Source organism: Podarcis filfolensis (assembly GCF_964270895.1).
Source record: "Podarcis filfolensis genome assembly, chromosome: Z".
In the NCBI taxonomy this organism is placed as follows: Eukaryota; Metazoa; Chordata; class Lepidosauria; order Squamata; family Lacertidae; genus Podarcis; species Podarcis filfolensis.
In genome coordinates this window covers 18,007,080-18,079,168 of record NC_139617.1, presented here as the reverse complement: position 1 = coordinate 18,079,168, position 72,089 = coordinate 18,007,080, and the positions used below count along the sequence as shown (strand labels likewise).

The 72,089-nt window shown below is 45.8% G+C and overlaps 2 protein-coding genes across 2 annotated transcripts in view; one reads left to right on the top strand and one right to left on the bottom strand.

Annotated features, from left to right (window-relative positions):
• Positions 1-17,291: 17,291 nt before the first annotated feature.
• On the bottom strand, positions 17,292-35,827 carry APLN (apelin). Its single transcript, XM_083596202.1, has 4 exons — positions 35,606-35,827; positions 21,095-21,266; positions 18,581-19,563; positions 17,292-18,434 (listed from the first exon to the last, which is right to left on the bottom strand). The coding sequence occupies exons 1-2, from the start codon at positions 35,670-35,672 to the stop codon at positions 21,100-21,102; spliced, it is 234 nt and encodes a 77-aa protein (XP_083452328.1). The 5' UTR covers positions 35,673-35,827; the 3' UTR covers positions 17,292-18,434; positions 18,581-19,563; positions 21,095-21,099.
• A 36,024-nt stretch (positions 35,828-71,851) lies between these two features.
• Positions 71,852-72,089, top strand: part of XPNPEP2 (X-prolyl aminopeptidase 2) — a 41,767-nt gene continuing 41,529 nt past the window's right edge. Inside the window, exon 1 of the mRNA XM_083595959.1 lies at positions 71,852-72,089. This exon is cut by the window's right edge and continues 13 nt beyond it. Coding sequence (XP_083452085.1) covers positions 72,054-72,089 — 36 coding nt within the window. The 5' untranslated portion in view covers positions 71,852-72,053.

Below are 72,089 nucleotides of genomic sequence, written 5' to 3'. Positions count from 1 at the left end.
CGTACTGCGGGGTCAAGCTGTAGAGCAATGGGGGGGCCCGTATACTGTTCCAATTTCCCATCGAAAACCCCCGGAAATTCCTTGCATATGGCGTCCACGTCCACTTGTTGTTGTTTTTTTATAATATATTTATTAAAGTTTAGGAATTTATATAAAACAGAAAAAACAGAACAATAAAAACAAAAACAATAAAAATACATACAATCCAAAAAAAAAGAACACACATACAAAACAAGTATAGTTTCCATCCCTTATATTCATAAAACTTACTTTCCCGACCTCCTCATACCTCCCCTTTCTGTATTCCATTCTCTAATTAAGTCAATTCAGCAAATCCTTTCCCTAATTTCTATATACTTTTTAACCTTTCTTTTCTTAATCACATAATCATTACAGCTTTTAACTCCTTAATTTCTGAATCAACATCGTTCTAGCCTTCAATAATTTTGCAATGTTTCTTAAGATAGTCCTTAAATTTCTTCCAATCTTCTTCCGCCGTCTCTTTTCCCTGGTCTCGAATTCTGCCGGTCATGTCCACGTCCACTTGTAAGCTCGTGTGGTTCACCCCGGTGACGGCTAGCCCCAGTGGTCCAAACCATGCCAATCCCAGTAAGCTAATGTAGGGGCCCTTGACCACAAGCAAGTCCAGTTGCCGCGTCCGCCCTCGGTATTGCACCCTGAAGGTCCCCACCCCCATTGTGGGGACCTTACGTTTCTGGAAGTCCCGGAGGGTGAATGGGGCCGGCCTGAGCCTGGGACCCCCAGTAGGACACAGTTTCCTTAAGGTCCTTGCCGAGATTATGGATAGAGTTGAACCCGTGTCAAGCTCCATGCGGCATGGGGCCCCCTCTATCTGTACCTCTACATAAATTTTCTCTACGTTGGGGTGGGGCAACTGGTATACCTGGAAGTCTGTGAGCTCCGTCGAGTTGCCTTGGTGTGTTGGGCCCCGGGACCTGGGGCTCTTGGATTGGTCATCTGATGCCTGCCGTCGGGTGGGCTGAGCCCGACACACCCGGGCGATGTGTCCCAATTTTCTGCACTGCCTGCACTCTGCGTTGCGGAAACGGCAGGTCCTCCTCTCGTGACTTTCCCCGCAGCTTGCGCAGTTCCCTCCTTCTCGTCAAGGCAGCTGTGGTATGTGGGCTGCTTGAGTGCGCTGCTGTACTCGGTGCACCTCCTCCCTGTCGGATCCTGAGTCGTCGGTGAGGTCTTCGTGGTGGACCCTCGGTTGGGACGGCTGGCTCGGCCGTGCCTCTTGTGTCGACCTCTCGGCAGCTTCCGTTGCCAGGGCCTCCTCCAGAGCGACCTGGAACGTTAGGTTCTTCTTAGCGTAGAGGCGTCGTTGCAGCTTCTCATCCTTCAGGCCACCGACGAGGCGGTCACGAAGCATGTTCTCCAGCTCTGAGAAGTTGCAGAACCGGGTGGCTTGGCGGAGAGAGGTCACAAACCCAGTTACGGTTTCCCCAGGGGCTTGCCGCTTTGCGTAGAAGGCATTTCGACGAGCCACCACTGAGGGCTGTGGCAAGAAGTGCCCCTTCAGCTGTTCCATTATTGTTTTGTATGGAACAGTAGCGACGTCTTCAGGTGCAAGGAGAGCCCAGGCGATTTCAAACGTCTCCTCTACGCAGACGCTGAAGAATATCGCCCTCTTCTTGGCATCTTCTTCATCGGTGACCCCTTTGGCTTCTAGGAGGAAGGTGAAACGGGAGGCGTACGCTTCCCAGTCTCCAGATGCTGGGTTGAACGGCGAGAAGCTGCTGTCGGTTGCCATTCTGAGTTCCTTGTGTCCCGGAGCTGAAGCCTGGATACACGGTGCGAGGCAGCGGTGCGGCAGGTGGCGGTGCTGCGGTGCTGTGTGTGGCAGTCAGCTCAGCGGGATCCCACCTTCGTCGCCAGTGAAATATACTCAGAGTCGCAAAGTGATTTCATGCTCTTTATTCAGCTCATAGTGGTGAGGAGGAATGAATGAAAGTCCCCTCAAAGCATCTGCTTTATATACATTATTTACACAATGGACTGCACATGATTGGCTAATTCCGGAATTCTACTGTAAGCCAATCAGGTTGTGGATTCACTTCTATCTGGAGCATGATTGGGTGGTTCCTTCCAACCAATCATACTGCTGCATTGTTCTAGGACCAATCAGACTGCTGCATTCTGGGGTATCCAGGGGTGAGGTGGGCAGGAGAGCTGGGGCGGGATTTGGGGGATGTTGGGCAGAAGGAAGGCTTGGCGGGGTCTGGCCAAGAGAAGGGTTGTGCAGGCATTTGGCATTAAATTGCCAATTCCTGCCCTGAGTTTGGGGTTGGAAGAATCCAGCTGATGTCCATAGGGAACTGAGCCTCCAGTGCCATGGCAAGAACCAATTCAGGGTGCGTAAAGCACGGAATCCGTCCCATGATTTCCAGACTGCTGCATTCTGAATCCTATTGTTCTAGGACCAATCAGACTGCTGCCTTTTGGATCCTATTGTTCTGGGACCAATCAGACTGCTGCAGTTTGGATCTTATTCAACTCAGTACATAACATGGAGGAAGGGGGGGTGCGGGGAGTGTGGTCTGCCCTGGGTGTCATCACTGTGTGTGTGTGTGTGTGTGTGTGTGTGTGTGAGTGTGTGTGTGTGACAAAATGAGTTTTTTTTAAAATGGGCTCACTAAACTTTTTAGGAGTGACGTGGTGGCTTAGGCGCCTGCAGGTTCCACGCAGTGTGGGACTTGCGTCTGCCCACTGCCTCTCCCTCAGTCGCCCTACAGCTGAGGGGGAGGCAGCAGAGAGCCTCCAAGTATCGGAGAGGCTCGCCCTGCTCCCATGGGCAGATTGCCCCGCCCCCAGCTGCAGGACATGCCCCCACACCCGGCACCCGAGCGGCTAGTTACACTGCTGCTTAAGAGCTGGTGCTATCTCAGCTGACCAGTTCGGCTGTGAGTCTGGAACACCTGATTCCTAGCTTGCAAGCTTTTTCCACCTGGCCTGGGAGGGTGGGGCCCTCACAGATTCAAGCTACATAAGCTAAGGCTGCTGATCACAGACTACTGGGCTGGGGTATTGTTGTGGGGGGGTGTTGTTGCTGTTATCAGCGATCGGGCGCCTGGGGCGGCGTGCATGCCTGCATACAGGGGCGGGGCCAGCCACCTGTGGGGGCGGGGCCAGCCGGGGCAGGATGCTCTGCGGGGCCTCTGAGGAGTCTGTCTGCCTCCTCCCACTTAGCCGCCCTACAACTGAAGGGGAGGTGATAGAGCCAGTGTGGTGTAGTGGTTAAGAGCAGTAGACTCGTAATCTGGTGAACCGGGTTCGCTTCTCCGCTCCTCCACATGCAGCTGCTGGGTGACCTTGGGCTAGTCACACTTCTCTGAAGTCTCTCAGCCCCACTCACCTCACAGAGTGTTTGTTGTGGGGGAGGAAGGGAAAGGAGAATGTTAGCCGCTTTGAGACTCCTTCAGATAGTGATAAAGCGGGATATCAAATCCAAATTCTTCAGGCGGACTGTTTGGGGCAGTGCGGAGCCTGCGTGCGCCCAAGCCACTGCATCTCTCCCAGGAGAGATGCGTGGCTTGGGCGCACTGCAGGCCCTGCGATGAGTGCCACCCGGCATTTTGTCACCCCCCTCAGTGGTGACACCTGGGACGGACTGCCCCCACCGCACCCCCTTCCTCTGACCCTGTTATTGGTATTCAATTTTTTTGCATATTTATTTTAGATGTTATGATTTATGTGGAAATTGTTTTAACTGGTTGTGTGCTTGTTAATGTTTTATTTATTGTTGCACACCATCCAAATCTCTGAGCTGTGTGAGACTCCAGGGGTTCATGTTTCGTTTTGGAAATGAGGCACAGCAGAGACCGTGGTGTCTTTAGAACATATGGTGTATTTACACACATATATGCAATCTGAGCCTACAAGGGAGGGGTTCACGGTATTATCATCCCAAAGGATCTTGTATCTCCCATAGCTACAGCCTTTGATTCAAGCAGAAATCTAACATTGCACTGACTCCCTCCAGCTTGCTGCTTTACTTCGAGGTCTCAACCCTGGCTTTTTCTGCCGAGGGAGGGGCCCCCACCCATTTGCCATCTTGCACTGAGCCCCTTAAATCCCCCATCACCTCACAAGGAAGCTAGTTTGGCTATTTCACAGAATTAGAAGGCTTGATTAGCTTTTAACACTTGCTAGATCCAGGGTTTAGCGGAGACTGACACACATAAACTGTGCCACCCAAACTCTTAGCACTATTGTTTATGCCTACTTATGTTCGTAATTATGTTTTTTTTTTCATGTTGAAAGCTGCCTTGAGCATAGTTTTAAATATGGAAAGGCAGAATACAAATAAAATTGTGAACGTGAGGCTTTTTTAAAGCGGGAATTCAGCTCCTGCACCTCTCAGGTTGGGTACCTTTGCCATTACAAGAGAACAAAGGAAGCATTCAAGGTGAGTTCCAGGACCTCTTTTTCTAGGAAAAATAGCAGCATATGTATGTATTCTCCTTCAATCATACCCTGTTTGTGAGCTTCTTCAGAGACATCTCCTTGACCTGTGCAGGAACAGAACACTAGATTAACTGGACTGGATTAACTGGACTCTTGATCGAGCACAGCTCTTGTTGTAGAACTGTACATAATGATCTGATCAAGGACTACAGTCAAGACTGTGCGCTGTCTCTTCGGGGCATGGAGCTTTCATGACAAAGGCTTTGGAGTACACCAAGGTACATGTAGTGATATTTTAATTCTTCCTTAAAGGTAAGTAGCTGTGTTGGTCTGCCGTAATGCCTCCTCCTAATGCTTCAAGGTTGAAAGCAGCCAAACAAGCTATGCAAGATGTCAATAATATTTCAGAGTTCTGGGGGGGGGGGGTCTCCTGGGTTTGAAGAGGAATTGAAGTGCATCATTATCAGGGGGTTTTTTTGGGGGGGGGTGTCCTGGCTTGATGTTTTTTGTGGAGCTGTAGAGGCCATGATGCTGACTCACCACAGCCATGTGCGTGTGCCGCAGCGTGTTTCGTAATCCCAGGATGAGGAGATTCCACCCTCCCAGAAGTTGCTAGACTCCATCTCCCATCGTCCTTGACCATAGGCCATGCTAGCTTGGGGCTGATGTCCAACAATTTCAGGGGCCTGGGAAAAGGTTAACCATTCTTGCTGTAATCACATCATTAGAGGCAGAACTTAGGAGCCATAGGATAGCCCTGAAGCTTATCCTTGCTGCAGGGTTGTGTTTTTCTTGGTTCCTTACCAGATTTCCCTCAAGCCAGGGACCTATTCTTGGCTAAATTGGGGGCCAGCTGATGGGCCAGAAAACATGAGAGATTTGACAGAAATGTATTGAGGTCCCTCTCTTAAATTGAAATGGAACCAATAAAATTGTGTGTGTGTTGTTGTTGTTTTTAATGAAATGGAAGTGTTAGATGTCTATTGGCACCTGAAAGAGTGCATGCCTTTGACATTTTAGGGAGATTCCCCCCCCATTGCCTGACATTCTCCTTAGCAAGACCATGACTCAGAAGTCCTAATGGAATTGCCTGTCTGTTTAGTAGGACTGAGAAGACTCTGGCTTAAAGGCCCATTTAGCCATGAGACTCACTGGGTGGTTTGGAGCCAGTCTCTCCCTACCCCACTAAATCTCTGCCTAACCCAGAGATTTTGAACTCAAGCTACCTTCAAACCCAGCTAGCGCAACCTATCATGGGTGTGGGAGTTTTAGTCCAGCAACAGTGTGAGGGGTATCTGTAGGCCTAGCCTTTCCTGTCTTACAGAGTGGTTGTAAAGTGGTGGGGGAGAGAAAGAAACATGTACACTGCCTTGAGCATACCCTCCAACCTTTCTCCAATTTTTTTTTTAAATTATATTTTATTAGTTTTCCATACATTTATACCACATTAACAATTTGCATTAAACTTTTCGGGGTTTTTTTACTTCCTTCAGCTTCTCTGCCAATCATTCAAATTCTAATTTTTTTAAATACACATTTCCAAATTTTAGTATTGCCTTTATACCTACCCCCCTCTTATATTTTGCTTTTTTACAATATTTCTTATTCGTTACAGAGCTTCTTTAAATGCCACTAACGTTATTCCGTTATCACTTATACATTCCCAGTATTCTGCTAATTTTCTCCAGTCCTCGATGAATTTTTGATCTCGTTGATATCTAATCTTCCCAGTCAGTTTATCAAGTTCTGCATAGTCCATCAGCTTCGTTCTCCATTCCTCCGTTGGTATTTGTTCTTGTTTCCATTTCTGGGCCAGTAGTATTCTTGCCGCTGTCACTGCATATTGGAAAATTTTGTAGTCCTTTCTATTTATTTCATTGCCAACAATTCCTAAGAGAAAAGCCTGTGGTTTCTTAACAAATATATATTTCAACATTTTTTTCAGCTCATTATATATCAACTCCCAGAAGCTTTTCACTTTCTTGCATTCCCACCACATATGAAAAAATGTACCATCTTTTTCTTTACATTTCCAACACTTCTTACATGTTTTGTACATTTTTGCAAGTTTTACTGGTGTAATATACCATCTATATATCATTTTCATAACATTTTCCTTTAATGCAGTACATGCAGTAAATTTAATACTTTCATTCCATAATTTTATCCAATCGTTAAATTGTATATTATGTCCAATATCTCTGGCCCATTTTATCATAACTGATTTAACTTCTTCATCCTTTGTATGCCATTCCAACAATATCTTATACATTTTGGATAGGATTTTATATTCATTATTTATTATTTCTATTTGAAATTTAGAATCCTTCTCTGCATATCCATATTCTTTAAGATCTTTCTTAAACATTTCATTTATTTGGAGATAATGTAGCCAATCATACACAAACTCTTTCACTTCTTCATAGGGTTTCATTTTCCATTTCCCCCCTTCTTTAGTAATCAAATTTCCATATGTAATCCAATTCTTTCTCATATTAATTTTTTTAACAGTCATAACCTCTAACGGAGACAACCAGTGTGGAATTTTTGCTTCCAGTAGGTTTTTATACCTCTCCCATATTTCTATTAACGGTCCTCGGAAAATGTGGTTTCCAAAACCTCTATGGATTTTCTTCTTTCCAGCCCATAAATACACGTGCCATCCAAATCTATTATCAAATCCTTACAAATCCAGCAACTCTGTATTTTCTAATTTTATCCATTCCTTTAACCAACAGAGACATGAGGCTTCATAATACAATTTCAAGTCTGGCAAGGCGAAGCCTCCTCTTTCTTTTGCATCAGTTAATAACTTAAATTGAATTCTTGGCTTCTTTCCCTGCCAGATATACCTCAAAATCACTCTTTGCCATTCTTTAAAAACCCCAGTCCCCATGATTATTGGAATCGTTTGATACAAAAACAATAGTTTTGGTAACACGCTCATCTTTATCGTTGAAATCCTTCCCCAAAATGACAATTTCATTCGTCCCCACACATCCAGATCTTTCTTTATCCCATTCCACACTGGTATGTAATTATTCTGATATAAATCTATATTCTTGGGGGTTATCCAAATACCTAAATATTTCACCTTTTTCACCACCTCTATACCAGCTTGTTGCTGTATATTTTCTATCTTATCTAGATCCATATTCTTAACAATTATTTTAGTCTTTTTCTTATTCAGTATAAATCCTGCCGCTTGGCCAAATCTCTCTACCTCCATAAGTATATTTTTCATACTTTCCAAAGGATCTTCCACCGTTATGACCAGATCATCGGCAAAGGCTTTCACCTTATATTCGTTCCGGCCTACTGCAACCCCTTTTATTGCCTCATTTTCTCTTAGTGATTTTAGAAAGACCTCCAGTACAATGATGAATAACAATGGTGAAAGTGGACATCCTTGTCGCGTACCTTTAGATATCCCTATTTCCTCCGTGATCACATTGTTTACAATTAATTTAGCTTTCTGCTCAGTATAAATTGCTTTTATTCCATTGAGAAATTCCTTCCCTACCTCCATATGTTCTAAACTTTTTAACATAAAGTCCCAAGATATGTTGTCGAAGGCCTTTTCTGCATCAACAAATATTAACATAGCTTGTTTCTCATTTCTGGCAGTCAGATATTCCAAAATATTAATTATATTCCTTACATTATCTCTCATCTGTCTGCCAGGTAGGAAACCCGCTTGATCCTTATGTATAATATCTTGCAGGATTTTTTTTATCCTTTTCGCCAAAATACTTGCGAAGATTTTATAATCTGTATTAAGTAGTGAAATAGGCCTATAGTTTTTTACTTTCCTTCCACGTTTCCGGAATTTCTCTTTCTTTAAGAATATTGTCCATAACTTCTTTCAGAGGCAACGACAGGATGTGTTTCATCTCTTTATAATATCTTGCTGTAAATCCATCAGGTCCTGGAGCTTTCCCTTTTTTAAGTTCTTTTATAGCCTCTTTTATTTCATCTATTTCAATTGGGGTGTTTAGCCTATCTCTTTTTTCTGTCGGGATCTTCTGCACCATTTTTTCTTTTAAGTATCTTTCTATTTTCCTCATATTATTCTTCTCTGTTCTTTTACAACCTTTCTCCAATTAAAATGGTGTAGTAGTTAAGAGCGAGAGACTCGTAATCTGGGGAACCGGGTTCGCGTCTCCGCTCCTCCACATGCAGCTGCTGGGTGACCTTGGGCTAGTCACACTTCTCTGAAGTCTCTCAGCCCCACGTTCGCAACCCTCAGCATTTGCAACCCACAGCAGTGCGTCTGCACACGCGTGGGTTGTGATTCGGTGCTTTTGCACATGCGCAAAGCGCGATTTAGCACTTCTGCGCATGCGTGACCGCCAAAACCTGGAAGTAACCTATTCCGGTACTTCCAGGTTTCGGCGGTCCGTAACCTGAAAAAAAACGCAACCTGAAGCGTCTGTAACCCAAGGTATGACTGTACTGGGCTGCCTTCAGATGGCTCAGGGATCAGATAACTCCACCCTCTCCAACATTTCTCCACTGAAAATAGGGACGTCCAAAGGAAAAACGGGACATTCTGGGACCAAATCAGAAACTGGAACGGCTTCTGTAAATTTGGGACTGTCCCTGGAAAATAGGGACACTTGGAGGGTCTGATCTTGAGTTCCTCATAGGAAAAGCAGGATAGAAGTGGAATGGAAATATATTTTTGCTATATACCGTATTTTTCGCCCTATAGGACGCACTTTTCCCCCTCCAAAAATGAAGGGGAAATCTGGGTGCGTCCTATGGGGCGAATGCAGGCTTTCGCTGAAGCTTGGAGAGCGAGAGGGGTCGGTGCGCACTGACCCCTCTCGCTCTCCAGGCTTCAGGAAGACATCCGCAGCCTAGGCAGCCCTGCGGGAGTTCCCGCAGGGCTGTCTAGGCTGCGGATAGTAGCTTGCTTCCCGGAGCGCCGGGCGCGCTGAAACCAGAGCGCCCGGCGCTTTGGGAACACATCCGCAGCCTAGGCAGCCCTGCGGGAGGTCCTGCAGGGATGTCTAGGCTGCGGATAGCAGCCTGCTTTCCGGAGCGCCAGGCGCGCTGAAACCAGAGCGCCCGGTGCTTTGGGAACACATCCGCAGTCTAGGCAGCCCTGCGGGAGGTCCCACAGGGATGTCTAGGCTGCGGATAGCAGCCTGCTTCCCGGAGCGTCGGGCGCCCTGAAAGCAGAGCGCCCGGCGCTTCGGGAACACATCCGCAGCGTGGGGAGCCCTGCAGGAGTTCCCCGCAGGGCTCCCCACGCTGCGGATAGCAGCCTGCCGCCCGGTGGGTGGGGCGCCCTGAAGCAGAGCGCCCCGTGCACCGGACAGACATCCGCAGCGTGGGGAGCCCTGCAGGAGTTCCCCGCAGGGTTCCCCACGCTGCAGATAGCAGCCTGCCGCCCAGCGGGCGGGGCGCCCTGAATCAGAGCGCCCCTCGCGCTGGGCAGACATCGGCCAGCCCCACAAGCTCGGGGGACAGCAGGGAGGCGCAGCGCCGCCATCCCGCTGTTCCTCGACCTGGTTCGGTTTCTCCAACCTGCTTTTTTGGGGGGAAATAAAGGGGGAAAAATTTTCCTTTATTTCCCCCCCAAAAAACTAGGTGCGTCCTATGGGATGGAGCGTCCTATGGGACGAAAAATACAATATTTTTGGAAATTCGTCTGTCTGCTTCCTATGCATTAGGACACTGCTTAAAATATTGTTACAAAAGTTGGTCGTCTCCTGCTCTCTCTGCCAAGCGGTAGCAAGTGTCTATGCATTCCAGGCACTCATGCAGGGGAACTGAGATAATGGCGGAGACTGCTGCAGCTTTAAGAAATATGGTTTATTCACCTATTTACACCTTCAGTCTTCATGGAGAGAGTCCAGAGCTTGCAGCATGGTCATTTCAAGAGGGGCTTGTACCCCACAGCAGTGCAGTCAAAGGCATTTCTCCCAGCCAGCCTTCAGCCAGCCTGCCCAAGATGGATCCCAGTCTTTTCTTCTCCCTTCCTCTTCCCAGAACACCTTGCTAAAAAACTCTCTTTTCCTGACACCTCAACCCCCCCCCCAACATGGCAACCCCAGTCTGCCAAGATTCCTCTCAGATAGGTCATCAACACCTTTTGTCATGTTAACAACTCTATCCCAGGTGAGGCCCTGGCTTGGAAAGGAAGCTTAGCCTGCATTTTCCTAGTGCCCTGCAATCTTCCCTTCAAAACTCCAAATAATCAAAATCCTACCATTTATTAATATAATATAATAATATTATGTGGCCCCGACCTGGCCACAGTGATCCATATGACAGTCATTTCCAGGCTTGACTACTGTAATTCGCTCTACGCGGGGCTGCCCTTGAAGCTGTCCCAGAAACTCCAGCGGGTACAGAATGCTGCAGCGAGGCTCCTCACGGGGTCTCTGCCATAGGAGCATATTCACCCAGTGCTTTTCCAGCTGCACTGGCTCCCAGTGGAGTACAGGGTCAGATTTAAGGTGCTGCTTTTGACCTTTAAAGCCCTTCACGGCCTAGGACCCTCGCACCTATGGGACCGCCTCTCCTGGTATGCCCCACGGAGAGCCTCAAGGTCCATAAATAACAGCACCCTAGTGGTCCCGGGCCCTAAGGAAGTTAGATTGGCTTCAACCACAGCCAGGGCCTTTTCAACTCTGGCTCCGGCGTGGTGGAACACTCTGTCTCATGAGACCAGGGCCCTGCAGGATCTGATTTCTTTCCGCAGGGCCTGTAAGACAGAGTTGTTCTGCCTGGCCTTTGGCTTGGAGCCAATTTGATTCCCTCCCTCTCTTTCTTTTTTCCTTTCCTTCTCCTACTGTGATGAGGCTACATTTTAATATTTTAATGTTGTATTTTAATTTTGTTTTTAAGTTGTAATCATTCAACTTGTTTTATTATTGCTTCTAAGCTGCTCTGAGCCCGGCCTTGGCTCGGGAGGGCAGGGTATAAATAAAAAATTATTATTATTATTATTATTATTATTATTATTATTATTCTGCCGGTCAAAAAGCAGGTTTTCATCTATGCTTTGGATACAATTGGATGCCATTTTGTAATTTTCAAAACTGTGCTGCTTTAAACCACTGATTGCAAAACTGCACTGATTCTGTTTGTTTCTTATAATTCCCAAGCAGTGCTGGGCACAAGCTTGCTTGTACTATATAAACGACTGTTTGTTTTGGCAGTTTAGTTAAGTTGTTATCATTATGGCTGCCTATCAGTCAACTTATGTTGTTTACCAAACTAAATTATATTCTTTAAAAAAGAAAGAAAGATAACAACAACAAAATTCACAACCTATACACTTTCTGGGCATTGTCCTGTCTCCCTGGTGTCTGCTGTGCCAGCTGTGTATTAATAGTGGTTGGCTCAGTCAGTAGAGCAGGAGACTCTTAATCTCATGGTTGTGGGTTCAAGCCCCACGTTGGGCAAAATATTCCTGCACTGCAAAGTGTTGGACTAGATGATCCTCGTGGTCCCTTCCAAGTCTACGATTCTATGATGCTAGGTTGATCACCATGGCTTTGTGACATCATTTAGGCTGAGAGTTACTTGTGTGGCAAGTTCCTGCTGCCCCCCAGTGGATATAATGACACATGACACAATTATTAAGCTTAATGGGCTAAATAAGGCCACAGGTGATGAGCAGTATTGGCTTAGGCATTGGTCCTAACCGACTATACCCAACTTCAGCCCGTCCGCTTGAAGTCCGGGAAGAGTTAACCACCAGTAGGGGGAGTCCTGCTGATGCACATCAACTAGGAACTCCCCCGGAGTCACTGATTGGGGGTGTGCCTTAGGTCCTCACCTCCCCAGGCTTCGGACAGGGCCACGCCCCCCCCGAATCCTTTGTCGGACTACCCTTCAATATGATGGGCAGGCGATGGCGCTACCTCCCCTCTTCCATCTACAGAAGAATACCAATGCCTAACCACCAATACCAAGAAAGTTGTGACGATTTGCTACGAGGTAGGCGAAAACCAAGTGGCTGGTGCCAATTTGCCAAGGGGAAAAATTCCTACCAGGCCCCTCAACGGCGACCAACCAAGGTCCATAGCAAGGTCAAGGAGGGGAGGGTGGGAAAAACCGGAACAGCTGGCAGGCGGCAAAGAGGGAGATCCCCAGCCGAATCCTGCCTTAAATAGGGCAGGCCACCCCCCCAGAGCCAGCCGATTGGCTGGCCAGGGGGTGACGCGGCTGGGAATCCCCCAATCACGCGGGGGCCCACAACTCCACCTCCTCTGTAGGGCGGAAGTGGCTTTCCCCAAGGCCTTCCCATTGACATTTATGAGCTACGTTAGGGGAAACCAGGGGAAAATGATTGTAGAATCATACATGCAATCTGAACCTGCAGTGGAGGGTCTTGCTTTTCCCATAACCACAGCCTTGGGTTAAAACAGAAATCAAACATCGTGTCCTGCCTCTCAGATTGCTGCTTTACTTCTACGTCTCAACCCTGACGGCAGCAGGAGGCCCCATTAGCTAAAGTGGTGCTTCAGGTTGAGAACAGTTTCAGGTTAAGAACGGACCTCCAGAACAAATTAAGTACGTAACCAAAGGTACCACTGCATAAGTAATCTCAAAGTCATTTACTTCACCCTTTCAAATTCTCCATAAATCAGTATTAAAAATACTCTAGTTTATATGGGGTGGGGTGGGGAAGAGAAAGCTAGAGAGAGAGCGAGAGCGAGAGAGAGATGAAAGAGATGAGAGGGGTGGAAAGAGGAGAGAGAGTTAATAGGAGCAATAATTCTAATACAACCTGCCGCTTCATTGTTTAGCTTTGTTTTTCCAATAGTCAATAAAAAAGCCATGCTTCTATTTAAATAAATTCTTAGTTATTTCCATCTCTTGCTCCTTTCTCGTGACCTAGTAAGTTTTGTGGGAGATGTTCAAACTCAGTTCGATTTTTCTCTGCTTTCTTTTTCTCCAAATGGGACAAAACTGCACAACTCCCAGATTGAACTCCACCACAGACTGCCACTGGAGGGAGCTCTAGACATTTGAATGAGACATTTGAAGCATGGAACATAAGCACAAGGCTGGTAGAAAGCTGAAGATGGATTAGATCAAAAGGATGCAGCTCTGGAGGACCTTTCCCAACACACACACACACACACACACACACACACACACACACACCAACACACTTGTCTTCACTCAAAACAATGCTGACTTGCTGCAGCTGTCACATAAAAGTTAGTCTAATTGAATTCAGTGGGACTTCTGAGTCAGAAGGGATGGAATTCCACTGCAAAGCCAGTTCCAGGTTCTGAAATGTCCTGAGCCAAGTCACTCACCATGGGCTCCTCCTTCAGTCTACCTCAACCTTCTCCAGCTTGGTGACCTCCAAGTGTTTGTTGCTGGACTACAACTCCCATCAACCTCCCTGACCATTGGCGATTCTGGCTGGGAGTCGTGCCAATTGGAATCCAACAACACCTGGAGCGCACCAGCTTGGGGAGAAGCTGGTCTACAGTACCTGGTTGGCCTATCTGGTTGAAACCAGTGCAGTTTTGAAAGGTTCAGCCCACCATCTTGATTCAAAAAGGTATCCAGTTGTATCCAAACAAATGCAAATTCTGTGTTCAGCATCTTAAAGGGACCCCTGACCATCAGGTCCAGTTGTGGCCGACTCTGGGGTTGCGGCACTCATCTCGCTTTATTGGCCGAGGGAGCTGGCATACAGCTTCCAGGTCATGTGGCCAGCATGACTAAGCCGCTTCTGGCGAACCAGAGCAGCACACGGAAACACCGTTTACCTTCCCGCCGGAGCGGTACCTATTTATCCACTTGCACTTTGACGTGCTTTTGAACTGCTAGGTTGGCAGGAGCTGGGACCAAGCAGCGGAAGCTCACCCCGTCGAGGGGATTCGAACCGCCAACCTTCTGATCGGCAAGTCCTAGGCTCTGTGGTTTAACCCATAGCGCCACCCATGTCCCGTTCAGCAACTTAAGAGCTGTCCAAATGCATGGAGACTTTTCTCTAAATATATAGCAGATTAGGAAGATAGAGCTTGATTTTATTATATCAGAACAAAAATGGAATGGCATATGGTGTGCAGTAAATAAATTATCATTAAACTTATCTGTTCATTAAGCACAATATAAATTATTGTTGTGGGGTTGATCAAACACCAGCTACACTAAATGACAGTTGCACAATTTAGAAGTTACAAATGCTAAGCTGATCTAGAAAAAATGTTATGATACCCACATTTTTGGCATTGAAATATAGGGTGCTCTGTTCAGTGGGTTGCCACACATGCCAGCTGGCTGCTAATGAACTCTTCACTCTCGTAGAGAAATACTTGCAGAACTACTCTTTTTCAAAAACATATCCCAAACATTCCCTATTCAACAAACAAGTTATGCTTCCAGATATAGAAGCAGGGATTGAGTGAAAGAACTTCTGCATGCAAGACGTTGATGGAACATGTTCAGCAACATTCTTTGGAGCCAAAGGTTCCATACACCTGCTTTAATGTTATGAAGTTTGCTAGCCTTGCCTTTAGAACAGGGTGGAGAAGCTGTTGTACTCCAACTCCTACAACCAGCATGACCAATGGTCAGAGATGATGGAGATGGGACCCACCATCTGGAGAGCCACAGGTTCCACATCCCTGGACTGCAGCATTTTCATACAATTTGTCTTCCTGCTCTTCCCTCTCTATCACAATGAATTTTGAGAGATGAACTTCACAGAAGCCACCACCCTTTTACCATATGAACCAGTTGGGACCCAGAGATCATCATCCACGGTCCTTGTCTGCATGCTACCTCTGAGGTCCAGACAGCATGACATAAACGAGTAGCAGCTTTATGGTATGTTCTCCCCAGGAAGGCCCAGCTAGCACCAACCTTGTCATCATTTTGGTGGCAAAGATGTTTTAGTTTTCCCAAGTATTTGGTCAGCACCAATAAAATGATACTGTACTGTTAAATTTTATTTTAATGCTTATGTGATTTTATGATTGCAATTTTTTTCTTGGCGGTAAGTTGTTTTGGAACTTTGTTTTTTAGTGGGATGCGGTAAACTAAACTAAATGGTAGTAGCATTTGTACCCAGGAGCTAGTTAAGACTGGTTCTTGTCATTCTTAGGGTCTTAGCCAATTCCTGTAACACACCAGCCTCAACACAATCCCAGTGATGGTAAAGAAAGTTGGGATTGCTGGTCTAGGGCCATTTTTCTCAATTAGGCTCTGAGAGGATCCGGGTTTGAATCCTGCCCACACCCTGGTGAGAGAAAGATGCCAGTGTCCTGGGAAAGGAGCCCAGAGCCTAGATCATATGCATTGAATAAAGGTTACAGGTTGAAGCCTGGATACCTCCAGTTGAAAGGACAAGGCAGCCAGTGATGGGAAAGACCCTTCTCTGCTGGGCACCCTGGAGAGCCACTACCCGTCCGAGCAGAGCAAACAATACAGTGGTACCTCTGGATGTGAACAGGATCCGTTCTGGAGCCCCGTTTGCATCCTGAAGCGAATGCAACCCATGTCTGCGCAGGTCGCGATTTACCGCTTCCGCACATGACATCATTTTTAGCGTCTGTGCATGCGCGAGCAGCAAAACCCGGAAGTAACGCGTTCTGTTACTTCTGGGTCGCTGTGGAGCACAACCCGAAAACGCTCAACCCGAAGCTACTTCAACCCGAGGTATGACTGTACCAGGCTTAATGGACATGAGGTCTGGGCCACCAAAAGGCAACTTCCTCTGTTCGCCAAGAGAGTCCCTATTCCATGGAATGATTTCTTAATTCAGAGGTGTGGAACCTCAAGGGCCACATTCCCTTCTGGGCAACCTTCTGAGGGCCACCTAAGAGTGGTGGGTGTGGCCAGAGGCAAAATTGGGTGGAGCAATGAATGGAAACTTTCTTTGTACCATAGTTTAGTTTCGACACAAACTCACACTCAGGCAAGCAACAGGCATTATCAGCGTCAGAATCACAGACCTGTAGACTTGGAAGTGGCCACAAGGGGCATCTTTCACTCAACATGGGGCTCGAACCCATGACATTAGGATTAAAGATGCTCTACTGACTGAGCTATCTAGCGTCAATGGGACATTTCAGCTGGGCAGAAACAATGAGAGTGCAAAGCAGGGTCCACGAGGCCTGGTGTGTGGCAGACTTCTGAGGGCCAAGGAGAGAGGCTTGGAGGGCCATATCTTGCCCTGGGCCTGAGGTTTCTGTGGGATTTCCAGTCAAATTCACAAATCCACGATTGCTAGACAGGCATGTGAGGAGCCGACACTCACAGAGTCCCTGAATCAATATAGAAGAGACTGTATGAGGTCACTTCCTTAATGCTTTGGCGGGAATTTCTAACGAAGGAGACAATCCTTTGTACTTCCTGTCTGAGCTCTCTTGCTCTTCTTTCAAGCCAGCGATGTGAGCAGACGTACATGCTCAGAGCCCAAACTCCATTTTGGGAACTAGTTTTGTTATTTTGTAACCAAAAGGCATTTTTACTTGACTATTACTTAGAAGTATTAACTAGCACTGTTGAATGTAAACCTTTCAATTATTAAAAAAAGATGTCATTTATTCTTAGAAAAGGGGACAAAGAGAGAGGAAAGGTCAGCAGATCACATATAAATAGGGATAAAAGGTGTGATCACCTAATTCCTAGCTTCTAGTAAGCTGCAAAAACGCCTAAGAGGGTTTACTCTGCTAAAAAGGGCTCCACAGCCTGATTATTCTCATATTTCTCGCACACAGGTGGGACAGGTTAAATTTTTATTTACAGATTTAATCCTCAATCCATCTGCATCAGTTCCCCGTTCCCAGTTGTCATGGCTCAGCCCACCAGTAGCCTCCCCCAAAAAAGTAGGGCAAGGAAGGGGAAAAAACACCACCTGCAAGTTCAATGTAATAATAATAAGGGTTTATTGTTTTCATATTTCTTTATTATAAAGCTATATTTACATAGAACAAATCTTTACACACACACACACACAGAAAACCCAGTTACCAACAAAGATCTGACACAATAAGATGTCCTCAGCTGGTATAAATTAGTGTTTTTGTACAAAGAAAGTCAACAGCCACCTGAAAAAGGTTATGCAGATGTGAGCTTCCAGGCCAGGCTCCTGCTCACCGCCAACACATGCCATTTCCTTACAGCAAGACCCCTTGGCCCAAACCGCCCTCCCAGTGCAAGACAGCAGGCACCCCCACCTCACCCGATCCATGCACACATACCTTAAATGCTTAATATGTGTCAAAGCCACAAGCAAAGGTGAATTAAAGAACCCCAAATGCCTCTGGTCAACCAAATCAGCCCATAACCACAACACTTGGCACTTACATAGGTGTTCAAAGTGTTTATGTAGATATTTGCCTCATTCATCCATACAACACCCCTATAAGGTAGGCCCATGTTAATAACCCTGGCTTGCAGATATGCATACCCCTGTTCTCTCAGCCTAAGGTCACCCAGTAAGTTTATGATTGAACCAATAAAGTCTGAACCAATTCTTTTTGACTTATAGCTCACGGACACTTTGCTTAGCTGGCTCCCACTAGGTCACTACTTCTGACCTGCCTCTCTCATCCTCTGGTCAAATAAAGTGGTTGCTGTACCCACATAGCCGGTTACAGCGGCTGCTGCCTTGAAAAGGTCAAGTTGCCAAGTGGGTTGGCCAGATATCCTGTGTCCTGGCTCCATGTGTTGGAGACCATGTCAAACAGTGGGGAGTACACATTGTAACAAACCTGCCCAAATTGGTCAAAACTTGCTTTTGGAAAAGGCCGAAGGACAGGTTTTGGCAGAGGTTTTCCAAATCAGTCCTTACTTACAGTTACAGGATGCATGTGTCAGAGTACATCCAAATGCCGCACCAAGTGGTAGCAGATGGCTTGGTGGGATGGCAACACTCCCCTGACTTCCCATCAAGGAAGTCCCATCTACTGCCTACAAGGAGGTAGAGGGGAGGTTGGTGTGGTGTAAACGCACTAGCAGGAGCACTGGATTGGCTCAGCTTATACACTGCATGGCGCCAACCACACCATTTCCTGCTTCTTTTTTTTAATATATTTTTTATTAACAAACCAATCAAATCACATTAATTCCAAATTACAAAGCCAATTTTTTAAATTTTTGTTGGGGGTACCCATGCTCCGAGCTCAGAACAGGATCCAAACATCTCTCTTGCTCACACCATTTGCCCCTTCACCTCCCAGTGAGCAGCAGTGACACAACTGACGGGATGTCAGCTGAGCACCATCTGCTCCTGGTACCAAGAAAGGTCTAGGCTTGTAATCTGGCATAGAAAAGGGTTGCCATTCTCACCCTGGGCAGGGCTCTTATACCTAAGAACTGTAGGGCAGGCAGAAATTCAGTTGGTGCAGCTTTTCCCTAGGGTAGAACTGCATCTAGGGGGAAAGTTCTAGCGGCTGCATTGCTGCATTTCTGTGCATACGTCAAAAGCACAGGAGCCTTGCCAAAGGGAGAGTGGGGAGGTGGCTGTCCTATATTAAGAGGGCTCAGTGAGGGGTCAGATGCAAAATGGGGTGGCTGAGACACCTGCATGCACATTCTCCACCTGACAAAGTGCTTCTCACAGGCCAAAGGCCTTCTGGCTCCAGCTGTGTCCTCTGCTGCAGCAGGGGCCCAGCAGCTGACTTAGGAGGACAGGAGTGCTTTTGCTACAAGCCACACCTTGGCACATTCCTCCAAACATGAGGGACATGACACAAGGTGTAGGGATCCTTGCAGGCCCATTGTTACCCGTTTCTTCATCTCCCCCACTCCCATCCTGGGTAACCTCAGCATCTCCTTCAAGACACCATTCCCTATCCTGGTGCCATCCAGGACTACAACTACCAGCAGCCTTCAGAAAGCACCAGGTTGCGGAAGGGTACTCTAAGCCTCAGCCTCTGGTGACAGTAGCTGAGTTAAGGCAAAGAGAAGGAGGGATAGAGAAGATGAGGTGCAAGCAGCTGAAACCAGCCTGAGTAGGAGATAACACTAAGAGATAACGCAAGAGGACAACAGCAACGCTGCACTCGTATATCCTTCCACTCGGTGTTTTCTAGGCCAGTGGGGTCACGTTCTACCATGGGTGGAAGCCCCATGCAAGCGGATAGTTTATCAAGCAGAGCAGACGCATGAAGGCTGGCCTTTTCTGGGCGGGACTTGATCCTGCAAACAACGACAAAGGAACACTTAAGTCAGAGAGCTGATACAAAGCCTTACCTGATTTTCTTACACTAAATGCGGGGTGGAGAAGCTTTGGCTCTCCACAAGTTGCTAAACTACAACTCCCACCATCCCTAGCAAGCCTGGCCAATGGCCAGGAATGATGGGAGCTGTAGTTCAGCAACACTTGAAGAGCCATAGGAGGTTCCCCACTCCTGCATTTCCAAGCCAGCTTCCTTCCAAAGCTGAGACAGGTTTTCGGGTCAAGGCACCCATGTCTAACAACCCCTTCTGCCTGTTATGAAGGGGAGGAGAGGATGCGTTTAGTTTTGTTAGATATAAACAGCAAGACAATATGGGCAGTCGACTTCTACTATGTACAGTCTTTAGACCAGTGTTTCCCAAACTTGGGTCTCCATCTGTTTTTGGACTACAGCTCCCATCATCCCTAGCTAGTAAGACTAGGGATGATGGGAACTGTAGTCCAAAAACAGCTGGAGGCCCAAGTTTGGGAAGCGCTGGTCTAGATCAACTTTCCCCACCTGGTGTCCTCCAGATGCTGTGGGCTACAACTCCCATTATCCTCTGACCACTGGCCATGCTGGCTTGACATGGTGGGAGCTGGAGTCCAGCAACATCGGGAGAACCCCACACTGGCTGCCTCTGGTCTAAAAATAAATTTGTTCAAATACATCTCTGCAAAACTTCCCTTTTTATACTTAGCTTTCCTGATGGGTTTTACTGTTTATTGTCTAGTCAATGCTGTTTTATTTGTTTTGTGGTTGTTGTTTTTACAGGCTTGTTTCTTAATAGGGTGTTTATTGTTCGCCCATTGTGAAGGTTTTAGCTGGAAGTTGCTTTAACGTAAGAGGAGTCCAGCTAGTCCGGCATCCTGTTCTCACAGTGGCCAGTCTGGTGCCCGTGGGAAACCTGCAAACAGGAGCTGAGCACAAGAGCATTCTCTGCTACCCAAACAACTGGTCTTTCAGAAGCAATCCTGCCTCCAGCTGCTGAGGCAGGTCACAGCCATCATGGCTAGCAGCTTTTTCCTCCACAAAGGATAGGCTTGGCTAGAGAGCAGCTTAAACATGCTGTTCAACAAAATAAAATCTGGGCATTTATTTAGAGTCCTCTTTTTGGATGAGCGCTGGGCAAGCAGCCCATTACAACCCCCACCCCAATAACCTCAGCTGCCATCAGAATAAGGCCTACAGATGGATGAATGCACTCCCTTTTATTCTTCCCCATCCCATGCCTTGGGAGAGACCAAAATATGAAAGCCATTCTATCATAAGCATTGTCAGAGGACCACAACACTCTGGATGCTGGCACTGTATTGTCCCTGATCTGGGAGGGGTGGAGCTGAAGCTCAGTGGCAGAACACCTGCTTGGCATGCGGAAGGTCCCTGCACCTCCAGAAAGGGTTGGGGAAGACTCTTTGCTTGAAATGCTGGAGAGCCACAGGCAGGCAGTGAAGACAATACTGATCTAGACAGTCTGACTTAATAAAAGGCAACTTTGGAAGTTCCTATACCTGCTCTAGAAAGGCATAGGCCCCTTGTGCGAAAGGCGGGGACGAGGGCGCCGGTATTTCCGCCAGCCATTCTGCCGATGCCCCACAGCACTCCGAACTCTCTTGGGGTGCACCAGGTTCAAGACATGTGCTTCCACAGGTTCGTTCCCATCAGATGTTTCTGACAGAGGTCCTTAGAAGGGTGGAGGGGAAGAAGCAGAAAGTTACTGAGTGAAAATGAACCCCAAAATCTCCCAATTCCCACTCTCAAAATGTTGTATGCAAAAACAAGCCTTTGCCAACTCCAGAAGTTGTTGGACTCCAGTTCCCATTTGCCCTAGCCAGCATGGCTAGTGGTCAGGGATGATGGGATTTGTAGTCTAGCAACTTCTGGAGGGCCACAGGTTCACTGTCCTGGCTTTAAAGCAGGCTTTCTCAACCTGGTGCACTCAAGATGTTTTGGGGCTACAACCCCCATCATCTCTGTACACTGGCCAGGCTGACTGGGGCAACAACTAGATGACCACAAGTATACCACCCCTGCTTCAAATAATATAAAGGATTACATATTTCTCAGGTATATGTGATGGCACAGCACAGACGTGTCTCTTGGATAACTGTAGGAGCATGCAGTCACAAACACCTCTCTCCTCATTGTTGGGCCACAAACCTAACATTACAGTGCTACCTCGGGTTAAGTACTTAATTCGTTCCGGAAGTCTGTACTTAACCTGAAACTGTTCTTAACCTGAAGCACCACTTTAGCTAATGGGACCTCCTGCTGCTGCTGCTGCTGTGCCGCTGGAGCACGATTTCTGTTCTCATCCTGAAGCAAAGTTCTTAACCTGAAGCACTATTTCTGGGTTAGCAGAGTCTGTAACCTGAAGCGTATGTAATCTGAAGCGTATATAACCCGAGGTACCACTGTACTGCAATGAATCAAAAGATATTTGTAACTGTAAAAAAATCTCTCCATATGCCATCCAACGAGATCAATTCAGAGCACAGCCTGGAATCTTTTAACCTACTTTTAAGACTGGAGATGGTATTCTCCTTTTCTGCCCTGAGTGTTGAAGGCAGTTTGTATGTGAGAGAGATACTGTTGTGTTTGGTGAGTATGCCCTCATCTTGCCATCACTTCTGATAAACAGATTTCCATAGTGTGTCAAAAAAACCTCTTGGAAAAATAGCAGCAGCAGTGAGACAAAATAAATGTGCATTTGCACCAAGAACAACACTCATTCAGTCATGCCGCTCCCAAGTCTCAAAACAGCCAACGACAACAAGGACCAGAATCTTGTTTTGTGAAGGAATAAGAGAAAAAGGTGAGAATATCAGGACACTGCATTGTGAACTATATAACGAATTACATGCACGTACGTGAAACAGATACACCCCGGGCACAAGTCAGTGCCTGGCAGAACAAGGTAAATTACAGGAGAACTTGGCAGGTGTTTCATAGTACTTCATCCCTTGCAACTGTACTTAATCAGGCAGATGCAAGACTTACATTTTCCAAGGAGAGTGGTACCTCAGGTTACATACGCTTCAGGTTACAGACTCCGCTAACCCAGAAATAGTGCTTCAGGTTAAGAACTTTGCTTCAGGATGAGAACAGAAATCGTGCTCCGGCAGTGCGGCGGCAGCAGGAGGCCCCATTAGCTAAAGTGGTGCTTCAGGTTAAGAACAGTTTCAGGTTAAGTACGGACCTCCGGAACGAATTAAGTACTTAACCCAAGGTACCACTGTACAAGGTTCCTTGCATATCCTTAATCCATTCTTAAAAGATGACAGGCACTTCTCCAGCAAACGTACCTAATTGAAAAGCATGGTATCATCTTTTTAAGGCAGGAGTGAGAAACCTGCTGCCTGTCCACACATGTTGTTGGACTTCAGCTCCTATCAACCCTGATGGTTGGCTATGATGGCTGATGGCAGGTGGAGTCCAATAGCTTCAGACACAGATTCACCATCCCGGGTCTAACAGTAAATTGGCCAACGTATGCTTTGTCAGTTGAAAACAGCAAGTTCAACTAAAAACAAAGTCTTATAGAAAATTAATAAATATTATCATAGCATAAGCTCTATATAGCATATGCTATTCTAGCATACAGCATAAGAGGTCTGTAATGGCTGCTGATTTGTTACCAGGCTAAATTCAAAGTATTACTATTGGCACATAATGCCCACAACAGCTTGGGATCAATTTACTTGGAAGGATCGCCTCAACCCATCTGTGCCTAGTTGATCACTTAGATCTGCAGAGCCGGCACTTTTACAAGCGTCAGTTAATCTCCATTCTGTACTTGCAAAAAATCAATCTCTTAAGTGTGGCAGCACCTACACTTTGGAACTCCCCGTCCATTGATATTTAAGAACAACAACACCATTTATATGCCAGCCATCTGACTGGGTTGCCCCAGCCACTTTGGGCAGCTCCCAACAAAATATAAAAGACACAGTAAAACATCAACCATTAAATGCTTCACTGAATAGGACTGCCTTCAGAAGTCTTCTAAAAGTCAAACAGTTGTTTATCTGTTTGACATCTGATGGGAGGGCAGCCTTCACTGAATTGTTTTCAGTGCCTGCTAAAATCTTTTACTATTCCAGGCATGTAATTCTGACAGGTGATTTTTGTCGGTACAAACGTTTTAAAATTACTGCTTCTATTTTATATTTCAATGCAACTTGTTTTTAATGTTTGTTCTTACTGGTATATTAAATGAGTATTTGAGATCGTCTTGTAAACTGCTTAGAGCTCTTTTGCGCTAGCAAGCGGTATGCATGAACACTGAGTTAACTTAAATAAATAAATAAGCTTTCACGGACTACAACCTACTTCATCAGGTGCACTGAATGAAGGCATAAGTGAAACAGCCGTTACAACGAAACTCATCAGAGACTTCAGGGCTTTAAGAACTAGAAATTTGCCTTCTTTTACCGTTGGAGATTCCTGCAAAACTGAACAAGTACCATTCTGATTTCAGGCTAATACCATGAAATCACACACTGTGCACAGTCCTGATCTAGAAATACAGTGGTACCTTGGGTTACATACGCTTCAGGTTACAGACTCCACTAACACAGAAATAGTACCTCAGGTTAAGAACTTTGCTTCAGGATGAGAACAGAAATCGCGCAGCAGCAGCGAGGCAGCAGCAGGAGGCCCCATTAGCTAAAGTGGTCTTCAGGTTAAGAGCAGTTTCAGATTAAGAATGGACCTCCGGAACGAATTAAGTACATAACCAGAGGTACCACTGTACATGTGTTTGAATGGGTGAGCTTAGAACTCAACCAACAACCAGATTGAAATGTTTTCACTAAACTCAGAACACTGAATTTGTAAGTGATGCATTGTCAGGTGGCCATAAAGTAGCATGCATGCCTCATAGGGCCACACGTCCTCCGTCTGCCCTGGGGGACAGGGCATGTTCCTAGGGTCCACAATGACCACTCCTTACTCTGATGTGTGGGCAGACTTGCAGGACCCGGGAAGGGGGGTGGGATTGCACCTCTGGGAACAAAGGATTGTGCTCCTCTGTGCTCCATGCTCCTTCCTCTTGAGGAGGAAGCATCAATGAAAGGGGGGGGAAGAGAGGATATTTCTGGAATCTCCCAGGGGACTCCTGACCTCATCAGGTCACACCAGTTCCTTCTTCCTACTATATACATCCATACCCCCTACTTCCTCTCCCTTCTGTTTCATCCCTGTCAACTTTCCGCCAGCCCCCAGGTCTTTCTGCTCAAAGTGGCCTACGTGGAGTCAGGGTCAAATGCAGTAAACCAGAGTTTACTGGTTCAACACAAGGGCCACATTCCCTCCCAGGCAACTTTCTGGGGGCCACAGTGTGCAGAGCAATGAATGTGTTGATTTTGACACATTCCTCTCAATGCTCCGTCCGGGGCGAACCAGAAGCACTGATCTGCTTGATATTTTGGAAAGCTACCACCAGTCCTGGGCTAGATGGCATCACTGGTATGATTTGGACTTGGTACAAAACAGCTCCTTACACAGGGCTGAAAAGTCCAAACTGTGCCAACCCCTAAAGCAACACAAGCATGAACTGGCACGTTCATTTGTCTTAATTTTGATCTGCCAGGGCTATGTTCATAATCACACATAGAGAATATTTTATTTCTTGAGGTGTGCGAAGTTAAGAAGTCAAAACCATTTGAAATTAATGGACTATGCAGAATTAGATATATTAGCAGGAAGGATTCGAAACCTGCAGGATCAGAGATTCTTAGAGGACTGGAGTAAATATTTGAATTATTTGAAAAGCAATTGTGATAAACAGATTATGCTAGTAGGACTGCAAGGAGTTCTGTAAGGAGGATCACAAGAAAGACTTTGAAAAGAATTACCGGTATTAGTTAAAAGTAATGGAGAAATAAGAAATGCAGAACAAGTGATAAAGAACGGAAAATCTTCAGAGGTTGTTGACGGAAGTCTAAAATATTGTATAAGATAAGAAGTTATGTTAAATGATTGTTGGAATTTGTGTGTGTGTGTGTGTGTGTGTGTGAGAGAGAGAGAGAGAGAGAGAGAGAGAGAGAGAGAGAGAGAAATCAAAACCATTGATCTGGAAGTCATGCCTCTATATCTTCTAAGAGCCTGAGAGTAAGGTGCAGTTACTCAGTGAGGCAGAAAACGCACTCTGTGCATGCGCAGGAGCATTCTTCACCAGAAACATCACACACACACACACCACGGCCTAGTTCTGCAGTCTGGCTGAAATCAAGCCTTACCAGGCAGATCACATTTTCTCATTCATAAAATGTGCAAATGGGATTTTCAGAATAAAAATTTGCTTGTGCCACGCTGAACTTTTTATTAATAGGAGTGCATTTGAAAAACAACGACAACTAGCAGTGCTTGGTTTATAACACAGAGCACAACTACTTTATAATATGATCATGGGATATGCAGAAAGTATGAAACAATGCAACTACATAAAAACATGAATCTATTCCCAAAATATAATTACAAATGAGCCTCTTACATATCATGTACATTAAGTAAGTATACAAACCCGTGTGAGCTTGCTTTTAGGCCTAATTTGAGACAAAATAACTCTCATTTCCTCATCGATGCAAATTAGCCTTACTCTATTCTGATGTTTCATATTTGTCAGAATTGAAAATCCCATTTCACAGCAATTAAGTTATCAGCATCACTTGATGCTCTTTTGGGGGGGGATTCATTCTGCATATAAAATTTTGTTTTGATTCTATACTGTACTACACTGAAATGTTTAAATGTTTCCTTGATTGTCCTTCAATCTTCCAGCCACACTTGACATCCTCTCCTGCCACATCAGTGTTCAAAACAGTAACCATTAATTACTCATTTATTCAAAATCCAGTTAAAACTATTTTGTTTAATTAATTCAACAAAGCTGATGAACTTGATTAAGTGACACCAGCTTTTCAATGTCTGATAGTCAGTTACACCTCCAATTTTTCCCTCCCATTGCCTCATAGCAGCCCCCTAGGTAATCCCTTCCCCCCGGGGGCAATACCGCCCAGTTTGAGAAGCACTGCACTAGATTTTACTTAGGGTAAAGGTAAAGGGACCCCTGACCATTAGGTCCAGTCGCAGACGACTCTGGGGTTGCAGCGCTCATCTTGCTTTATTAGCCGAGGGAGCTGGCGTACAGCTTCCGGGTCTTGTGGCCAGCATGACTAAGCCACTTCTGGCAAACCAGAGCAGCGCACGGAAACGCCGTTTACCTTCCCACCGGAGCGGTACCTATTTATCTACTTGCACTTTGACGTGCTTTCAAACTGCTAGGTTGGCAGGAGCAGGGACCAAGCAACAGTAGCTCACCCCGTCGCAGGGATTTGAACCACCGACCTTCTGATTGGCAAGCCCTAGGCTCTGTGGTTTAACCCACAGCGCCACCTGTGTCCCTTACTTAGAGTAGACCCATTCAAATTAACAGGCTTAAATTAATCATGTTCACTAATTTCAATGGGTCTACTCCAAGCATGATTAGCAATGAATTCAAGCACCCAACACATTCCAAGATTATGGTCTGGCTTCCTCCTGCTATTTAAGGTAAATTGCCTAGTAGTCATGGCAATCGGCCCAGGCCTCAAAGCCCATTTCCTGAATTATCTCAAACAGGAGCCATTCAGTAGTAAAACTATTTCCTTCAGCCCCACAACCTGCTACTTCTTACTGCCGGCTCATAATGTGCTATGGCCACATTCACACCATTTTCTTAAAACAAACAAACAAACATGATACCACTTTAAGCTGTAATGGCTTCCCCTAAATAATTATGGGAGCTGTAGTATGTTAAGGTGCCAGGAACTGTCAGGAGCTGCCTCCTGCAGCTACAATTTCCAGAGCTGTGTGGGAAGAGGGATTGGCTGTTAAATCACTCAGAATTGCAGCTCTGCCTCTGTGAAAGAGCTCAGGCACATCTGGCCCAGGCAGCATAGCCAACAGCCAGAGATGAGGGGAACTGGGAGTCCAACATCTGGAGGGTGTGAAGTCACAAACACCCCATCTGCACTATAGATTTAAAGCACTATTATATCACTTTAAAAACAATCATGACTGGAGGGTTGCGGGGAGAAGAATCCTGTGAACTGTAGTTTGTTAAAGATGCAGAATGTTTTCCCCATCCCACAGAATTTGAATTCCCAGATTTCCCTGAGACAAGGGATTGATTGTTGAACCAGGAGAAGGCCTATAGCTCAGTGGTAGAGAATCTGCTTTGTTTTCTGAAAGTCTCAGGTTCAATTCCCAGCATCTCTGCATAGGGCTGGGACTCTCCTGAAACCTTGGTAAAAGGCAGCTTCCTATGTTGCTAAGCACTCTGAGCACCCTTAACAATCTACATTTCTAGTAGTAGTTATAGTAATAATAATAATATTTATATCCAGCCACTCTGGGCGGCTTCCTGCATGTATGAAAACATAATAAAACATAAAACACCGAAAACCTCCTGATACAGGACTTCCTTCATATGTCTTCTACAAGTTGTGTAGTCCCCCCCCCCCATTTTTTAAATGTTTTATTCATTTTATGGACAATCTTTACAACAGAAGACTTCACATCCAAAGTAAAACAGTATATAACAAAACCTTGAGTCTCATGTTTTCATTTATACTGATTCTTCTCAGGTTCCCTTATTTTCATATTCCTTAATATTTGTCTCCTTCTTTTGGTTCCTTATTCTTAATCTCTTAGATCCAATATATATGTATTTAACAATTTTTCAATTAATGCCCTCACCTCCCTCCCCCTAAACCCGTTGCTTCCCTTCACCCATGTGCGACCTTCTTTACCTACTGTTGCGTTAACAGCTGTTTATATTTGTTGTTCTATATTTGTTATAATATGATCCTATATCCTTGCGCCCTTTAAGCTGTTGCCTATTAATTTTAAGCTCTGAAACCAACTCTTTTCATGTAAACCTTTACGCATTCCTACTCTTTGTCATTTTTTTTGGTTGGGGCAGCCTCTAATTGATGCTGTTACCTTTACCATCTCCACAAATTCACAAATTTTAGCTCGCCATTCTAGTAGTTCTAGTATTTTGTCTGTTTTCCAATTTTTTGCCACTAATATTCTGGCTGCTGCTGTTGCATACAGGAATACATTCCTTTTATCCTTGGGGATGTCACTAGATATTAAGCCCAGCAGGAACGCTTCTGGATTTTTGGAAATTGAACTCCTAAATATCTTTGAGCTCTTCATGTATCACAGTCCAGAACTGTTTAACCACCTCACACCCCCACCACATGATACATTGCCCCCACCTCTATTTTACATCTCCAACAGAGATTTGAGTGTTTTTTGTACGTCTTTGATAAATTTACTGGGGCAAGGTGCCAACAATAAAACATCTTCATTATATTCTCCTTAATCAGATAGCAAGCTGTAAAGTTTGTATCAGTTTTCCATAATCTAAGTTGTGTAGTTCTTTATCTCCTTGACATCTGACTGGAGGGTGTTCCACAAAGAGGGTGACACTGCTGAGAAGACCCTTAGTAAATATTGGAGGAAAGCCATCACTATTTTCAAAGTGCTGCAAGAGTGCTTCAGATGTATAGCACAGAGGCAGGGATGTAATTTAATCCAGCAACATCCAACACTGGCTGATGGAGACTGAGGATGCAAAATGAACAGATTGTCTGGAAGCGACCATGGCTTTCTTCCGATAACTCCAGCACCCATGCTACTAGAAGATTTAGGTGCAGTAACTGAGTCCTGTCTGGTTTTTGGCCAAGATGCCCTTTGCTGGCTGTGCCACAGTGGAGATGGCACTTTTCTGAAGCTTCTTGGGGATGTTGTCTTGACTTCCCTTTCCAGACCGTGTGGCCTTCACAGGATGGTGTTTGTTACTGCTATGAAAAGAGCTTTGTCTGAGCTGTTATTTTTGGGTGGGGGTGGGAGGGAGGAAGAGCATTGGATTCCTGTCAACAAAGGCCCATCGGCCAGACCTGCATGGCGGCAAGCATCTGCCTGACACGCACCAGAACTAGACACGTTGCTACTGGAAGCGGCATCAGAGGCTCTTTTCTTTAAATTAGGACCCATGGCAACGGTCCAAGTTGAGTTCAGTGATGGGGAAAAATGTCAACGGCGCTGCCTAGATGATATTGTCTTGCTGTGCCTTGGACAGATATGCCACTTTATTTATTTATTTAATGACGAATTACATAACATTTGGCTGTATGAAAGGACATTTAATTTCCTTCTTAAAAATTATTGTTTTTATAATTATACCTTTTAAAATAAACAAATACCTTCCATATCTCCTCAAAATCACTTCTCGTGCATATTCCCTGTCTTACCTTAATAGCACTTGTTAATTTATCATTAATAGCTATATCCCACACCTCTTTTTACCATTCTTCCATTTTATATTCACCTTGCCCCACGGCGTTTCATTCTCGTGCAGAAATGCCTCCCAGAGACAAGCTAGCATGAGAGATGGTCTAAACTTGCTGAGCAACATGCCCAGAGCTGGCCCAAGGGATGCAAGCACTTTATTGTGGACATGGTGATGCATGCATGGAAGTTTATAGTGTAGCATCCACACAACACAGTCCGCACTGTAGTGCCATCCTATACCCCTTTACCATTTCATATGGATTTACCATTTCCACAGAAAATCCAGTAAGAAGAAAAGCATTGCAGAAAACTGTCCCGATTAAAAGGGGGTGAAGAGAAATATGGGGTGGCATTTTGCAGAGGGCGGCTTCATGCAGATGCCGTGATAAAGATGTATGTGTGAACAGCACCAATTCCACAATAAACTACTGTGTGAAAGCCACCCCAGTTAACATTCAGCATCTTATAAACTTCGGCTCTCCTACACACTAGTGACAAACAGAAAGACCTACCACCTTTGATGATATTAACCAATCCTCTTTTCTGTCGGCTGCATTGCAACACCCTGTGTTATGTGAAGACACATGTCCACTTTCAGGGTTACTAACAAGGTTCAATGAGAACCTTCCAGAGGATAATAAAAGCAGGGTTTTTTAGGGGGAGGGGTGTGTGTGTGTGTGTTTGTAGAAACTGTGGCAGTTGCTATTTAAAGCAAAATAAGGATACAGCAAAATCAAATACAGTTGAAGTAAAATTAAATTAAAAACCCAGTGACTCATTTAGCACTGCATTTCATTTTACCCTAAATCTCTGTTTTGTTACAAATTTTCAGAGCTATAGTGATTGCAAGAAGACTGCGAAATGACCAAAGCTGTAAGCAATTTGCCAGCACCCTGTTTCCCATTTTTTGCACCGCTGGGTGGATAAGATTCTCTCTGTTCTGTTTCTATTTTCCCTCTTTTCAGTGGGGACCTGACTCCTTACCAATCTGTAAAGCACCGAGCATAATGATGGCAATTGGCATCATCTTCAGACTAGGATAGAAGTCTACATTTCAAACAACTGGCGAGAGATCCTGGTTTTATGGCAGTTGCTACTTGTTAAGAATTGGCACCTCTGTGTAAAGACAGGAAAACAGGTATCCAATATCATATGCACAATGCAACATCCAGGTGCTCCAGGTTAATTAACCCATGCTCTGGTTCTATTTTCACCTGCGTTAGTAATCTTCACTCTGTATACCTGTCTTCAAACGCCATCTTTTCAGCTCTTTAACTTTATTGACAATGTGTCACAAAGTGGTTTAAGTGCATTAGTCTAACACAGATTTACCCTTCTATTCTGCACATACCTTTAACATGTCCTTCTGCTATAATTCAAATGACAGGGGCCTGCTGAGCAGTTCTGGAAAAACACACAAATGAACAATGGTTCTGCTGTGGATTAGGCAAGTGAATTATGGTGCTGGAGGAGACTCTTGAGAGTCCCATGGACTGCAAGAAGATCAAACCTCTCCATTCTGAAGGAAATCAGCCCTGAGTGCTCACTGGAAGGACAGATCGTGAAGTTGAGACTCCAATACTTTGGCCTCCTCATGAGAAGAGAAGACTCCCTGGAAAAGACCCTGATGTTGGGAAAGATGGAGGGCACAAGGAGTAGGGGACTGCAAAAGCTCTCCCCAAAGTACTTGCCCATTTGTGGATTTAATTGAGGGGAATGAACCTTTTCACCATCAGCATGCAGTAAGTAATGCAGGAAATGTCTTTCACATACACCTGTGCTTGGAGGAAGCACCAGCTTCACCTTCTAAGAAAGGGCCATAGCTCTGTGGTAGTGCACATGCTCTGCGTGCAGAAGGTTTCAAGTTCCATCCCTGGCAATCTCCAGACATGACTGAGAAATCTCTCTGAAAACAGAGAGCCACAGTCAGTTAGTGTAGATAATACTGAGCTAAAGCATCTTCCTGTGTTCCCAACAGGGTAAAAACATTCCCCTCTATCTAATAAGGTAGGGTGAGGAACCTGTGGCCCTCCAGGTGTTGCTGGACTTCAACTCCCATCAGCCCCCAGGCAGCATAGTTAGTGTTGAGAGAGGATTGGAGCTGCAATCTAACAACATCTGTAAGGGCCACAGGTACCCAACCCCTGAAAAAAGTCCTGTTTATTTGCAAATGCTTTAACAGGAGCCCTTAAGTCTCCCTGCGCACTTGACGGTCAGGTCCTGGAAGACCTTTGCTTTCTCCTGCTCTCATCAGGACTCACATTCAAATGCTACAGCAGTGTGACTTTTATGAAAGGTATGGCATAGGCACACAAAACACACCTCAAGGGGAAGCACTTGATAGACTGATGTTTGCACAAGCGAGGGAACTTATCTGAACAGCTGAACTTTTTAAGATTTTGGGGAGGTGTGCTGCACGGAATGCCCACAGCAGGTCTGTCCTCCCCGCCACTAATTAAGATATCTATTTTTCTTTTTCAAGCAGCACAATAACAAGTTCACTTTCCACCCTCATTTATCCTCAGTTTATTCTCCATCCCACATACTCCCCTCCCAACATGCTTTGCTCCTTCCTGCAGCCCATCCTGGGCAGCTGTTCACGAACAGCTGTTGCTTGGGCACTTCCCATTCAAATGTTGCTACTCAGAGCCACTTCTTCACACACCGCAGAAATGCATTCCATGCAGATCGTAAAGTGAAAGGAAGGCATAAGTCGCTAATTCTAAGCATTTGTACTTGGAAGTCAATCCTGCAGTTTTTGATGGAGCAGGAACTCAGTGTACAAGTCAGACCCAAGCTCAAATTTCAACTCTGCCATTCACTCCCTAGGTGTCCTTGCGAAAGCCACCATCTCCATGTCTCATATCTGCAGTATAAGGATAATAATATCAACCCTCCTTTCATGGTTAACATTGTAATGATTACTGATATCAAAGCATCTTAAACAGCCCAATTACAGGGGTTGTTATTTTGTACTAATGAGCAGCTATGGTACATACCAGGTTTTTCAACTATGACATGTGAGCTGGTTTAGATGGTCCTATCTCACCTTAATAAGTTAACATATATGCAAGTCTTGTAGCTTTCCTCCTTGATGTGAGCTGGTTAAAGCTGGAAGTGTCCAAATAACCATGGTCTCCCAGTTCCTCAGGACTAGGAAACTATAATATCCTGGGGCGCTTCCAGATTGATGCTATTTTGGAGTGGGATTGAATCACATGCTGGCAAATTCAGGTTGCACATTTAAAGTTTCATTTGGTGCTCTTGTGCAATAAAACCACTACAAAAAAGCAGTTTTTCTTTACAATAAAGAAAGTAAGGGGAAGTGCTTTGGAAAGTGTTGGGATAATAATTGCTTGATGCAACATCATCTAACCTCCCTGTAGACAAATCAGAATGAATGTGCAAGATACATTTGGTGTCATCTAACCTCCATGCAAACTTTGTGCAAACAAATCAGGATGAATGTTCAATAAACAGGTTTCCTGAAAGGACCACCTTTTTGGAACAAGCTAGGATCACAAAACATGCTTTGAAGTTTGTTTACGATCCTGGCTTGTTTCCCAAGCTGGTAACCATAGTTTCCAAGTTCAGACAAAATAGGAAACTGTGATTCTTGGTAGACTTTGCTGTAACTGACTTGTGCTGAGAAGGAAAGGGTGATGTACCTATCACAAAGCTTGTTCACGGGCACCATTGTCCAAACTGGATCAATGTAAAAAAATCATGTTCGCCATCACATTACATGTTAAGCATGTATTTATGAGGCACATTTGAAATCTGACACACATACATATTCAGAGGGCTAAGATGCCAAATGCTTGAATGTCAGGCTCAGTGGAGAGGAGGGAGCAAAGCAACCTTGTATTCTCCAAGATGGTCAAATGCTTGTGAGATCAACCTATTTCAGCTCCCTTCCCTACCCTACCTCTCTGGCTGTCTTCCAAACCCCCATCCTCTGGCTCTGCATCCCTTTGGGACACTACCTCAGTCCCTGGTGCCTTACAAAATGCCCATGACCTACCTTGCCACTACAGGGCACAAACTGGAGGCAAAGACCAGAGAAAGATCACGAGAGGAAATGCCAACAGGAAGGGTAGAGAAGAGACAAGCGCAGTGGCTCAAACCTATTTAGAAGCCACACCTTTTGCTTCCCATCAGTTTCCAGATATGGGGAAGCCGGCTACAGATTTATAGTAGAGGTACAGATTTACAGCACAGTGCTCTCTGCCCGTGTTCAGAGGCACTCCTTCTCCACGGGGTCCAAGGTGGAATGCCACCACTGGAAACGGGTCCCAGGACTAAACCCTGCCTCAAATTAACCTTGGCAGTAGCCATTAACCACAAAAGAATCCGAGTACACACAGAGGGACATTATCAGCACCTGGCAAGAGGGACCATCTTAAACAGCCGGAAGGAGCAGGCTGGTGCCAGCCTCCTTCCTACCATCCCAACCTGCCCACGAAGTGGTACTCGAATGCACCACCCTGGGCAAGCTGGTCCTGGCTGTGCCAAGAGGGGGACGTGCTGAGATCTCACATTGGCTACAGTCCTTTGGCATCTTCTGACAAGGAGTGGAGATCCAGTCAGCTGTTGCTCTTTAAGCCCGTAAGGGCAGCTCAAAGCTGCCCTCTTTACTCACTGCTGCTACAGGTACCCTGGTGCACCATCAAGGTCTCCTCACCTTGAAAGCCTCTGCAGCCCCTTTCCCCTCAAATTGAAAAGCATCCCCCAGGGTAAGAGTTGTCCTATTTTCCCTACCTCTTGCCCCATTGCCCACATGTGGCTCTTCATTAGAAGGGCAGCCAGGAATTCAACAGATGAAGCCTTCCCCAGCAGCGAGTGCAAAGCGTTCCCCTTTGGGACGCCTGCTAATGGAGCCCCTGCTAAACAGGCAGAGATTCAGCAGGTAAAAGTATTCCCCAGAAGAGGGTGCGTAGCCTTCAGCAGCTGAACCTACGCCGATTCATGTGGCTGCTAACAGGCAGGCATTCAACAGATAGAAGTCAGCTGGCAGAAGGTGAGCCGCCTTCATCTGTTGAACATCTGCCAGCAGAGCGGAGGCTAACAGGCACGATCCCTGCAACTTGCACGGGACTCGTTTTGGGACCCTCCCCGCCTCCAAGGCAAGCGGGTTCTGGACAGCTGCAGGGTGGCAGGGAGAGGGTGAAAACCCCACTTCCACCAGACCCTACAGGCAGTCCCACGCTGGTTTGTGATGTGCTCGCGTGCAGAGAAGCATGCCTGCCGCGCGCGGGGAGCCGGGGGGAGCGCAGGCTTCCCCGATCTTGCTGCAACAGGCGCTGCCTGCCAGGGGCGCAGCAGAGAGCAGAGGAGGACCGGCGCTGCTGCCCGCCTGCCCGCCCGCCATCTCGCTGTCCGTGCCAGGCCGTCTCTTTCTGGCTCTCTCGTAACCGGAGAAGGGGGCGAGAGGGCGCCGCGCCGCCTGGCACGTCCCCTCCTGGCCGAGCGGGCGCCCCGACGGCGAGCAGAGGGCGAGAGGTCGGGCTGCAGTTTGGTCAGGAGCGCGTCCTTCGCGAGGGAGAAGAGGCGACCCGGTCGGCGCTGATCCCTCCTTCCCACCCCGCCGCTTAGCGTGCGTGCCCGGCAACAAGTGCGGCGCTCTGAGCCCCGATCCCGCCCGCCCTCGAGGGTCAAGCGAAGCAGCCACCCACCTCCGGAGCCGGGGCTGAGAGCCAGCCAGAGAAGGAGCAGCGCCAGCAGCCAATGCCGCACGCCCATCGCGACGCCGAGGGCCGAGCCACGCCAGCCGGCTGCAACAGTCACGCAGCGAGCAGCAGCAGCAGCGATCGCGCCCGCTCCCGCCGCGGCCCGCCTGCATTTGTAGGCGGGCGTCGGGGGGAGACCCAGACCGTCCGCCTTGGCTCGCAGCCCGCCCGGTCATGTGGCTGCCTCCACACGCCCCCCCCCCCGCGCGCGCGCCTGCTGCCACCTCCGCGCTCTCCTCGTGCAGCCGCCCTCCCCCTCACCCCACCCCACGCCCCACACAGCAGCTTTTCCTCCTGCGGTGGGCGAAGGACGCCCCCGCTAGGAAGAGCGGCATCCACCACCACCCCGCCCATCTGCGGGAGTTACTCCGCCCCTGACAGAGCCGCTCAGGACACCCCCAAGAGATCACATCCCCTCCTCCATACACACAACTAGTACCGCAGTTCCCAGCCTCTCCCCTCCCCCCCAACCTGGCTCTCAGATACCGGAACCCCCTTCCGCCCCTCCTCTTCAAACACTCCAAGGTACCCCTTCCAAGGCCTACCCCCAGGACTGTCTATGGGTAAAGGTAAAGGGACCCCTGACCATTCGGTCCAGTCGTGGCCGACTCTGGGGTTGCAGCGCTCATCTTGCTTTATTGGCCAAGGGAGCCAGGGTACAGCTTCCGGGTCATGTGGCCAGCATGACTAAGCCACTTCTGGTGAACCAGAGCAGCGCACGGAAACGCCGTTTACCTTCCCGCCAGAGCGGTACCTATTTATCTACTTGCACTTTGACGTGCTTTCAAACTGCTAGGTGGGCAGGAGCAGGGACCGAGCAACGGGAGCTCACCCCGTCGCGGGGATTCGAACCGCCAACCTTCTGATCGGCAAGTCTGTGGCTCTGTGGTTTAACCCAAGTCCCCCTTAAACTTAAAGCGCATCCACATGGCCCTGGAAGGGTCATGATCGGAATTTGGCCCTCGGACCATAAAAGGTTGCCCATGGTTGGTCTTTCCCAGGCGTGGGGAGCCTCTGGCCCTCCAGATGTTACTGAAGCACCATTCCACTCATCCTTGGCCATTGGGCCATGTTTGCCATGGGCTGATGGGAACTGCAGTTCACCAATATTAGGGCAAAGAGGTCCCTACTCCTGGTGCATTCCCCAGGCATTTTGCTGCCCAAGGCAAAGGACAAGCTGGCTTCACCCTGCTCAGTACTCATTCAAAAGCCGACCAGACTGAGAGTGTCATTTCTGTACTGTTGGTGACCTGTGTCAGCATCCCAGGCCTGTGACAGCATCCCTTAGCCTCACCAGAAGTCTATAGCCTAGTTTGGCTGGTGCAAGGACACACAGCCCTGCTCTCTACCTGGACAGCACTGCTAGTCCTCCAGCAGCTGTTGCCTGAAGCAGCTGCCTCATTCTGTACAATGTTAGGGCTGGACCTGCTTCCTACCCCTGAGAACTGTCATCACCTTTAATTTAATTTTCTTCCTCCATCAACTATATTTTATCCATACGAAAAAACCACTCAATGCACAATCTAAATGAGCCATAATATAAATGCCAATATACTTGCCATAATATATAATATATAACACATACTGATTTCTTTATTGTAAATGACTTGGTTTGAATCAAGTGCTCCGTATATACATTAGAAATATTAAAAGCAATTTGACTCCACATAATAACTCCATTTACTTGGTAATATATATATATATATATTCCCCAGGCCTTTGGCTAAGTAAGCAATCTGTGGCCTTTATGAGTTTTGGGGAGGGTGTTATTGTTTTGTTTGTTACTGTGTTACGTATTTTTGTGCTTTTAAATTGTAAACCATGGTACAGAAATTAATAATCATACTAATAAAATAAATAAAATTATTTGGGAGGTGAAACTTCTACCGCCACCACCCAGCTCCCAAACGTACGTGTGAATGAGCCAACATCCCAGGTAATAAATGAGCATGGATAGAATGTCTGCACCAGTTTGTTGCTGGATCAAATACTTTTCAGTGGAGAGGCAGTTTACATCCTCAAGGGATGGTATGCCTGGGCTTGGGATGAATTGCCCCCCGGAGACTATAGGAAAGGTAGCAACTTGCTCTCTTTTGCTCCAGAAGAACTAATGGGTGGAAACAGCAGGGAAGTTGGATTTTGAGCTAAAGACTGGAGGGAGCTTCCTAGCTAAAGGAGCTGTGGAACAGGCTGCCTCAGGAGCTGGTGACTCTCTTTTGCTGGAGATACTTGTGCAGAGGCTGGGCAGCTGTCTGTCAGGGATGCTGCAGTTGCATCCTGTATTGCAGATCCTACATTGAGGAAAGGGTTGGACTAGATGAGGTGCCTTTCAAGTCTATGATTTGAGTCCATTCACCACAATTCCTCTTTGAGTGAGCATCATCATGGCATGCTCCCTTATTTCCCTTCTTCACTATTCATTTCCCCAAATGTCTCACAGGAGTGTTTAGCATCCCTTTATCACTATTCTCTCTGTATCTTTTGTTTTTGGAAGCCAGCCACTGAGTTTAGCCTCATTGCTTGTCACTCTTTGGTACGCACCGATCACACCACTTAGAAGATTGCATTGAACCAAGTGGTGGACACATATACACATCAGAAGGGAAGATGCTGTTGGGCTCCCAATTCCTATCAGCTCCCCCCCCCCCCACAGCATTCCCAGTGGTCAGGGATGGTGAGAGTTATAGTCCAGAGACATCTGAATTCCCTTATTGTCTTAAGTCCAAAAGTTCATCTAGCCCAGCACTCTGCCTCCAACAGTGGACAGCTAAGGGCTCAAAACAGGAATGTTGGCAAGCTGAGCGTGTAGGAGACATAAGAAGATCAAAGGTCCACCTAGTTTAGCATCCCGCTTCCACTGTAGCCAATCGGCTGCACTAAAAGAGCAAAATAACTCAGTATAGAGAAAAGTTATGAGGAAATGCAAAACAATTGTCACTTTAAAGGAGTTTGCTTTAAGTTGCTACACACGCCACAGTGAAAGAAAAGATAATGGGAGCTGCTTCTCCCCAAAATCATCCTTGCAAGGCCCATCCCCTTTAGTTGGAAGGAGATCTTATGTGCTCATCCTATCCTTGAATCTCTGGAGCATTTCTGCTTCTCCAGGCTTTTGCAATTTGTGTCTTGGCAGCTGTTAACTACATGACAATTAGGCCTTTTCTGAGAAATCCTCCCAGATTCAGTGCAGTCAAAGTGTGCAGCCGCTGAAGTAAAAGGCATTTTGAAATAGTTTTTTTAAAAAAAAAAAGGTTTGCTATCCTTCCCCCACCCCTCCACACTTGCAAACCCCTAAATTCTCTTTCACCATCACCAAACATGTAATACGTGCAATGCAACCACATGTTTTTGCAGCGTGGTTTAGAATGACCTTTCCGTAGGTGGTTTACCACTCATGTGAAGTTTCTCTTACGTTAAAACAGGACAGGGAGTTTTTTTTTCTGTTGAGGGCTGCATTCCCTTGGGAGTAATCTGTCAAGACCTGAATGCCAGCTGCGTGGGAGGCCAAAACCAGTGATGGACAGGGCTGAAGCCAGTGGTAGCCAGGGTCAGATCCGAAAATGAGTGAGGCACTCCTCTGTGCCCTCTTCCTCCCCCCCCCTTGCTTTCTCGGTCCAAAACCAATGATGGCGTAGGGACAGACCCAAAACTGAATGCAGCATGGCTTTGCTCACTCTCTCCCACCACTTTTTCTTTCTGTGTCACTCCATTTTCTCTCTCTGTGCCACCCCTTCTCTCTCTCTGCAGCACACCTCTCTCAGCTCAGTCTCTCAGCATGAGAGATGTGGCTTCAAGCCCCATGGTGGGCGAAAGATCACTGCATTGCAGGGGGGTTGGACTAGATGATTCTCATGGTCCCCTTCCAACTCTGCAATTCTGTGGTTCTAGGATTCTGCCATTCCTTTTCTTCTCTCTCTCTCTCTCTGCCACTCCCTTCCACCCCTGTTCCCTCTTCTTGCTACCTGCATGAACCTGGACAACTGAGCTATAATTTGCCCATGCCTGTATTGAAAAGAGGAAAAGAAGAAGAGCACTCCACCCAAAGAGGGTCTTCATGTTTTGTTTATATGAATGTACAGCCCAGCAGTGATAAAAGGGGCCGTGTACACATGCATATACCTGTTCCTTGGTGATATTTTCTGACACAGATCTTCAAGAGAACCACAGTATAGTACACATGCCAGTGCACATCCCAAGAAAATGAGCAAATCATAAGGTTGCTGGTGGAGTAACAGTTCTACTGGCCCCAGCCAAGCAGCTCCCCTTCCTACCCTCACTCCCCGAAATCTAGCCTTTGTTGAAAGATTCTTTATCTAAATGCTCTCAGAATTTGAGGGCAGACAGAAACAAAAGCATGTTGAATCGTCCCCTTCAGGCTTAGACTGAAGAGAGCAAGGGGGCCTCAAATGATCTCTCTTCTGAAATTTGCTACTCCCTGTCAAGCTTCCATCCAAACAGCTGTGGTCAAAGGGAATCTGGGCGGAGGTGGAATAGCTGCAAGCAGAGAGACCACCAGGCCTTCGCAGGGTGTTGCTGGGTCAGACTGAGGGAAAGCCAAGTGTGCACCCACCCACCCACTCACTCTCACTCTCTCATGTAGAGAAAGGTCAGGCCTCAACCTCACATCACTTAAGGGGTGAGTATGGGTGACTGTGTTAGGGTTGACATATTTTGAAGAGCAAAAAAGAGGACACATTTGCCGACTTCTACATTTAGCTATGACGACTCTCGTTTTACATACCCTTGAAAAAGAAGACGTGTTCTGGAAAAAGAAGACATACGGCAGCCCTCAGCTTCCTCCCCATTTCTTATTGCCCTAGTCTTGAACTCAGTTCTCTACACTTCTTCTTTGGCGATCACTTGTAGCCGAGTAAAATTGTCTTCCATAAACACAGTTTTAACAATGAGTCCGTAAGTGACTGTGGAGGGCAATTCTGGATCCACACGTCCTTCCACAGTGGGGACATTGGTTTCCGGGCAGGAGTTGATCACGGTGTGGATTTGCCAAGCGTGCCTTCCTCTTAGCACGTTTCTACCCTGTGTCCTGAGTTCGAGTGTCTTCAAAGCCCATGACACCTTTGGTAAAGGCTGTTCTCCAACTGGAGCCCTCACAGGCAAGTGTTTCCCAGTTGTCAGTGTTTATACTACATTTTTTTAGATTTGCCTTGAGACAGTCTTTAAACCTCTTTGTTTACCACCAGCATTACGCTACACTTACACATCAGATTGCAATTTTTTTATTAAAAAAAGCAGTCCTCAATAAAACTTATCAGCAATTTAGTGTGAACTCCTGATTATCTATCATCTATCTATCTATCTATCTATCTATCTATATCTATCATCTATTATCGCTATGTTAAGGCCACTGTCATGCTGCTGTTTGCATGGCCACCAACAGGTGGCTACACCAGTTCCACTGTGAGGAACAGTGGGCAACTAAGCTGTTCAGCATTATAGGCGCCTGCAGCAAGGTTTAACAGAGGAGGAAGGTACTTATCACCCACAAACAAAGCACAGGTAACCCAAGAACAAACCTTGATTGCAGCTCATAGTTTGTCGCAGCTTAGCCCTGGGAAATGGAGATTCACCCATCCCTAGCGAGAACTGTACGTACTGCTACCACCTTCATCCATAGGTAGCCAGCAGCCAAAAGACATTCGTTTTTGCTTCCACCGAGGATTGCATCAAACTAATCATCTTGCCAACAAGGGGAGTTGTGAGGAGATAGAGCAGGGGGCTCTTTTGCACTAGTCCTCAGATCTCCTGCCCTTTTACCTTTTTCAAAACACTGCTTACAGGGGAGTGGAAAAGAAAGAAGCTTGATGAACTGTAGCCATCCAGATTCTATAGCAGCCTCTCTCTCCCTGAAATTGCCACTACAGCAGCATTTGAGGGACCATCTTACCCTGAGAGGGTGGGGAGGGGGAGAACAAGCAGAAGCAGTGGCGTCGCAACGGGGGGTGGGGCGGTGCACCCCGGGTGCCATGTCTGGGGGGGTGACAAGATGGCACCCTGCGGGGGCTTGCGGCTGCGCGAGCAGCCATCGTGTAGCCGCATGTGGAGGATCCTGCGTTCGTGGCTGCAGCCACGAGCAGAGGATCCCAGTGCCAGCAGCAAACCGCTATGTACAGCGCATGTGCAGCTTTGCATGTATGCGCCGCACGTAACGATGTTGCACATGCGCTGTACATAGTGGTTTGCTGCCAGTACTGCTTGAGCGCCAGACGGACGGCAGTGGGATCCCTCCGTCGCCACTACGGCCGTGAACGGAGGATGCTCCGTTTGCGGCTGCAGCTGTGAGCAGAGGACCCCGGCACTGTCCGTACGGCGCTGGAGCGCTGGCAAACCGCTATGTACAGCGCATGTACGTACGCTGTACATAGCGACACTGCACATGCGCCGTACATAACGGTTTGCCGCCCCAGGTGTCACGACGCCTTCGTTCGCCCCTGAGCAGAAGTGCTGTCTTTTCCATTCTCTTACAGCTTTCTTTTTAAAAATAAAATTAAAATGATGCTTATTGTTGTAAAGACCTTATGTGAACCACTTTCTGAGGTCTGCCTCAAAAGTGATGTATAAATACATAAAATAATGGTTGGTTTCCTTGCTTTCCATCCTACCAACTCCAATGGCCACCAGCCACAACTGCATACAGCTGGAGGTTTCTGAAACTGTAATTTTTTGGGGTTCACCACCTTCTCAGTTTCTAGAAGATCTGCCTCTGGGGGATCGCTTTGTCTCTACTGAATGTATATGCACGATCATAAGCAACATTAAAGCAGTAGCGTTTGGCAAGCCAGCTCAGACACTGCAGCTGCTGAGCTCATTTGAACTGTTGATAACCTATTGTAAGATAATTATTTTTCTAGCGCTGTATTATCTAAGCAAAAAGGACACATGCTGTCCTGGCTTTTAAATCGGTGGAAGCAAGGCTATTGCGCAGTAAACAATTGCAGCGTAATGGAAGTGTGGTGGACATTTCAGCATTTTTTAAAGCTTCCATGATCTTCCCCACTACTAAATACTCACCCTTGCAAAAAAAGCCCTACTCAAGTCTACTCAGAAGCAAGTTATACTAATTCCAATGGCTCTTACTCCCATATAAACAAGGTTAGGATTACCACCTTGGTAGCTCAGATATGGGGATAGTGATTCTGATCTGCGTTACACGATTGTTTCAAAGATCGCAGCAAGAGGGTATCTGTAAAATGCTTGGCCCACTTGAAAAGCTCACTCCTTTGGGAGGAAGGGCGGGATATAAATTGAATAATGATGATGATGTTAAATATTTATATAGCGATTACATTTCCTGGATGTGTAATGCTTACATGAGCTAGAATGAACATACGGTTCAAAATGGGGACACTTTCTATCCTGCACGAATAGATGGATGCATGGAAAACCCTAAGATAAGCTCTTAGGGTGATGTGTGAGAAGAGTAATACTTGAAATCTGTACAGTGCTTTCAAGTGTTTAAGGCTTTTCTAAGATGTAAACCTCACCACAACCTTGTTGTAAAGTAGGAATAGGTAAAACCTTCCAGATTTTCCTGGACTCCAAACCCCATCAGCCCCAGCTAGCACAGGACGATGTGAACTGGAGTCCAATAGCATCAGGAGTGCCATAGGTTTCTTACCTCTGTTGTAAGGTTAATTCGCTATTATTGCCCCCACATTTGCAGAATGAGGCTAAGAGAGGCCTTAGGCCACCAGGTGAGTTTATGGCAAAGGAGAGATGCCTATCAAGGACTTCCTGGTTCTCAGCTCCATCTCTTAATGCTACACCACAGCAAATATTCTACGCCAGAACCACCTCCAGCTTTGTTAGCCAACAGTCACAATCTTTTAAAGAGCTGCAACCCAACCAACGAAACATTTTCAGCCTTACGAGTTTGGGCCAATCAGCTGATTAATCTGCCAATTAGATTTGTGCACATCTACATGTTGGTAGAAACCATAATGCCAAAGCAGTAAAGATACTTCCTTTGTTCTTAGATAATACATTAACATGTTGCAGCAAGCATCACCTTAGAAGAGTATTTCCCTCCTGGGTACGGAAGAACAGAGAATGCCTCTTTTATTATGGGGCTTGTGGTATGAACTTTATAACTCCTTGTTTTTAAAATGGAGTAATAATACGTTGGGTGCCCGTGTCCCTCATTTTTTTCCCCTTGTCCAATTAATCGAGAACAAATTTAGTCAACTAAAGGTATTTTAAAATCAGTTAATCTAACATTTATTTTTTAAATTTTGTAGTCCTAATTATAATGTCAAAATGTCAGATTGACAGGTGTTCTATCCTGTTCTACACTCAAGGTAGGAATTCCTTGTGGGCTGGCAATCTTTGGGCTTTTCCAGGCAAATGTGCATTATGGGATGGGCGTTCCTCATGACTGCATTCCCCCCCCCCCTCACACAATGAGTTGTATTCAACAGAGTAGAGCCACTGAAATCAATGTGCCTAAGTTGTCATGTGCATTAACTCCGGGTCCACTCTAGGTTTATTGTCTGATGCCACGCAATACCCTTCCAGGGGGATCTGATGCTAAGAAAATCCAATGACCCATTTGTGATATCTGAACAACTCTGCAAAAGAAACGGGAAACCTATTGCCCTTCAGATGTTGCTGGACTCCAAGTCCCATCAGCCCCAGCCAGTCTGGGATGATGTGAGTTATAATCCAGCAACATCTGGAGGAGCACAGATTTCCTACCCTTGGTTTATATGAAACCCCTATCTGGAGATCTCTTTTTCCTCTGAATTCCCTTTAGTTCAGGACATAGGAACATAGGAAACTGCCTTATACCAAGTCAGACCAATGACCAATCTTGCTCGACATTATCTACACTGACTGGCAGTGGCTCTTCTGGGTACAGTTTTCTCCCAGCCCTACCTAGAGATGCTATGGATTGAAGCTGGGAACTTTTGCATGCAAAGGAGATGCTCAACCACTGAGCCCTTTCCCAACAGCTATCTCCAAGGCTTGAGTCACTTGTGTCTTGATTGAAAGCCCTTATTGACATCTATCTTGGATTTTATTTTTCGCTGATGTTTAAAGTTTGCAAGGGCATTGTTTTTGTGCTCCAGACACCTGACAGAAACATAAAGAGGAAAAACGTTAGAGCAGTGGAAGCATTTTTGCAGCCTTAGCTGGCATGGGTTGCCAAGTTCCTCCTGCGACAGAAACATCTGCATCGCAAGCAGAGCCAACACAACAAAAGATGTAGGGCAGGGGATGGAGAGATTAAAGGGAGGGAGGGAGGGAGAGACATTGAAGTGCCTCAAGGTGTCTCTGCAAATGGCCTGGAGTCTGGGGGATAAACAGGAACCAGCCAAGGAAGTGCTCTTAAGAGGAAGGATGCCGTGACAGAGTTGGTCTCAAGACAGCTCATGCTCTTGGAATGTCAGTATTGACCTGGATGGAAAGTGGGGGAAGGGATGGGGGGAGCATTTCCCCAAGCGCATCTGCCACAAAGCCGCTTCTGCCCATTGCAATTTTGGTGGCTCATGAACCACTCACTCTGTGTCTTAATCATCAAGAATGTCTCTGGTATCTTTAAAACATCACTACTCCTGACCATAGGAAGCTGCCTTATATTGAGTCAGACCATTGCTCCATCCAGCTCAGCAGTGTCCACAATGATTGGCAGTGGCTCTCCAGGATTTCAGACAGTGGGAGTCTCTCCCAGTCCAACTTGGAGATACTTGGAAATAAACCTGGGACTTTCTGCAGGCAAAGCACAAGCTCCACCACTGAGCCTTCCCCTAAATGTACCCATGGCTAAGTTTCTCCAGCAATTATTTTTTCTTTGTTCTTGGGAACAGGGCCCCTTTGAGAAGTGCCAACACTTGCTCACTATTCCACTTTGATTCCAATGGAAGATAAGGCTTGCAGTGGGAGCTAATTCAGGCAATGACATATGCATGTTTTGTTTGTTTATACACCACTTTTTGACCCGAAGGCTCCCAAAGTAGCAAACAGCATGTTAAAACAACAAAATATGGCGTAGATCACAATACAAAATCCCTAAGTCAACCAGCAAGCGACACATTTAGCAGCTAGTTTCACAAAGTCTGTTGCATTTTGCCACGTACTCCATAGACACAGTCATGGTCCAACAACCTATCCCAGGGGAGCCACCAAAGCACTACCACTTAGCTAAGTCCTTTCCCCTCATTTGGGGTTCATGTCCTAGAGAGCACTTCATCCAGAAGTGGTGCGGCAACTGGCTGGGGTAATTTTTTATTATTTAATCAAAGGAAACCCTGTCCAGCTCCCTGTAGGCCTCTATGGGGGTTGGTTTCACAGCACTTGCTGCAAGGAAGGAGCCAAGGCTCAGTGGCAGAGCACATGATTTGCATGCAGAAAACCCCAAATTCAATCCCTGGCATCTCCAGTTAAAGAAGGAACAGGTAGCAGATGCTGGTGAAGATCCCCTAGACCCCTGATTGTCAAGAAGTCAGACCTGGAATTATGGTCCATGCCTACATGGTACTAGTAAGTCTTCTCTACATCAGTGATGTCTGTTTTTCAGAAGGGTGATGGTTAGATTCACCTGTGCTATCCTGGAAGGCAAAGTACTTGGTGCCAATGTGTCAAAATAAAGTGGGGAGGGGGAGCGGTAAGAGAAATGGCTCTGGGGTTTTTTGGCTACAACTTCCATCAGCCCCAGCTAACACAGCTTGGACTACTGCAATGTGCTCTACATGGGGCTACCTTTGAAGGTAACCTGGAAACTACAATGAATGCAGAATGCGGCAGCCAGACTGTTGACTGAGAGTGGCCGCCGGGACCATATAACACCGGTCCTGAAAGACCTACATTGGCTCCCAGTACGTTTCCGAGCACAATTCAAAGTGTTGGTGCTGACCTTTAAAGCCCTAAACAGCCTCGGCCCAGTATACCTGAAGGAGCATCTCCATCCCCATCGTTCAGCTGAGGTCCAGCACCGAGGGCTTTCTGGCGGTTCCCTCCCTGCAAGAAGTGAAGTTACAGGGAACCAGGCAGAGGGCCTTCTCAGTAGTGTCACCCGCCCTGTGGAACGCCCTCTCATCAGATGTGAAGGAAATAAACAACTATCTGACTTTTAGAAGACATCTGAAGGCAGCCCTGTTCAGGGAAGTTTTTAATGTTTGATCTTTTATCGTGTTTTTAGTATTCTGTTGGGAGTCGCCCAGAGTGGCTGGGGAAACTCAGCCAGATGGGTGGGGTATAAATAATAAAATTATTATTATTATTATTACTATTACTATTATTATTATTATTATAGCTGTAGTCAAAATACCTGGCAAGCACCAGGTTGGCAAAGGCTGTTTTGTCATCTCTGTGATTTAGGGTGACCGTTCTCACCCACGTTGCTAAGTGCCAAATTTAATCTGCAGTAACTGTGTGGATGTGTTTTTTAAAAAACTAACAAACAAGTGCAACAGCACAATCTGGATTGGGACCTGGCAGGGGAGGGGAGATTTACCCCTTTGCCCCCACCAAGGTCCAGATCTGGATCAGGGAGCCTCATGCTTGCTGTTGGATATGTGTGTAACTCCATGCTGAGGCTTATAAGACCAAACCAGAATGCATAAAAATCAGACTGATCCTGAAACATCACTTATCAGCCCACATTTCCACAAGGCTATAATGCTGACAAAACTCCACTTTCTCTGTGTGCCAAGTGAATGATGGAATCATTTATTTGTGTTAAGGCAGCTGTCAGCAGTGCAACCACAGTTGTGTGACAGCTTTATCTACACTTATATTTTTCTGTGCTCTTTGTAGGCACAGGTCTGCACTTAAAAGCTCTGTGTCCAAGAGGGTGTCGTTCCCTGCTCCCTGCTCCCCTCTCGCTCAGAGTTTTTCCCATGAAAACCCACTCTTTAGTGTTAAATCAAGGCAAATACCAGTTTAGGTTTCCTGCGAATTGCAGTTTGCTCTGATTCAGCTTGAAAGAGTGGGGGGGGGGTTGCAAGGAAAGCTCTGGAGCAAAAAGGGGGGGGCACTCAGACATGAAACCTTAAAGTGTGGGCTACAGGGGAAAGGTAAGTATGGATAAGCCCTGAATAAGCACTCAATCAAAACATGTCAACAGTTTAGTCACCAGAAACAGCTGAGCAGGAAAAAAAGTGTGTCCTTTTTTTCTTGTTCTGTATTGTATGCAAAGGAGCAGGAGCCAAGATGACAACTATCTGTGCCAAGAGACATTTTCAAAGACCATGTGTGTGGCAGGGTTCTATAGAAGCACAAGAAACACAAAATGAGGAACACAGAATCCTGCTCCCAGAAAATCTTTCTTTTTTTAAAAAAAAAAGGAACAAAGTCTCTAGCACAGGGGTCAGCAAACCTTTTCAGCAGGGGGCCAGTCCACTGTCCCTCAGACCTTGTGGGGGGCCGGACTATATTTTGAAAAAAATAAATGAACAAATTCCTATGCCCCACAAATAACCCAGAGATGCATTTTCAATAAAAGCACACATTCTACTCGTGTAAAAACACCAGGCAGGACCCACAAATAACCCAGAGATGCATTTTAAATAAAAGGACACATTCTACTCATGTAAAAACATGCTGATTCCTAGACTGTCCACCGGCTGGATTGAGAAGGCGATTGGGCCACATCCAGCGACTGGGCCTTAGTTTGCCTACCCATGCACTTAAGGTTAAGAAGAACTACTTGAAAGAATGTGGACAGCGCATGCTAAAATATCAAAAACCAGAAGAGTAGCTGAAGGTTTGCAGTGGTTGGTTTCATGGGGGTTTCAATGCCTTGCATAGTTCATTGCCCCTCCCCTTGATTTGCATAATTAGAACAATTTATTGCAAAAAGGTAAGTATTGTGGAATACATTAAGTTAATTTTAAAGTACGCAGAATTTTGCTGGATGTTTTAAATCTGCACAGGCTGCAGCATCTGGTTTGATCAGTGCCAAATTTTGATGGTCACGGAGCAGAAATTCAATATTATACAGCATGGTGTATAGGCAGCCTTGGCCACCCCTTCCTTTTCAGTTATCCTAGGACTGGAAAGTACTTTGGATGTCATTTGATCCAACCCCTTGCTTCAATGCCGAATATGTGATACAGGATGCAAGGAGAGCATCCTTGACAGACAGTCTCCTAGCCCCCCTGCTTAAATACCCCCAATGAAGAAGAGCTCACCACTTCACAAAGAAGTTTATTCCAACTGGTGGGCAGGAGGCTCCTTACCTATGACTCTGTGGTAACAGAACCGGGGAGAGATGCCCAAGGTTGTCGGTACACTGTCCTATATGCTGCATTTTTCGCTCTATAAGACACACTTTCCCCCTCCTAAAAAGTAAGGGGAAATGTGTGTGCGTCTTATGGAGCAAATGCAGGTGGGAGGCTCTGCTCAGCACTCCCTTTAAAGAGCCGTGTGGAGCGTGTTTGTGTGGCACTTGCAGGCTTTTCCCCAAGGAGGGAGAAGGGCAACCCATGACGGGCTGCTCTTCTCCCTCCTCGGGGAAAAGCCCCTAAGAGCTGCGCACACGCTCCACAGCTCTTGGGGGAGCCTTCCTCCCGCTGCCTGGTGATTCCTGGCTTATGGGATAGCTGCACACAGCCTCTCCCGGGCAGCGGGATGAAGGCTCCCCCTGCCCAAAAGAGGCTGCGCACGGCTATCCCGTAAGCCAGGACAGCAAGAGGCTATTCCAGAAGCCAGATCCCTCTTGCTGTTCTGGCTTCTGGGATTCAGAATATTTTTTTTCTTGCTTTCCTCCTCCAAAAACTAGGTGTGTCTTGTGGTCTGGTGCGTCTTATAGAGCAAAAAATACGGTATGTTCTGCCCCCGAGGCCGTCCAGATTCAGAGGATGCAGAATGTCCCTGCAGAAAATCTCTATCTTCTGCCCACAATGTCTGTGCCACCCATCCATTCCCTTCAGTCACTTCACAGACTCACTTTGTGCACCAGTCTCAAGCTCCTGGGGCAGAGTCACATGACTGGGACCCCCCAACACCACGCCATAGCCACTTAAAAGCTTTCTGTGCCGCGACGATAATCACATAAGGAGCCAGTCTTCAGTAGCCTTCAATTACAGTGGTCAAACTCACTGTTATCACTGCCACCCCACAGGCGCTAGGAAATCTAGGAGACTGGAGACCACCAAACCAGCCAAGCCTTTCCCAAAATTGCTCACTGCATCTCTTGGATTTGTGTTGATTGTTGTCCATCAGCTAAAAGGGTTTTGCAGAAGCTCCTGCCAGGGTGCCAGCTGACCATCTGGCTCTGCTGATGGGCAGTGGGGGGGTGGTTGGGGGGTTGGGAATGCTGAATCAAGAGGCTACATCCTTTCCCACTTCTGTTAGTGAATTTCCCTTGCTGGGATGAGAAATCCTGGTGATTCTCCAATATGTGTGTTGCTGTTTGGCTTTTTCTCATTCTGATGCTTAAAAGTTATTTTTTAATGGGGTGGGAAGAGAACGTCGCACTTGTGTGCCACACACACACACACACACACACACACACACACACACACACCATAGGGAAGTGCAACACTTGCACAAGCACAAAGGTCCACACCTGCCCTGGCTGCACAGGCTGCAACCTTATGGACACTTACCAGGGGATAAGCCCCTTTTGAACACAGTGGAGTTTACAGCTGAGAAAAAATGCACAGGGTTGCACTGTTAGTTTAGGAATGCAGAGCAAGGCGGTATGTCTGTCCTCCATTAACTGTGAACCCCCAAATCTGGTATCTCCCCCCCAAAAAAAATATACAGTGGTACCTCAGGTTAAGAACTTAATTTGTTCCGGAGGTCCGTTCTTAACCTGAAACTGTTCTTAACCTGAAGCACCACTTTAGCTAATGGAGCTTCCCGCTGCTGCTGCGCCGCCGTCGCGCAATTTCTGTTCTCATCCTGAAGCTAAGTTCTTAACCCGAGGTACTATTTCTGGGTTAGCAGAGTCTGTAACCTGAAGCATATGTAACCCTGAAGCGTATGTAACTTGAGGTACCACTGTATGCCAAAGTTGTGTGTTGATAGTATTATTAAAAATGTGTTTTTTAAGCTTAGGGGCTTATCTCTGCTTCACTACTGCTGCTTAAACATGGGTAGGGAAATTGGCAGGGCTCAGGGGGTGGGGAGGCTTATCTCTTAATTCTCTAACAAGTATATCATCTTTCATATAGTTTTGGAGGGGGAATCTAATTGGAGAGTTCATAGTTACTGAGGCAACAGAGATGAGCTGTTGGGCAGAGAAACCTTTTTAATAGTAGAGCTCTCTATATACAAGGGAATATGGCAAACGCTGTTCCTTTTCTTCATAGCCTGAGGACAAAGTATGAAAAAGGAACAATCATGGCTTATGGTGGTGCAAAGAGCCCAGAAGGGAAATGCTTTAAAAAGGAAACTAATGTGGGACTAAACTACCAGTGCTCACTTCCAGATGAATTGTTTATTCAGCATTTATCCTGATTTGTTTGCATAAGTTTTGTGTTTAGACAAAGTTGGCTATTTATTGAGCACTCATTGTTATTTGTGGTTAGGTTAAGCCACAATGCATCAAACCATTGTTTTCCTAGGACATTTCTCTATCACTTTCCTTGTCATGAAAAGTCTGCCTTTGGGGGGTGGGGGAAGGGGGTCTGTTGCACAAGAGCACACTTGCTGCACAAATCCACTTTAATTGTGCAACCTAAATCTGCCGGTATGTGATTAAATTGCATTCAAAAATAGTGACAGTCTGGAATTACCCAGTATGTGCAAAATAAATGTTGAGTTTACATGAAAAGAAACAGATTGGATGAAAACCACATCTCTAGCAAGTAATACCATCCCTGCCTTCCACACTATCAATCAACCCATAGGTATATCTATACTATAGAGCTAACCTAGATGCATAATTTTATATGCTCAGACAATATACCACTTTGATTTCTCTCCCTTCTGCCCTCACCCACCTGACAGTCCCACTTCCAACACTGCCAGATGTTTGCATGTGTGCATAACATTTGGGTAGTGCATATGTACATAAAATTCAATGCACGTAAGCCTGAATGGTGCAAGGAATAGCCCTGACAAAATCCAGGACTCAGCCATGCAATTGGAGCCTATGGATGGTAGGTTTTAAATGCATATGCCCCTATTCAAATACTATGTCAATGTATGGACACATAGTGGTATTGGAGTCATCACAAGAGAATCAACTCTACAATTCTGTGATTCTATTATCTCTATCACACATGGGAAAAGTATGTGATGAACTCAGCAATGGAGACAAACCTGTATGTTAGGCTTTGGTCACCTCCCTTTGGCACCTTCCATAAAATATTTGAGGGGGCTGCCCCCCCCAGTTGATGGACATTGCCATTCAAATTGTGTGTTCATGCCACATCTTGTGATTATGTGGGGCAGAGCTTACCTGCCCTCCTTATTCAAGTTGTCAGCCCTGCTCCAATCGCTCCAGGACAAAATCTAAGTGGAATGGATCCTAGTGACATCTAAACCAGAATCAGTATACAGCATCAGCAAGGTGATGATCCAAGGAATATGGGGACCAAAAGCAAATCTTGCAAGGTTAGAGCTCCAGGAAGAAATAGACAGAGCTTTGTCTGAAGCTTCAGAGGAGGCTTCAGACATGACCGAAGGCAACATGAAGGCCCCAAAAGGTGGGAAAGTAGCTACCATAATGGAAGAGATTCGGTTGGGTACATTAAGAAGGGAGAGAGGGTTGTGCTCCTTGTGGGTCTCCCACAGGCATCTGACCACTGTGAAAAAACAATGCTAGACTACATGGGTCATTGGTCTGATCCAACAAGGCTCTCTCATTCTATGGGAAGCCATTCATAAATGGAATCCAATAATGTTCTCATATTAAAACAAGGCTGCAATCTTAGGCATGTTTACATGACAAGTTAGCTCCATAAAAATCACCAGGACTCACTTCAGATAAAATATGCTTAGTATGAGAGTGTTAAGGTGAAATATATGGCTATTTCTCTTTCAGAGAGATAACATGTGAAACAAATTTCCCTTCTCCCTTCAGGGCAGCGGGTGAGAGGAAAGTGAGCAGGGCAACAGACATCTTTCTCCAAGTAGGCTACATTTCAACCATACAAAAGCCAGAGGATTGTGTATGAACAGCTCACTTCATCCTCCATCCAGGCATTATCTCAATTCTAAGGACATGTTTCAATGTGAACGGGTGTGGCCTGGCATAGGGAGAGGCCTGGAAAGGGCCCCATTGACCAGTTTGAGAGGCCTGATTTGGCCCCTGTGTTTGTGGTTCCCCGTTCCTCTCTTACATGAAAAGGAAGCCTGAGAGGAGACCATCTGGTTCTCCGGAATGCCAAGCCATTGCTACAGTCCCTGGCAGCTTCTCACTCCAGATTCTCCTGAAGCACCTTTCTCTCCCCCCCCCCCCGTCATAATCCACAATCATCTAATTTTCCAACATTCTGGGGAACTCTTCCTTCCACCAGAACCCCCGCCCCAGTATCCGCATTCCTGCGTTCCTTGGCCCCCACCCCAGGCCACCTCACTGCCATGCATCCTGTTTCCTAGAGACATAGCAAGGGCCTGAGTCACGCCACCGATGGCTTCTGCAGGTGACGGAAGGCTAACAATAGCCAACAAAGGGAGGATGTCTTCCTTGCGCACGCTCCCGGGCCAACCTGGAAAGCATCCTGCCACAGTCCTTCGAGGAAACTCCGAACGGAGGACAGCAGCACAGATGAGCTTGGCACCTCAAATGAACGTGCCTTTTCCAAGGAAATTCTATTTCCTGTTTGCAAAAGAATGTTTTGTTTGGGGGTGGAAGGGATGATGGGGCTGAGGGAACTGCCCTCCGAAGCAGGTGCTTGGCAGGGGCACAATCTCCACACCTTGCAACTAGGGATGGAGCAGAAATTTACTTTGGCTTGCATTTAAAGGCAAACCTACCTGATTGCCAAACCAATGCATCCATTTGTTAGAAATTTGCCCTTCTCTTAATTTTGCAGTGCATTTCTCCTAGCAAAGAAGGCATAGAAAAATGCATATATGCAGGGAAACTGTGCATAAAGATGCATATGTATCTGAAAGCAGCGTACAAGAATGCATCATAATGTGGAAAACTTGTTTGCAAAAATATTTTCATTGGTCAAAAACCACACACAGAAATGTGTTCATTAGGAGAAATTTGTACTAAAATACTGAAAATCGTGTTACAAAACCCGGGTGTCTGCTGAGTGGTGGCAAAAGCCCATGGACTCCTAGGTACGTACACTGGGTCTATGTCCCTTTGGAGAATGGAAGTCATGGCGGAGACTGTCGTGCTTTAAGAAATAGGGTTTAGTCACCTATTTACACCTCCAGTCTGCATGGAGGGAGTCCAGCTCTTACAGCATAGGCATTTCAAGAGACAGCAAGACAGGCAGCCTCCAGTCTGCCTCTGCCAAAGATGGACCCCAGACCTTGTCATGTTGATGGCCCTCTATTGTTCTATTGATAGCCATAGCTCAGCCAAGTTGGTTTGCATAAGCCAGCCCAGGAATTCCTCTGCAGCTTGTATTTCTCCCTTCCCACCCAAAATAATCACAATCCTAGAATTTATTGATTTCTAGGGTTTACCCTAAATCTATAACAATACTAACAAGGCTTTTAAAAGATAATGAATTAATTTAACTTGCATCAGACAACTGAATTTAAGATAGGGAAAATGGTAAACTGAGAGAACCAAAACACCCTGACTTGCAGCTCATGCTGGCAAATGCCCCTCATCCCCAAAGGGATACCATCACCCATTAAGGTCTTCAGAAAATGTGCTCAGCACACAAGCTCCTTTATTTCTGTAAAAATCATTATTATCAGACTTGACATGTTGGGTCAGGCAATTGGTACTTCTAGTTCCAGGGTTCAGTTGCCAGCAGCCCCAGGAAAATTCATAAACAGGACAAGACAGCAACATTCACCCACTAATAGTAAGGGAAATCAGCAGAAAGGCTCTCTCAGCACATTTGCTCCAAGCCTCAAGAGGCACTTAAGAAAATGTTGTGGCTCTAGACAGGGGGCTTCCAGAACTCCCATTCCCATCCAGCAGAGGGGCTTTGTATCAGCTCCTCCTTTCAAGAGGTGGGATGGGGGATATCCCCCCCCCCAGAGTGGGTTGAGGGACATCACCACCACCACTCCAGTGACAAAGCTGGATGGCAGAAGGCCTCCCTTCTCACTGGCTTAGCATGAGGGGAGGTGTTCCACATAGCTTTGCCCTTGGTCTCCTCCTGCCCCTGGAGGCCAGGAAGACCAGCGGCAAAGCTAGGCAGTGGAACAGAGGTGATGCCTCTTGGGGGGTGCCCCCTGGGGTGGCTGTCCCACCCCACCTCATGTGTGGGCCGGCTCTGTCTCTAGATACCCAGAGACATTTGGTGGTATCCACCCACATTTTACTCGGAGTGGACCCTAACTTAGGTTCTACTCTGAATAGACTCAGAGTAGAACCTAAGTTAGGCCCATTCATTTCAGTGGGTCTGCTCTTGAGTAAAGCTTAGCTGAATACTACTGTTATTATCCGTTATTACAACTCCTTTGCCGTAAGGTCCAAGGGCAGGCTGCAGCAACATAAAAAATTCAATATTAAAATCAATTAAAACAAATGACTGTGCAGCCAGGTGAAATTGGATGGATCCTAAGAATTATATAACTCAGGTGTCAAAGGCCAAGGTAAAGAAGTGTATCTTCAGAACATAGGGAAAGCTACACCATGACAGTGCAAGACACACTTCTGTGGGGACGGAATTCTGCAGCTCAGTGTCAAGTATCAATTAAATATCAACATGATGGACAGCGGTAGATGGTGCCCATTGGGACTGGAAGGGCAGAAGGCGTGGAGACCAACAGGAGACGAAGCCAGGCCCAATGACAGGCAGAGCCCCCAACCAATTGGATTTCAGCAAGAAGCCAGACAAGTGGAGGCTGGCTGAGGACAGTCTGAAGTTGGTGGTGGTAACAACAACAACAACAACAACAACAACAACAACAACAACAACAACAACAACATGTTATTTATACCCTGGTAGTGTCCCAGTTGTCTTAATGGAGCAGCATCCACTAATTACACTTTAATTAACTGTTTCCAGAGGGGTGGTCATGTTAGTCTTTTTCAGCAAAAACAACCAAGAGTCTCATGGCATCTTAAAGATTAACATGTTCATTATGACATAAGTTTCTGTGGGCTGCAGCCTCTCAGAGGCATGATATTTCACAGACTAAAACCTGGTACATATCTGTAACTCAGGGAAACATTTCGTGCATCTGAAGAAGTAGACTAGGTCCCGCCCGCCCCCGGAAAAAAGCAGGTTGGCCCCCACGGCCCTTCACTTCATCAAATCTGGCCCTTTTTGAAAAAAGTTTGGACACCACTATGCTCTTTAGCCCTGAGCTGTGAGCCTTAGAAGCTACCCACCACGTCCAAAGTTGCCTAAGGGGAATCACCAAGCCATTTTCCTGTTTTCCCTTCTCAACCTTAGTGTGAGATGACCAAATTAATTGAACCAATTATTCTGTTTAACAAACTACTATCCACAAAAAAACAGTGTGAAGTAGGCAAGAACCTACCCGACCCTGCTTTCCCTTCCCAAACCATGACAAACTGGTGAAAATAACTGCACCAAAGTGACCACCAATAGCAGTGGCTATATCTTCCTGCAAGTTACTCATATTTGAAGAGAATGAAGCTCTTCAGCAAGGAAGATACAAGAATGTCTCACATGTCCTCAGCAATAGCAGCCTATCCATATGTCCTGGAAAACTGCCTCCATATTTTGCTTTCTAACTTTCTTTACTGATGTCAGATTTAGCTTCCATTTTTGTTTTTAAAGGTAAACCAGAATCTGGGACTCCTGCTGGGGGTTGGGGGAGAGGGAAGCAGACATCATTCCAAGTTTTACCCCCAAATTAACTTAACTCACCTTTAGTTCACCCTATATGCAGGTTAGAGAGCTTAAAAAGTTCTTTCCACAGCGGGTGTTCCCACCATGGAAAACATTTCTAAGCCCTCCACTTTGCTTACTGGGCTCTGGGAAGGTCGCACGTGGGGTCTGGGTGCCTTAGTGAGATCACATGAGATCTTGAACGGTCCTGTGAGATCTTGTGCTGGCTCCAGAAGGTAATATGGCATGCACAGAGTGATGGTTCCAGGGAATTGTTCTGGCTTTACACAATTTTGCTTCTCCATGCTACTCCTCTGGAATGTATCCCCTACGGAAAGCGCAATTCTCCTGTATTATATATATCTGCCTTATATTGGGTCAAGACACTGATCCATGTATCCCACTTTCCTCTGCTCTGAAAGATAGGGATCCTCCAGGATCACACGTGGGTATCTTTCCCTTCTGTTATGAGATAGGGATGGGTGAATCTGTCAATTCTGGTTTTCTCTCAGTTTCTAATTTTGCCAATCCTAAATTCAGTTCACCACATTTTCGGATCAGTCTGCAGTTACAATTTTTGAAGTCCTCGTGAAAACTTGTCAGCATTTTAGTGCAATTGTGGTTTTTTTTATTAATATGCACATTAAGAGGTAAAGGTAAAGGGACCCCTGACCATTAGGTCCAGTCGTGGCTGACTCTGGGGTTGCAGCACTCATCTCGCTTTATTGGCTGAGGGTCATGTGGCCAGTATGATTAAGCCGCTTCTGGCGAACCAGAGCAATGCACGGAAATGCCATTTACCTTCCCGCCAGAGCGGTACCTATTTATCTACTTGCACTTTAATGTGCTTTCGAACTGCTAGGTTGGCAGGAGCAGGGACCGAGCAACGGGAGCTCACCCTGTCACGGGGATTCGAACCACGACCTTCTGATTGGCAAGTCCTAGGCTCTGTGGTTTAACCCACAGCACCACCCGCGTCCCTTAATAATTAATATGCACATTACTTGCATGCAATTTTCTCCAACATAATGCATTATTGTGTGTTATTTCCCCCCAATATAAGGTTTTCATGTTTGCATTCCCCGAATATACCCATTTCTGTACATATTATTTGCTGGGAGAACTACAAGATTTGGATATGGGCACATCTTAAAAGCATGGCTCATATTGTTTCAGGAAGTATGAAGGTTCATGGAAAAATGTAAACCGAATCACATTTCTCTCCTACCCTTAAATTCTGATATCCTTTTAACTGGTGATGGGAAGGATTGAACCTGGGAAATGTGTGCTCTACCACTGAGCAAAAAAGATGAATAATTATTTCGCAGAGGGAGTGTTGGGCACTGATTTGAGAATTTCATCTGAAACAGAAACACTCTATTCCAACTTATCAGTAGCAATCCTTATGTTCCACTTGTAATAATGTCCTTAATTGCTGCATAACAGACAGATGCTGGCAAGAGAAGTTTTTCCCCTGGCATGATGATGCAGCAATGGAAAATTTCACCTGCTGGTTTCTACCTGTTATGCCATGGCACAGGGCCTCAGTCCACAAAAGACAGTGTCATACTTTGCTTTTAGCATGCCATTCAACAAGTGCCTGGAATGAACATAAATATAGACCACCTAATCCCTGATCTATTATTATTTCACATTGCACTTTTATTCTACCTTTACTCCACAGAGGTCAGAGCTCCACCCATTTTATTTTTATCATCATAACAACAACTGACCCAGAGCTTCAATGCCATCATGACAAAACAGAGATTTGAACCAGGGTCTCCCAAATGTAGTCCAACATGCCAGCCATTACACCAAAGGATGGAAATCAGTGACCTTCCAGGTGTTGGTGGAACACCATGATCCCTGCGTATTAGCCATACTAACTAGGGACAATGGGAGTTGTTCACCTGGAGAGCCACATGTCCCCTATCCCTGTGCCACACACTATACTGGATCTGGGCTGATTCACCCATGCATTTTTTCATCATGTGATCACTGCAGCTTCCACTGAGGCCTCACGTGTGAGTCTTTACAGATCAAATGGCAGAGAAAGCTTCCATGTCATCTTAAGCACACAGTGTATTTCAGCGTGGAGCCAATTCACACTTTCGGTTACTGGTCAGCATCTGTTTGCTGAGTAACCCAGTAAGGAGAAACCAAGTGATGTAAAGGGATGTATGAACCGGTGCTTTGTGTTCCTGGCTTTATTTTAGTCCTGTGAAAAGGATCAGGGCTTTCTGGATCAAGGGGGGGTGGGAATCCTAGGAGCTTTATGCTCCCTTCTTCAGCAGCGTTTCCAGGTATCAGCAGGCATATTGGAAAGACAGAAAAGTTGATGATCTGCCTCTTCAAAGCTTAACCCCTTTCCCCTCCAAGAAACCGATTAGTGGCAATCTCTAGCGCTGCGATATAAGGACATTAACCAGCAGCCTGGGGAAGTTTATAGGAATGCAGGCTCAGAATCACTGACAAAGGGTGAGAGGTGCTGGCCCTGCCCTGTGGCCTAGCAGGCCATGACCTCTGACCTGGCTGTAAATGGTGATACTTTACAGGCTAAGCTGAGCAGCCAAGGAAGCACACACACAACCCTCATCGGCTGTATTTTTGACCTGGCTGAGTGGCCACAAGTTGTTTGCTGAAATGCCTTCTTCCTATCCTTGCACAGCTGCATCCAAGTGCAAGCGTCATCATGAGGCTGCCCAGGGAAACCCTTTTTTGTAATCCTCCCAGGGTTTGAACTAGAAAATCTGGTAACAGTCCCCTGATAGGAACTTAAAGCAAAACGGGCACTTGTGCTGCTAGCTCAGTCAATTTATGTTGGTGTCACCCCTCTCCTGTGGCCATCTGTTTATGCTCAGCTTAAGTAGAACTTGTTCACAGCTCACAATCCATGCAGGTAAGGATCAATGAACAGCATTCGCTGCTGACCCCAGAGTCATTTTTGGGAAAGGACATACCTCTCTAATGAAGGTATTAGAATGTTGCTTTCCAAATGCTGCCAAGTTATTCAAATCATGCAAAACTGCACACATACACACAGACATTTTTTATCATTTATAACTTGTACTTGGTTGAATATATTGGAAAGAGATCATTTGCTCGTTCATTTCCTCCAGAAAGGGAGTGTTTGGTGCGAGGTATTTAGAGGAGTTTCCATGTACTGAAACGCTAAGTAAGTCAGGGTTCAAGTTTAGGGTTTCCAACAGGTCAGAACAAAGTAAAAAAAAAACTGCCCATTTTCCTGAGGTTTGCTATGCAGAAGTCAACAAGTAAAGGCTACTTGCTCGTTGAGCCAGATGGAATTGCTGTTAACAGAACAGCTTCAGTTCAAAGTTGGCAGCCCTATTTTAGTTCCATCTCTTATGTGGTGTTACTCTATGGCAGCATTGGGAAAGTCAGTCTCCAGCTGTCTCATCACTTTTTAGTTTAGTTTCACCTGGCTTGATACATTGGCATATCTTTGGCTACTACTACGGTATTTGTTTATATTATTATATGTATCAGAGCAGACCCTCCAAGTGTCCTTATTTTCCAGGGACATCCCTGATATAGAGAAGCTGTCCCGGTTTCTGATTTGATCCTGGAACGTCCTGCTTTTCCTTAGGACGTCCCTATTTTCATTGGAGAAATGTTGGAGGGTGTGGAGTTTTCCGACCCCTGAGCTGTCTGAAGGCAATCCTGTATAGGGAAGTTTTTTGGGGGTTTTTTAAATGTTTAATGTTTTATTATGTTTTTATATGCGTTGGAAGCTGCCCAGACTGGCTGTGGAAACCCAGTAAGATGTGTGGGGGTATAAATTGTAAAATTATCATTATGGAATGGGACATCCCTATTTTCATTGGAGAAATGTTGGAGGGTATGTGAGAGTTGCAGAGCTTTTTCAGCCTGAGGGCCACATTCCTTTCTGGGAAGCCTTCCAGGGGCCATATCAGTAGTGGGTGGGACCAGAGGAAGAAGCGAGCAGAACGAAGGCAAATTTTGCCTTTTATAGGCTTTTGGCACCTTTTCTCTATGGGCAAAATCCAAAAGGCATTATCCTATGAGGTGGTGTGTCTTGGGAAGAATTTTAAGGGCCATAGAGAGAAGTCTAGATGGCCATATTTAGTACCCAGCCCAACGCTTTCCCACTTATTTTATATATAAAGAATTTATAAGGCTTTCCACTCTGTAAATACTCAGTATCCCTGGGACAAAACACCAAACACAAATATGGACTTGATATTTTTTGTTTCAGATGGAAGCTTTCTATTCAGAAACCTGTTTGAAAGTCCAAATGGATTAACGTTATTCAGAAAGCCCATAGGTATTCAAATTCTAGACAATGTTTTGCCAAGAAATGACAAAAATACTCAAGCTTCCCATTCCTACTTCACTGCACTTTGATTACGAAATCTATGGGATGTTGAAAGGAAGTCCTGATGTGGATATAGGTGGCTTACTTGCCCCAGAGTGGAAAACCTTGCAGAATTTGCTACTTTGGGTTTTGTTTTAAAAATATGTGGAGTTTAGCCTGAGTTGAAAAAGTAACTCATAAATTACCATGTTGCCAAAGGCTTGGATGACCCTGAAAAATTATGTGTTGTTTTGTGGGATTTTATCTTATATGGAACAAATACACACACACAAGATTCCCTCCCCACAGTGTAACGTGAATACAATGTACATTACGGGCCTTTTAGTTTAATATTTGCTACACCAGCTTCATTCAGGTGGTCTGGAATGTTTCTTCGAAGATCAGCAGGAGCAGTGGCTATGAACAGCGGGTGCAGCACATTAAATATTCATGTTGCTTTTTAATTGAATTTAATGCTTCTTTTCTTTCTTATAGTGTATTTTATTACTTTATATTTTGTTTCATAATGCATTCTATGAAATTCAATTTTCAATACAATAAAATACAATATAAGTAATAAAAGAAGCAATAAAAATACAATTAAAGCCATACAGCATCTAGCAGAGCAATTGCTACTACAGGCAGAAAAATCATTTAAGTGGTCTGTCAAGACCCTAAGCAATTTTCAAGTGGTCTGGGGGGTTGGGGAAGCTTAGAAACCACTGCTCTACACTGATTGGCAGCAGTTTCTCCAGGGTTTCGGGCAAGAGACTACTTCAGTCTTTCTTGGAGATGCAAAACATGAAAAGCAGATGGTTTATCGTTAAACTATGCCCATTCTCCAAGGAATAAACTAAAAAGACAAACCATCCAGTCCCCCTCTCCTAATGTTTGGATACCTGTGCAGAATTAAATGTTACCTGGTAATATTATCCCTATCTTTGGCATAAAATGAGTAACAAAATATGAGACCTTTCCCCCTGCCCAATAATTTTGAACAGTGCTGTGGGGGAAGATGATGCTAGGCTGAGTTATCTAGATTGCCATTAAATGAATTAAGATCCTCAAATGGCAGGCTGGTCGCCATATGAATGGCAGGCTAGAGAAGTGGCCAGTTAGGATGCTATTTTTAATTACTAGCAGCAGTGGAAAGAAAACCCTCGCCTCCTTGTTGCCATGGCAACTTTAGTTCCCATCAACCTGAAACTTGGGTTGCCATAGCGACATGAACTGCCAAGCCACTTTCCATTACCAGGCCCCAATAAGGAATCAAGATGGCTCCTAAAGTAGTTAGTTGGAAGTTTTCCATACCTGAAAATCTTGGGTGCTGCTATTTCTCCAGGGTGGTGGTAGAGGGAGAAACCAATCATTGCTTATTTGCCTATGATAATTAATATAAATGTCAAAGCACCCCCTTGATTGAACTGAGATTGAATTTAAACGCGTTAAAAACCATTTCCTGAAAAATAACACTGTTATACGACACCCATTTGATGGCTAACACACGTTAAACGGGGGCTTCCTCCTTTCAAAGGACACCCCAGCATTTCAGCATGTCTCCAGCATTAGTTTCGCATTTCTCTGTAATAAAGTCCCCCGAAATCCCTATAAAAGTGGGGCCCTGCTTCTCAGAACCCCATAATAGAGCTATCTTCCACTCAATACAGCCCCACAAGTCTCCATCAAACGCAGTAAGTGTGGCATGAAAATGTAATAAATAATCAATAACTCTGTTCCAGGTCAGGAGAAGATCATTACTTCATGTGTCATAGGTTCAAGCCTTGCTAGTAAACTCAGGGGTTCTGGGATGCATCCTTGACTTATATTAGGGCCTTCCTGCTCAGCTGCACTAACACAAAACCTGAGATCTAGGGGCTGCCCCTGGTAATATCATGGGGCTGAGCCCTGGAGACAGAGGTTAATTGGGAGAGGGAAACAGTGGAGGGAAGACACCCCGCCCCAACTCAGAGTAATTTGTAGGCAGGGATAGCCCACCCATGAGGTAAGGTGAGGTAACTGCCTCATGGCAGCAGGATCCACAGTGGCAGTAGACCTGGCCTCCAGGGACTCTTGAGAGTCCCATGGACTGCAAGAAGATCAAATCTATCCATTCTTAAGGAAATCAGCCCTGAATGCTCACTGGAAGGACAGATCCTGAAGCTGAGGCTCCAATACTTTGGCCATCTCATGAGAAGAGAAGACTCCCTGGAAAAGACCCTGATGTTGGGAAAGATGGAGGGCACAAGGAGAAGGAGACAACAGAGGACAAGATGGTTGGACACTGTTCTCGAAGCTGCCAGCATGAGTTTGATCAAACTGTGGGAGGCCGTGGAAGACAGGAGTGCCTGGCGTGCTCTGGTCCATGGGGTCACGAAGAGTCGGACACGACTAAACGACAGCAACAACTATTTTCACTCACCTGCAGATCCAATTCTGTCACCTGGAGGGGACCAGGCAGACCTGGAGGCTTTAGGTCAGAAATGGAGGTCTGGCAACCGTAGTTCCAGGGTTCAGCCCCAGCTATGAAAGCAGAGTCTTGACATCAATTAAACGCAAAGGAACCCTAACATAACAGTATGTTCTAGCCCTGCTATTGGAAATACAGTAAGGACCAGGCCTGAGTTTTAAAGAGACCTATCTCAGTTAAATCATCTTTTATCCCCAATATGGGAAAGAGATGTGTGTCTTTGTGTGCTTGTGCAGAACCCCCTGAATTTTGTACGGTGGAAATGTACCCCCGCTGTAGAGTCTCATCCGTTGCCCCACACGTTTTGCATTTGACTCTGCCCGCCACTGGAATGTGGTCCCCAGAAGCTTACACTTAAGGGAATATGGCCCTTAGGCTGAAAAGGTTTCCCCATCTGTGAGGTAGGTAGATGAAAACTAGAAGATAGAGAAATAGATAGATATCCCTAGGATGGCAACAGGAATCAGAAGGGGGGTGTTTCTCAAGAGTAGAGAGCATATTCCTTGGATGACAGCAGTCCCTGGTTCAGTCCTTGCCATCACCAGACTCACAGGTAACAGGGCTGAGGGGAAACCCCATCTGAAGTTGCTAACCAGACACCACCAGACGCAGTAGGAAACACCAGGCTAGACGCACCAGAGGTTTAACTCAAAGCAGGACCACTTCATAACCGTTTCTTCCTTGAACAGCCTTCTTCCTTGCAAAAGTATTCATTCAACCAGGGAACGCTAGCGCTCTCCGCTGCCTCACAGCAGAACAACATGTTTCACCACCATCCTGCAAACCTCCCTTTTGCTTTTCACAAAAGGGCCTCAGCACCTTCCTGAGAGCGCCAGCACCTGGCCAATATACAATGCGACTGGACTGCCACCTAGTGGTTCGTCCAAGATGCTTCCAGGTAGTCATTTATTATTATACGGGACATTCTGTTATTTTAAATGATTTGTTCGCTTTATTGTAGAACTCTGCATTGTCATTGTGCTTTTCTGCATTGATGGATACAACCATATCCTTTGGTCTTTGGATCCTGTGCCACTATTCATAGACAAAATAGGGTCAAGGGAAACTGCCTAGGAAGACCAATAGTCCATCTAGCTCAGTATTGTCCACACTGCCTGAAAGCCTACCTGGTGGGGGGGGTTTGAACCTGGGACCTTCTGCATGCGAAGCAGATGATCTGTCCGTGAACTATGGCTCCTCCTAACATCAGTGCAGGAGACTCGCAGGAGACTTTCCAGTGAGGTGTTTGGACATTTACTGAGATATGGAATGAAAAAAGTTGACAAATTTTCTCTACCATTAGTGTAAAAAGAATAAGACTCCAAGTTACATAGAATGCTTTGTCAGGCAGCTTCCACACCTAAGTACTTAGCAGTTTGAGACTTTGGCCTCCCCACAGCTTTCTTCCCTGTGTTCCATCATAATGTTAAGATAGGCATTCTTCTGTCTTGCCCCCACCCCACTCTTGACTAAACCTTACTGTCTTTCCGTATTCCATCCCTATACTATTTTAGGTGGAATTGGTGGGGACTGGATTTAAGCACTGCCTGACACTGCCCCCCCCTCAGGCCATCACTGCCCACCCCCCCCCAGTTAGCCTTACTCCTGGCCCATCTCAAAACAGCAACATAAAAGCACCACCACATTTCAAGCAATCTCTGCAAGTCCATTAACTTTTGGTCATCAGACGTCTTTTGGTTTCAACAGATTGCTGAACAAATGGCTGGATTTTGAGAATGTACAGATGTTTGGCTAAGGATAAGTCCTTCCCCTCCCACATCTTTTTTTGGATTCTAGGAAAACAAAACAATAAACAGCTTGAGACACAACAGCATTTACAGTCACTAGTTTCCCCTCCCTAGCCATGGGCAGGGCTCGCTTTTTTTGCTCAGCAAAGAGCAATTAGGGCTGCATATTTCCAATATGAGGGAAATGATCCAAAGGTCCGGTTTTGCTGCTGCAGCCATGTGCGGGATGCCAATGGCCATTCCTGTAGAAGGACGTCAAGCTGTAGAAACTGCAGCTGGACTTGTCTCTCTCTGTCAAGTCCAGCTCCTCAGCTTTAAAGCAGGTGGCCCAATGTCAGCCCCAAGGGAAGAGCTGGAGAATGCCCTTTGGAGACCTTGAGGAGCAGCTCTGCAGCTCCACATGCCGTCAGCCTTCCTGAACGAGAGAGCCTTGCTATGGACCTCTGTAAAGCAGGCCCCACTGGCAACAAGATTCTGCCAAATCAACAGATGCATCATCTGTCGACACAACTTTTATCAGTATGGGGTAGGGATGGGTGGATCTGCCAATTCCAATTCTCTTGATTTCCTGTTTTTCAAAAGACATTTAGTTTTCCATATTTCTGCAATCTGTGGTTAAAAACAACAATAACCTAAAGAAGATTCATCAGCATTTTAGTGCAAATTTCATCTAATAAACCTGTTTTTCTATGCAGTTTTCTATGCAGGCCTATGCAGGCCTAATATAGACATCTTTGCAAAGCAATTCCCCCTAATATCATGCATTTCTATGTTATTTTCATAAATATACACAATATTATGCACAAATATGTTCATTTTTGTACACATTACTGGGCAGGAGAAATTGCATTGCAAAATTCAAGCAATGTAAATGTCAAAGGATGGCTGTTCTTTGCTTTGCATATTGTTTCACAAAATGCAAATTTGGTAATTTTGGAATTAAAAGAGAGCTTAAATGAATGTCTTCCCCATCCCCGCTTTCCCCTAGCAAAATTCGCAGATTGCCACTGAATCAGAGCAAACATTAGTGAGCTTTTCTCCAGATTGATGTTTGCTACAATTTAGCAGACTTTTTAGTTTCGGGAGAGAAAGTGGTGCAGCAAAGGCAAAGCCACTGAGACCAGTGTCTAGAAAGCACAGGACAAGCACAAGAGTGGATGGGCCCAGAGCAAGCAAAACAAATTCTGCATGTGTACCAGAGGCCTTTGATCTTGAAGCAACTAGGGTTGCCAACTTTTCAGCAAGCTGCTTCCACCTTGTCCTTAACTGTTGCTTGGTGCGCAGCCATTAGCAGACAGCCATGCTAGTGTTGGGAGCTTCACCTGCTCAGGTAAGCTGCAGTTTCAAGTACAATCCTCCAAGTCCAAGTGTGGCAAGCAACTTTCTTCAGAAACAAGGCATTGGCTACCCCAAGCCACTCTCTGCTGTACCTGATTTCCTAAGCACTTTGCATGTTAAGAGTTACAAATGCTTTCAGGAGACTGTGATGCACCAGCTGAGCAAGCAATGGGAAGGAGTTAAAAGTGTTGAGCTGGCCGGCTTCTCTGTGTTGGCAGCCAAGGAAGAGGCTTCCTGGGAAAGCTGCAGTGTAAGGGATTGATTTCCCTTGGAATTTGCCTTTGACTGGGTGAACGTTCTTGATGATACAAGAGGCAGGCAGGAGAGAGTCCTAGCCAAGGACAGCAACAATAGCAACAGTTCATTAGAAACCCCAGGAGAGCCCTCACTATTCCACAAGACGGTTCTAGGTGGTTCCCTAGGACAGGGCTTTGTGACGGGGTGGCAGCAGCTGCAGCACATTAGAAGAACGGAGGAAGCAGGCTGCATTCAATATCCTTCTAACTCCTGGATTCAGCAAGTATTAAAATACACGCCAGGCTACCTTCCTGTATTGAGGTGATCTCCTGGGTTATGGGCCATTAAGAGAGCAAAGGGAAAATGAGAAGACAACTCAGAGATACTCCTCATTCAACTCAGAGATGGTTAGAAAGGCAAAGCTGGAGTTTAAAGTAGGCAGTGATGTGATCTAGAAGAAAAGCAGCAAGCTGGAGAGAGAGTCAAATCAGCATTTGAGATCCATGTTTTATTTCTGCTTGTTTCTTGGGAGAAACAAGACCCTTTGGGGGTGGCTGATGCTCTGACCCCTCCATCACAGCCTAATAAAGCCTCATATATCATAAAGACACCACAGTTTTCACTGTGCTTCATTCCAAAAAGAAACACAAACCTTGGGTACCTCCAGAATCTCACACTGCTCAGAGATTGGTGGCGTGCAACAATATTCAGAAGCTCAGGAAAAGCAAGGAAATGTGAATCCAAAATGTCTGTGGTCTGTCATTACATCTCTGGACAAGTGTTTGTGGACAGATTCAACAGCAGGATTGTTACTTCTGACAGATGCCGCTCACAGTTCGCCAGAAAAAAACAGTGTCTCTTTAGGGTCACTAAGGAGTTGAAAGTGAAAGGCATTGAAATACCTTCCTTGCAGTTGGCAGCAGTTGTTGGCATAGAGCTAACAACACCCCTGGAACAGCCTGCAGGTTTTGATTGTGCCCTCCTTTCGCACAGCACTAGCAGTCAAGGGAGAAGCAGACGGAAGATTATCTTAGGCAGCAAAACTCTCGCTAAAATCAGGGAGTGGCTAATGGAAGCTTTTCCAGGAATCTGTGCGTGCATTTCTGCACGTTAGCAGAATCATGAGAGGCTTCCCGCAATGATCATAGAGGGAGGGAGGGAGGAGGTGTGATGGTGTGCCTTTTGCCAGCACCCCCGGGTGAGGATTGCCATGCCCAGAAGGAAATAAATGATGCACCAGCTGCCCGCTGAGGGCAAGTGCCTTGGCATAGCCCATGGAAAGGAAAGCAGCTGACTCTCCTGCTTCCTAGAGAGACTCCTGTTCATAGTCGTGCCTTGCAGGCACAGCCGTCTCCGCTGTAATTTGAAGAGCATTTATTAGACTTACATAACCCAGGCGGATTGTGGCACTCTCTGCCAGCTGCCTTCTTGAACAGCAGAGTCAGAGCAAGGGCATGGATGGCAAGTGAAATCCTCTACTGTTGAAAGTCAATCTGGAAACGGCTGGGAGGGAAGCAGAGGTGTTTCTCTGGCCCTCTCGGCTACTGTACAAGCAGTGAAAGAGGCGGGAGGCAACGGAGCAAAATGTACCAGTTGTAAGAGCCAATGCCAGGCTGTTGATGCTGTTCCCATGGTGACAGCATCCCCAGGGATGCCTGAACACAGCTCTTCCACTTCTTTACCCACAGAGATATAAGTAGCAACCCTTGCATTGTTGCCAGTGCTTGGAGTTAGCTAGTTTTGGGGGTTCTTTCCTGAAATGTTTTATTTGGACGAATTAAGGCCCAGCTCTCTGGACTGCAGAATCGCCTTTAAAACACCCAGCTCTTACAAGTTGGGGAGATACAGCCCCAAACCCCATCCAAGAGCATAAATGAATTCCCAGGATCATCTTGGTAGTCTACAGCAAGTGTGGAGAACACATTCCCAAAGCAGTTTAACAACTGATCCCTCTTGCCAGCTCTGTGAAGGGAATAGGTGTCTCCTATCAACTCTCAGCACCCTTAGCAAACTACAGTTCCCAGGATGCTTTGGGGGAAGCCACAACTGATAATGTGGTATAACAGTGCTTTAAAAGTCTGGTGTGGATGAGACCATTGTTTGGTTTGCTTTAAATTGATGCTGCTGCTGCTTCTTTTGGATTTTAATATTATGTGCTTCTAACCTACCCTGGGACCTTATAGTTAAGGGCAGGCAAGAAATTTCTGAAATAAATACCTAATAATTAAATATTTAACAAATCAATGATGATGACAATAATCATCACCACCACAGCATGCAACATAAAAGGAGTCTGGTGTACACTCAACATTTTTCCTTGAGTGGAAAATCTATTTATTTCATGTGATTCATATACCTCTTATTGTAATAAAGCCTCAAAGTGGTTTACAAATCGTACATTTGGACACAATTTATTCACATCATTGTAAAGGTAAAGGTACCCCTGACTGTTAGGTCCAGTGATGGACGACTCTGGGATTGCTCATAATAATAATAATAATAATTTATTATTTATACCCCGCCCATCTGGCTGAGTTCCCCCAGCCACTCTGGGCGGCTCCCAATCAAGTGTTAAAAACAGTACAGCGTTAAATATTAATAACTTCCCTGAACAGGGCTGCCTTCAGATGTCTTTTAAAGATAGGATAGCTGCTTATTTCCTTCACATCTATAGGCCAAGGGAGCCGGCGTTTGTCTGAAGACAGCTTCTGGGTCATGTGGCCAGCATGACTAAGCCGCTTCTGGCGAACTAGAGCAGTGCACGGAAATGCCGTTTACCTTCCCGCAGGAGCAGTACCTATTTATCTACTTGCATTTTGACGTGCTTCTGAACTGCTAGGTGGGCAGGAGCTGGGACTGAGCAACAGGAGCTCACCCTGTCATGGGGATTTGAACTGCCGACCTTCTGATCGTCAAGCCCTAGGCTCTGTGGTTTAGACCACAGCGCCACCTGCGTCCCTTCACATCATTGTACCCTTAGTTAAACGAATGTCTACCAAACTTTATGCTCTTGAGCTCATGAACAATCTCTTCTGCATTACAGCACTATCTGGAATGACATTTCCTAGTGTTTTATTCAATAATGATTTCGTGCTTAAAACAAAAACAAAACAGAAAAACTACCTTGTACTTTATTTCTTCCTTTACCACCAGGTTTTAGGCTGACTGTTTTCAAGAGAAATGCAAAGCCGACCACCATCAACTTCCTCTCTATTAAACGTCAGCAGCATCAAAGGACGATTTCCTCTGTTTATTATCTTCAGCTCCTTTCAAGTTGCTGCACTTTGGTTTTAAGCAATCTGTGTTAGATGAAACCACAGAGCAGTTCAGCTAGAGTACATGGACTCTGATAGGACGAAACCTTCACCAGTCTGCGTACTCTGGTTTGGGGCAGGACTTGCAGTTTGAGATAAACACGGACTTCCCCAATAGCTTAACCCTTCTCCTGCCTTCAGCGGTTAGGTAATTTTAGATTCTGGAGTTATTGGGGTATGGGCGTTTGGAGTGAGAGTGCATTAACTCCACGTACTTCAGAATAAACAGCTGAGCTGCAACGTGGGGGGGGCGGCTTTTGTTCATTCTGCTAAGTGGGACCCTGGACTTTTGCCCCGAAGTCCCACCCAGACGGTGCCGCTTCTTGCCGGTAAAGTTCGGTTCTCTCTTCCGATGTTCATAAGCTCATACTGTAAATAAAAATTCCGTTGAGGGGGAAAGAACTGCCTTGAGGGAGGGGGTGTTTTTTCTTTCTTTTTCTTTCGCAATATTTTTGTTTTGTTTTCCAAAAAATAACTAGGTACGAGTCTAGTAATATAATAAAATCTCCACCAAAATCAAAATTAAAAAATCGTTGAGTTTGTAGTGTCATTTCAAGCATATTCTTAAGACGTTAATGGTTAAAATAGCCTCTCCACAGCCAAATTTGAGTAGTTGGTGGGAGTGAATTGTTATCTTCTTCCCTTACATATGAAAAGAAAGAAGATCAGGTTTCAACAAAGGTATCTCTCTTTGTAACAACTTTTGCTACGCTCTTAAGTGACAGCCAGATCCCAAATGTTGAACCATACCTGGAGGCGTAGCTCAGGCTGAAATTTCCAAAACTCTGTTTATCTTGAGCAGATTTTGCAGTTTCACACATTCCCTACACTAAAAAGGAAAGGAAACCTGAACTAACCCAAAGCGATATTTGCTCCTTGCTTATACCGTTTCCGTGATGGTTTCTCCATAGAAGTCAGTAGTTCTTATCTACCGTAATAGTAGATTCATTTATGATTCTGCCTTAGTTAAGTAGCTTAACAGGGAGAAAAACAGGAGTACTTTAAGAGTATTTGCAAGTAACAAAAGCATTACTTGCCCAAAGAGGAAGGTGAAGGAGAAGAGGAGCTTCTGGCCCAAAAGATGGTGTTTTAATATAGTTTGGGCAGTTTTGCCTAAGTATGGAAACTGAGCACATTGTACCCTTATGTATATGCTGTAAACAGCATTTCTGTAAATGTTATCTCTGACATTGCCTGCCACATAGGTACTTAATAAGCACAGAACCTCGCGTGCCTGATTCCCTGCTTTTTTCAAACTTGACATTATCGTTATCAGCTTTCCAACCAAACAACTTTTTTTTTTACAGCTCCATATATTGTATCCACCTGCACCACTAAAAAAAACACAAAAAACCACCACAACCACACACAGGGTAGTGACATCCCGCCAAGTTAAATTATTTTAGCTTATTACATATAACAAGACAAAGGTTTGAGAGGTACAGAAAAAAAGCAATGATATCATCTGGTCCACAACTTAAGAAAGAAAATGATTCTGAGAAGAGACATGGCTATTGCAGAGATATAAACAATGCCACGAATAATAAGATCATGATTCCACACAAACGGGGTGGGGTGGGCGGGTGTATGTGCTGGGAATAATTTGTGGGAAAGAGAGGTATTTAATCACCCCACCCACCCACCCACCTGCCAATTTCACCTACAATTACCCCTCCCCACCTTGAATCACATTATAACAGCAAAAGACACAAGACTGGGAAAGGACTTTGTGAGGATAATTTGTGGTTTTGCCCTCAGACCTTTGAAGCGTTCGGCGAATAATATGAACTAGCTGTCTTGCTTAACTGCAAAAAAATCACTAGAAAGTGTTCCAAGAAATAAGAGGACTCCTCTGCTGCCTGGAAGTTGGACTTTGCACCCCCATCATGTGCCTCATTATCTGTTTGTTTTATCTGGTGAACATAACCTGATCTCTGGAGCACAGAGACTGATGCAATCTGGAAGGTTATCTGGGCTTTCTTGGGCCACTCTGTCACAAGACGCACACATCTGTATTGGCAGACACAGGTCTCCTAACGCTGGCGTTTTAATCTTTCTTCAAAAACCTTACCTTGCTGAAGAGTCTCCAGTCTGAAAAGGACATGGCCAACTCTACCCGCATCATAGCAGTCTGGATT

Bases quoted from the DNA above. Each gene is read 5' to 3' on its own strand.
- APLN (XM_083596202.1), bottom strand. From the start codon at position 35,672: ATGGGCGTGCGGCATTGGCTGCTGGCGCTGCTCCTTCTCTGGCTGGCT. The intron at 21,267-35,605 runs GTGGGTGGCTGC...CACCCTTCTAAG, and splicing joins TCTCAGCCCCGGCTCCGGAG to GACCTCTGTCAGAAACATCT.